The sequence below is a fragment of the Lithobates pipiens genome, unplaced genomic scaffold (genome assembly GCF_037356315.1).
Source record: "Lithobates pipiens isolate NorthernLeopardFrog02 unplaced genomic scaffold, aLitPip1_a1.2 Scaffold_28, whole genome shotgun sequence".
NCBI lineage: Eukaryota > Metazoa > Chordata > Amphibia > Anura > Ranidae > Lithobates > Lithobates pipiens.
This window is the reverse complement of record NW_027507789.1, coordinates 103412594-103481470: the sequence shown is the minus strand read 5'-3', so window position 1 is coordinate 103481470 and position 68877 is coordinate 103412594. Positions and strand designations below refer to the sequence as shown.

Here is a 68877-nt window from a genome sequence, read left to right as displayed (position 1 = left end):
CTCCCATCTTAGTGCATCTTTGATTGCTCTGATCAGATGAGGAACCAAGGAAAAATCAAACCCAGCCTCACTGTCAGAGGATCCACAGAAGGAACAACTGTCACGGGAGGGACCCGGAACCTTAAGGTATTTCATCTCAACCACTGCAGTCGGTACAGAGGGAGGAAAGGCTGCATGCGTTGAATCTGATCTATTCAAAGACTCTTGAACCACCTTCCTGACCAAGGCCTCCACTTGCTGGTCTTTAGCATCCCTTTCTTTTGCGGCTCGAGAAAAACATAAATTGCACAGTGATTTATCTTCCAAAACTTTAGCTCTACAACCCTAACAGGATTTTCCTTCCGAGCAACCAGAATGGTGGTGAATATAGTGCCGAGACCCGGACCTTGACTTGTCAGAGTGATGTCTGGAAGAGGACTTATGACGTCCAGAATTTGATCTTGAATGGCCATTACGTGACCCAGACTGAGCATTATCTTCACGTGCTGACGAACGAAGATCCGGTACGAAAGGGCTAAAATAAATGATAAGGAGAAATCTATTATTTTTTTTTTAATTAACTGCTACCCCCCAACCAATCCAACAAACAGGCAGAAAGGAACAATAAAATTCCATCCTACCTGTGGCGCAAGGTCTGGCCACAAGGGGGCGAAGAGACATCCATAGTAACAGATTCAGACAAGCTGCAACTAAGTCAATAGCAAAAAAATAAATTAACGAATGAAACAATACCATCTAGTGTTCAAAATCAATCAGCCAATACAGAGTTAATTCAGCAAGGATTAAGCATTAAAACTCTTACCCCCGAATTCCACAGAGCAAGTAGTGAATTTTTTTTGCTAAGGTGAAGCAGCAAACCTGTCTGAATCTGACAGGTTTTTAAAACTGCCGATGGATGACGTCATGACGCCAGCAGCGTCGTCTCCACGGCTATCGCACGCATGCGCAGTTGCCACCACATCGACCGCAGGCGCAAACCAAGTCTCAATCTCAATCGAGGCTTTGCAGCTGCGCAGTACAGGAAAAGAGTGGCGAGCTGGAACGCATATACGCTCCAGCCGCCATCCCCACACCAAACAACCGGCACAGGACAAAAAAAAAACATAAACATACACAGGCTGCCATACAATACCACTCCAGCATGCCGACCATCCGACCTGGCTCCCATCCATAGGCACGATCTTGGGGATCATTTAAGGGGAAAGGCCTCCCGCTAGTAGCTAGGACGAATGGCCATACTGACGCTTGCCAGCTGGTGGCTGGATAGTAAGCTCTTCGTGGCATCACACTTCATCCCGATGTCCTCCCTGCTAGTAGCTAGTAGCTGGGACTCCAGACACCAGAAAATTCCATCATGCGTGCGAACTGTGAACAGGAACCAGAACCGGATTCACGACTCCTTCAGGTAAGAACTACCCCTTTGGTCCTTAAGGAGGAGGACAAAAAAGGAACACGGTCTCTTATTAGGAGCAAAAATGTATGGGACTGGGGTCCTATGAGGTATGAGTGGTGGAATTAACCCATACGTAGGCTGCCATGGAGTCTGTCAGGAAATACCTTTTACTTATAGGGAGGATATTTACGGCAGAAAATATGTATGGTTGTTAACTTGTGTAGCTGCAACACAATTTCATATTTATTGATGAAATCTGCCTGCTCTTTCCCTCAGAAATAGCGGCCTATCCAAATAGGTTTAAAAGCAAGGAATCAAATTCTGTACGATTAATTTGCCTAAAATGTAAAATAAAATAAAAAAATATATATATTTTTTTTTTATCACTTCTTATGTTCAGATGCACTCTGCCCATTCATCAATCCCTCAGAAAATGTGGACTATCCAGACGAGTTAAATGGTGCACGTGAAACTGTTACCATTTTTCTGTATTAAATTAAAAATAAAAATGTATTTTTTTCAGACGCTATCTGCCTGCTCCCTACCTCAGAATTGTTTGGTCATTTTCACTTTCAAACAAGAAGAAAACATATTTTTCATTTCCAGATGCAATATGCCTTCTCAATTTGTTACGTTTCCATCAATAGTCTCAGAAAAGAGGCACTAATTTTTTGTTTTGAGTTGCAATCTGTTTTTTCCATCCTCAAAAATTGCAACCTATCCAACAAAAGCTTTAGGCTCCATGCACACTGGAGCTCATAAACTGCAGTTTATTGGAGTTTGGGCATTTTTTTTAAAAGCCCATAAACTCCACTCTATGTTAGCCTATGTGTCCATGCACACATGGACGTTTTTCAGCTTTAATGAGCAGTGGAGTTTATGGGCTTTTTTCTGAACGCCAGAAATTCACGTTCAAAGTGCCGTTTTTCACCGCCAAAAAATTACAAACGCTGATAAACGCTCATAAACGCGTGTTAATTAGTGTTCGCATTCTATTTTTTCAATGCATTGTGGGAGTTTGGAATGTACTGTGGGATTTTTGGAGTGTCCTCTGTGTATTTTTATTGAAAACGCCCATAAACGCTAACGCTAATAAACGCTCATAAACGCTAGTACAAAACGCTGTTAAAAGCAAGTTTTTCAACCAGCGTTTTCTGCCAGCAATCTGGCATCCAGAAAAAGCTTTTTGAGCTTCAGTGTGCATGGAGCTTAAATTGTGTGCTTCAAATCTATACAACTTTTCAGTCTTCACTCTCAGATCAGAAAACACTGTTATTTGTTTATTCCAGATTAATGGGCAGTTCACACCAAAACGTGGTGCGGGAAAAGTATGTTTTGTGCGTGTTTCATGCACTGCCCTTGTGATCGGCTGCGAGTGCCAATACATTGTTAATCACATGGTACTGCAGCACAATGCTATTTAGTGTGGCACACTTTTTAAAAGTAGTGCATGCAGAACTTTTTGTGCATTCTGCTGCGATTTGCAGTCCATTTAAATTAATTGGATGCAAAATCAATGCAGGGGAATGCGCACAAATCGCACAGGAAAACGGACCATGTTCCTGTGTGATTCTGGTGTGAACCGGCCCGCAATCTGCCTGCTATATTTTTCTGACATTGCATCTTAGCTAAAAAGAGTTACATATTTTATAGCAAATCAATTATGTTTTTCTGGCTTGTAACTATGAAAAACCACATTCAATTTTTTATTTCATGATAAAACATGTCTAGGCTCTTTGTCTTTCACTGCAACCTGGCAAAAACTTTTATATAGTGTGCAGAATGTCCATTAAATAGTTTTGGCTCTTGACTGTGGCATAATAAACTGAATAACATTTTTCACAATAAAATATGCCTCGTCTCTTTCTCTAACATAGTGGCCAAGTAGAAATGCTTACATAATGTGCAGTGAGCCTACACAATATTTATGGTTGCTGTCTTTGAAATATCATACTCCAATTGTTATTTCTTGAAAAAAAAATATTTATCTCTCCCTCTCTTGCTGCCCTGGACACTAATCAAACTGCTTAAATACTCTGCAGCTACTGTGCCATATGTTTGGCAGTTGTCCATGAAACATGGCGCTGTAATTTTTTTAATTCAGCATAACAACTGCCTCATCTCTGGAATGTAAGTTTGTGGTTTTTAGGTGCAGGCTGGTTTGACATTTGTTATACTTTGTACACAATACAGTGTGGAACTGAAAAGAAGGTCACAAGCTATTCTATGTGACTTGCTTTATATCATACAAAATGTATAAACAAAATCTGTGCTTAGTAACATTTAATATATTCAGAACGCAAAGTGACCACTCACAGAAGACCCTGACAGAAAGTACATTAATCATAACTGTATAATAACTGCAGCACTTCAGTAGTGCAAACTAAGTGCAAAAACACCTAAAGAATATAGTGTCCCCATATATAAACAGATTTGGAATGTCCTCCAATAAAATGTGCGGTGCTTCAACAAAAGAAGCAAGGCTCCTTTGTGTTTCACTCTCCACCTCTATCACCACCAAAAGCTTCCCAAACAGGTGGATTCACAGACATCAGAAGTCAATATGCATCTGCGTATGGTATATTCTCAATAAAGGATATCTAAAGGTCCAACGATTCTAATCTCAGCACTCCTCCCACTCCTCCTCAAGTGTCTCTGAAATGTAAAAGAAAGGAAAGGTTTCAATGGTACAGATCATGCATTTTTTTATTTTAAATTTGACACTTAAAAAGGTTCTAAATTAAAAGTACAAAAAATATAATCACTAAATTCCACTACTTCATGACTCTTGAAGATGTCCGTTTGTGAGGACATGCATACCAAGAAGCTTTGGATGCTGACGTCATCACATTATGTTTTGAATGATCTGCACAATTGGAACTGAGAGTGTGTAAACTTTCGTCGGTGGCAGCAAAAGGGTTAAAGGAAATGCATATTATTAATGTTGCCCATTAAGCTTCCTGAAAAGGCCCATTTTCTGAATCATTTTTCCCATTTTTTTTTCTTTAATACATGTCCCCCAGTCCCCTGCCTAGCTACTCATGCCCTTTGTTTGTTTCATGCCTTTTGTTTTATTTCATGCCCTGCCCTATTAGCCTAAAAAAATTGGATTTTTATTTACAGCTTACCTGTAAAATCCTTTTCTTGAGAGTACATCACGGGACACAGGAGCTTCATTACATAGTGGGTTATATAGGCACCTCTGGTGATTGGACACTGGTTAACCCCAATTAAGGAGAATTCCTCCCCTATATAACCCCTCCCATATGGGAGGCACCTCAGTTTTGTAGCAAAGCAATAAGAAACCACGTAAAACCCAAGAGGGGCGGGAGCCCTGTGTCCCGTGATGTACTCTCAAGAAAAGGATTTTACAGGTAAGCTGTATATAAAAATCCAATTTTCTTGAGCATACATCATGGGACACAGGAGCTTCATTACATCGTGGGATGTCCCAAAGCAATGCTCAGATTGAGGGGAGGGAGACACAGATCATAATTATAGACCGCCAGGGACCGGAGGATCTAAACTGCAGCCTGCAGTACACTGCGCCCGAAAGCGATATCCTCTTGCCCTCTGACATCCACCTGATAGAATCTGGTGAATGTGTGGACTGATGACCAAGTTGCAGCCTTACAGATCTGAGCCAGGGAGGCCTGGTGATGCACTGCCCAAGAAGCACTTACAGCCCTAGTAGAGTGCGCTTTCACTCAAAAAGGAGGGATTTTCCCTTTAACACTATAGGCTTGAGAAATAACCTGTCTAATCCACCTTGAGAGAGGGAATTTTGACGCTGCCTGGCCCTTCCTAGGGCCTTTCCGGCAAAATAAACAAGCAATCAGTTTTCCTTATCTGAGCAGTTGCTTGAAGATATATACTGATTGCTCTAACCACATCCAAAGTGTGCAAAGATTCTTCTTCTGCGGACTGTGGGTCTGGAAAAAAGGATGGTAGGATTACGTCTTGATTCAAATGGAATCCCGAAACCACCTTAGGTAGAAAGGACCTGTTGGGGCGCATGACCACCCGGTCCTTATGAATAATTAGATATGGCTCCTTGCTGGAAAGAGCTGCTAGCTCTGATACTCTTCTAACTGTGGATATGGCTACCAAGAAAACCAATTTTTTAGTCAGGAGAACTAATGAAGCCAGATGCAAAGGTTCAAATGGTTGCCCCTGCAAAGCCGAGAGAACCAAATTCAGATCCCATGGGCATACCGGAGGTTTGACTGGCGGTCTTAGCATGGCCCCCTGGATGAAAGCCCGCACCAGGGAATGTGATGCAAGTGGCTTCTGAAAAAACACTGACAGGGCCGAAATCTGCACCTTGATAGTGCTTATGGCCACATTCATTTCTAGGCCTGACTGGAGAAAGGCCAAGATCCTGCTAATGACATACTTTCTAGGATGCCTGAGTTCACACCAAGAAACATATGCCCTCCAGATTTTGTAATAAATAAGCCTGAAGGCCGGCTTTCTGGCTTTGACCAGAGTAGAAAGGACTGGCCCCGAAAGGCCACGGTCTCTCAGAATGTGTGTCTCAGCAGCCAAACCGTCAAATTCAGACTGTGTAAAGCAGGATGGTAAATTGGACCCTGTGAGAGCAGATCTGGCTGGAGAGGGAGGATCCATGGCCTGCCTACTGCTAACTTCATGATATCTGCATACCACGGTCGCCTGGGCCAAGCTGGGGCCACCAAAAGGACCGATTTTGTCTCCCTCTTGACTCTTCCCAGGAACCATGACAGAAGCGGGCTCGGGGGGAGGCATAAATCAGATTGTACTGATCCCAGGGAACTGTCAGAGCATCTGACCCCTGAGCAAGTGCATCTCTTGTTCTTGACACAAAATTGCCCAGTTTCCTGTTGAACCTGGATGCAAACAGATCTATGTCTGGAGTACCCCACCTGCGACATATGTCAAAAAACACGTCGGGGTGCAGAGCCCATTCTCCTGGGCACAACTGCTGGCGGCTCAGAAAATCCGCCTGACAATTTTCCACTCCTGGAATGAAGACTGCAGAAAGACACGGAACATGCTTTTCTGCCCAGACAAGTATGCGATTCACCTCTTTTTGCGCAACCAGACTCCTGGTACCGCCCTGGTGATTGATATAAGCCACTGCTGTGGCATTGTCGGACTGAAATCAAACAGGGAGACCTCGTAGTCTGTAAGACCACTTTATGAGAGCCATATATACTGCCCGGATCTCCAAGACATTTATGGGCAATAGCTTCTCGATCGCAGACCATTTCCCCTGCGAGCACGTCTCCTCCAACACTGCTCCCCAGCCTGTCAGGCTGGCATCTGTCGTGATAATCTTCCATGGAAGAGGAAGAAAAGTTTTGACCTTCAGCAAATTCTTGGTTTGTAACTACCAGACGAGACTCTTGCGTGTCCCTGGGGATAGACGCAAAGGCAGATCCAAGGATTGGGGCTTCCTGTTCCAAGCCGCAAGGATGCATCTTTGCAGAGGCCTTGAGTGGAACTGGGCGAATGGAACGGCCTCGAAGGAGGGGACCATTTTCCCTAACAGTCTCATGCACAATCGAATGGGGGAAGATCTCCTGCCCAGAATTAGGCGCACCAGATCCCCAATGGCCAAGGCTTTTGGCCTTGGAAGAAACACCTTGCTCTGAGCGGTGTCGATGATCATACCCAGGTATTCCAACCTGGTGGCAGGCTGTAGGGATGACTTTTCAAGGTTTATAATACAACCTAGGCGTTCCAGGTGCTCTAGCGTTCTGGTAACGCTGTGGTTCAGGAACGCTACTGTTTTCTCCATGAGAAGCAAATTGTCTAGATAAGCCATGACGGCTATACCCTGAGCTCTTAGGTTTGCCAAGAGAGGGTCCAGAATCTTTGTGAAGACTCGAGGGGCCATAGCAAGCCCGAACGGCAAGGCCACAAATTGAAAATGGCGCCGCTCTACCGCGAATCTTAGAAATTTTTGGTGTGCGGGAAAAATTGGCACATGGAGATATGCATCCTTGATGTCTATTGATGCCATAAACTCTCCCCCTTGCAGGGAGGAGACCACAGTGCGGATTGACTGCATTTGGAAGGACCGGATGCGTAAAAACCGGTTCAGATCCTTCAGATCTAGGATAGGTCTGACACTTCCATTTGGCTTCGGAACGGTGAAGAGATTCGAGTAAAACCCTGAACCCTGTTCTTTTGGGTCCACTTCTACTATCACCCCCTGGGATAGTAAGTGATCTAAGGCCAGAAATAGCGTTTTTTGCTTTACTGGATCCCTGGGGATCCTTGACCTTAGAAAGCGAGAAGGTGGAATCTCCTGAAACTCTAGCCTGTAGCCCAGACATACCGAAGAGATCACCCACTTGTCCCGGATCTCTTCCCACCAGGCTCCTGCAAACTGCATGAGCCTTCCCCCTACTCGGCCGAGCGGGGGGGTCCCTTCACAAGGAAGTTTTTGGGCTATGCTTGGCAGGCTTTCACCCCCCAAGTCTTTTTCTGCCCCTGGGCCCGGCCCTGACCCTTTCCTGTAGAGGAGGGTTGAGAAGGCCGTCGCCACTGCTAAGAGCTTGATGCTCCGGGAGAGAGAGCACGCCTGAATGAAGGACGTTTGCTCCTTTTGACTGGAAGGAGAGTAGATTTACCCCCTGAAATATTTTGGACGAATTTGTCTAATTCTTCTCCAAACAAACGTTCCCCTTTAAACGGGAACCCAATCAAATGCTTCTTGCATGACAGCTCAGCTGCCCAATTCTTTAGCCATAGGGCCCTTCGCATGTGTACCAACAGGAGAGACAAACGTGATGCTTGTTGGACAGAATCCAAAATCGCATCAATCATGAAACACAGAATATGAGGTATTTATGCATAATTCTCTACTTCCTCACTGGGAAGGAGCCCAAGCATCTGCTTAACCTGTTCCTTGAGGAACTGACACAACCCCACGGCTGCGACTGTAGGTTGCACTACAGCGCCAGTCATGGAAAAGGAGGCTTTTAATAAGGTTTCCAGCTTCTTATCAGTTGGATCTTTAAATACTTGCGCATTATCCAAGGGACAAGTCAGGTTTTTATTCACGCAAGAAACAGCCGCATCAACAGATGGGACCCCCCACTTCTTGGTGAAACTTTCCTCCAGAGGATAATGCATAGAAAACCTTTTAGGAGGAGCAAACAGTTTATCGGAATATCCCCAATCCTCATACAACAATTTATCCAACCACCATAGACACTGGCGAAAAAACGGAGGTGCCTCCCATATGGGAGGGGTTATATAGGGGAGGAATTCTCCTTAATTGGGGTTAACCAGTGTCCAATCACCAGAGGTGCCTATATAACCCACTATGTAATGAAGCTCCCACGTCTATTACCTTTTGTACCACCACCCCCTCCCTTTAGAATGTAAGCTCTATGAGCAGGGCTCTCTTGTCCCTTCTGTATTGAACTGTACTGTAATTGTGCTGTCTCCCATCTACCTTGTAAAGCACTGTGTAAACTGTTGGCGCTATATAAATTGTGTATTATAATAATAATAATAATAATAATAATAATAATAGTCCACTTTTTCACAGCTCTTACTGTGAAGAAACCTTTCCGTATTCGGAGATGAAATCTTTTTTCCTCTAGATGTAAAGAGTGCCCCCTTGTCCTCTGTGATGACCTTAAAGTGAATAACTCAACACCAAGTTCCCTATATGGACCACTTATGTATTTGTACACGTTGAGCATATCTCCTCCTAGATCTCCTCTTCTCAAGAGAGAATAAATTCAGTTCCTCTAATATTTCCTCATAGCTGAGCTCCTCCATGCCTCTTATCAGTTTGGTTGCCCTTCTCTGCACTTTCTCCAGTTCCCCAATATCCTGCTATAATCCATTAAGTGACCATTGTACACACACAATTCAGCACAAACAATTCCCTTGCTGATGTAATTTAAGTACATTGTGCTCCAAAACACTTAGTGCTTCTCCACCTGTGATAACCTCTTTCTGTGCACACCCTTTCACACCTCCAATAACTCACCAGATGTTTTGATCTTATTAAAAATTGGTCTTTTTCCCCAAGGGATTATCTCCATGCGTATCCTTCCTTGAGTGATTACATCATTGTGAATGTGTTTTGGGTTAAAAATCTAAGTATACCGATGCTGTGTGTGAGAAATATCTTTCATTTCGGTTCACGTTTTCCAAAAACTCATGACAAAAAGACTCACCATGACTCTTGAAGAATGGGTGTTTAGTCAACAAAATGTTATAAATTATGTGGTTGTTTCTGCTATCCTAGAGCTCCAAGGCCTCCAAAAATGTAAAAGGTAGTTAGGAAATTAGATACGTAACTTATGGCCCTTAAAAGCTTGAAAGTGCATCGAGAATTTTAGGCCCCTCTATGTGGCTAGACTGCAAAAAAGTATGTGACATCTCAAAAATTGTGAGCAGTAGCATAATGTGTTTTGAGGTGTATTTGTCGGTATGCCCATAAAATTCAAACTACTAACAACAACTTATAAACCCAACCTCAACTCTGCCCCAGTTGTATCAGTAACCTTGTCTCAAAATACCAACCAAACCATTTTCTTCTGTCCTCACAAGACCTCCTGCTTTCTAGCTCCCTCGTCACCTCCGCCCACGCTCACCTTCAGGACTTCTCCAGAGCCTCTCCCATACTCTGAAACTCCTTTTCCCAAGCTGTCTCCTGCTCTATCCACCTGTAGGTAAGGCTTTAGAGAAGGCTTTAGAGAAGCCTTATCCTGCTTCTAACTAATAAACTGTCTTTTTACTTTCATCATCAGCTCACCTCCCACAGTTATGACCTTTTGCATCACTTAACCCCACCTCTTTATAAGCTCTAACGAGCAATTTGTATTTTAATTGTACTGCAAGTGTCTGCCTTTAGTTTGCGAATCGCTGGACAAAATATTGGCGCCATAAAAATTCTGTATAATAATAATCAATTAATGAAAATTCCTCCACTGATTATTTGTAGCCTCAAGAGGACAAAATATAGGACATTGTGGGGCTTTTGCTATTCAGGCGAATCTTGACCACATTATTGTACAACCAAAGGCCACCTTTGTCCCCTCAACTACTAAATTGTGATTTTTTTATTTTCTTTATTATTAATATCAGTTAATCTCTCTGCATGGGACACACTAAGGCAATTTGCAATTTTCCTTCCTTCGGCCAAGGATTGTAGGTAAGAAAATCGCTCAATTCCCTCATCAGCACAGTCAGTGTTGATGAGGGAATCCCTCCGGCTGTGCTATTATAGCTACTGACAGTGGGTGGTTTCCCCACTGTCAGAATACAATGAATACTGCTGTCAGGTATAGCCAGTGGCAGTGATCATATGAAAAAAAAAAATAGACTGGTTGTACTGAAACACATTCCTCGTTGCACAGTCACAGAGACTAGTTTGAGCAATGTAACAATTATCAAGTCTTATATGTAGTCACTGTTCTGCCTATTCTCCAGTAGGGATGAGCTTCGTGTTCGAGTCGAACATACGTTCGACTCGAACATCGGCTGTTTGCCTGTGACCAATCATAGCTCAGGCTGTGTAGTACACGCCCCACACTATATAAGGCCGCCAGCGCGTAGTGCTGTGTGTTGGCATCTGAAGCAGTTAGTGGGTGTTCTGTGTACCTTCAACACAGTACACACTGATCGTTATCGGCGGATTTTCGATCTTGCTCTTCTGTAGTGGTTGTTGTCTACGTGCCCTGACCGCAGTATACCCGCTATATTCACCTCACCTATATAGCTAGTGATCTATCTTTTAGAATAGAGCTTGCAGTCAGTAGTGTTAGGAGCTTGTGCGTGCTGTCTGCGTGCTCTGTACCCAGTACACACCACTATATCCACCTACATAGATCTTCTCTATTTGAGCCCACTTGCCATCTGCAGGAGTTATTGGAAGTTGTGTGTGCCTCCAGCACAGCACAGTATACATCTGTATATACCCCTTTATCTCTGGTGTTCTATAATAAAGGCATCTGCAGGAGTTAGTGGGTGTTTTGTGCCTCCAGCACAATATACACCTGTATCTACCCTTTATTGCTGTTCTCTAATAGAGCCATCTGCAGGGCTTAGTGGGTGTTGTGTGACTCCATTACAGTATACCCCTTTATCTCTGGTGTTCTATAATAAAGGCATCTGCAGGAGTTAGTGGGTGTTGTGTGCCTCCAGCACAATATACACTACCCAACTGCTGTTTTACCCAACTCCCTTCAGGCCATTACCATGTCTGGAAGGCCAGCAAGGAGAGGCATACAGGCGCGAGTCGATAAAAGAGGGCAAGCAGGCTCTGTGTCTAGAGACAACAGTGCTGGTCGTGGACGCGGTGCATTGTCATCAGCACGTGGCCATAGGACATGCTTGTCCTTCTTTTCGGCAGCTGGACATGTTGAACCGCAACATGCCAATGACTTGGTAGAGTGGATGACCAAGCCCTCTTCATCCTCCTCATCCTCTCTCACCCAGTCTCAGGGTACTAGCAAAGCAGCTGCCAACGCATCGTCTTCCCTCCTCTCAATGTCATCATCAGTGACTCCTTCCCTAGACCCACCATGTCCTCCTGAGGAGTCTCCTGAACTCATTGAGCACAGTGTTGGGTACATGCTCCAGGAGGATGCCCAGTGTTTTGTAGGCTCTGATGATGACACTCAGCTAGAGGAAGGCAGTAGCATGAATGCAGAGAGAGGGGATGCTCAAGAAGGACAGCAATCTGGCAGTCATGTTCCACAAGCTGCAGCATATTGCCAGGTTTGCTACAGCGATGAAGAGGGAGGGGATGATGAGGGCACTGACTCCACGTGGGTGCCTGGTAGGAGAGAGGAGGAGGAGGCACATGTCCAACGAGGCAGGATGCCCTCCGGGGGCCAGCTTAGGGGCAGCACACCGACTGAATCACACCGCAGAGCTCCGCCTGTGCAGGGCGCTGCCTCTGCGCGTTATTCTAAAAGTTCTTTGGTGTGGGCCTTTTTTGAGACGAGTGCATCAGATCGCACCGCTGCTATTTGCAACATATATCTCAAGCATATCTCGCGTGGTCAAAACATCAGCCGCTTGGGCACCACATGCTTGACCAGACATATGTTGACCTGCCATGCAGCTCGTTGGCAAGCGTACCTCAAAGACCCACACCAAAGAACAAAGTGGACCTCTCCTTGCTCCTCATCAGCTGGCATCTCCAACCCCACTAGACCTTCAGTCCTCTCTGAAACCTGCTCTGAGAGGAATGAAGGTGTAGAATTAGGTGTGTCACAGCCAAGTGCTTCCGGGCACTCTGCTAGCAGTACACCCACGTCCAATTATAGCAGGCAAATGTCCCTGCCCCAGCTGCTGGACCGGCGAAAGAAGTTCACTCCCAGCCATCCACATGCACAGCGGTTGAATGCTAGCTTGGCTAAATTGCTAGCACTTCAACTGCTGCCTTTTCAGTTGGTAGACTCGGCCCCCTTCCGTGAGTTTGTACAATGTGCGGTCCCTCAGTGGCAGGTCCCCAAACGCCACTTTTTCTCACGGAAGGCGATTCCGGCTCTCTACCGGCATGTGGAAGGCAATGTCCTTGGACAGGGAGGTCAGCGGTAAGGTGCATATTACCGCTGACTCATGGTCCAGCAGGCATGGACAGGGACGTTACCTGTCTTTCACGGCCCATTGGGTCACTCTTCTGGCAGCTGGGAAGGATGCAGGACAAGGTGCAGTAGTGTTGGAGGTTGTTCCGCCACCACGCCTCCAAAATGCTACTATTGGTTGTGACACACCTCTCTCCTCCACCCCCTCCTCTTCTTCTTCCTCCATGGCCTCTTCCAGCGCTCTGTCCTCAGAACCAGCGGTGCTCCGTAGGCGTTCCAGGGGCTACGCAAGTACGCAGGCAAAACGATGCCATGCCGTGCTTGCGCTGGTTTGTTTTGGGGACAGGAGCCACACTGGGGCAGATGTTTTGTCAGCTCTGCAGGGGCAGGCGGAGTGGTGGTTGATGCCACGCCAGTTTAAGCCAGGAATGGTGGTTTGCGACAATGGCACCAACCTCCTCTCCGCCCTCCGACAGGGACAACTGACCCATGTGCCCTGTGTAGCTCACGTCCTTAACCTGGTGGTGCAGCGGTTCTTGGGCAGGTACCCCGGCTTACAGGATGTCTTGGGCAGGTACCCGGGCTTACAGGATGTCCTGAAGCAGGCCAGGAAAGTCTGTGTGCATTTCCGCCGATCATTTAATGCCTGTGCTCGGCTGGCTGAGCTCCAAAAGGAGTTGAACCTGCCCAAAAAACGCTTTATATATGACATGCCCACCAGGAGGAACTCAACGTTGGCCATGCTGCAGCGGCTGCACACGCAGCAGAGGGCCATCAATGAGTACCTGTGCAACTACGGCACCAGGACAGGGTCAAGGGAGCTCGGTTTTTTCTCACCACGCCAGTGGGGCATGATCAGGGATGCATGCACTGTCCTGTTACCATTTGAGGAGGCCACAAGGATGGTGAGCAGTGACAGTGCATGCATCAGTGACACTGTACCTCTTGTCCACCTCTTGGAGCATACGCTGCGTGGAATAATGGACAGGGCACTTGAGGCAGAACAGAGGCAGGAAGAGGAGGACTTCCTTGCCTCTCAAGGCCCCCTTTATCCAGACAGTGTTCCTGCTGTGCCACCCATCACACAGGAAGAGGATGAGGAGGAGGAAGAGGAGGAGGAGGATGATTGTGTCAGCATGGAGGTGGAGGCTGGCACTCAGCATCAGCAGCAGCAGTCTTGTAGGGATGATTTACAGTCCCAAGAAACACGTGGACTTGTACGTGGCTGGGAGGAGGTAGCTGCGGATCATGTTGCCCTTAGTGACCCAGAGGACTCCGGACCGAATGCCTCAGCTAACCTACGCTGCATGGCCTCCCTGATCCTGCAAAGCCTGCGGAAGGATCCTCATATTCTTCGGATCAAGGAGAGGGACCATTACTAGCTGGCCACTCTCCTTGATCCACGGTACAAGGGTAAGGTTGCCAACCTTATCTTGCCATCGCAGAGGGAGCAGAGGATGAGACATCTCCGGGAGGCCTTGCAGAAAGGTCTGTGCAACGCGTTCCCAGAGACTGGGAGGTTACAAACTCCTGATCCTGGACAACGTGTTGCTGAGGCATCGGTCAGAAGGAGCGGTGGAGAAGGTGGCCGTCTGACTGATGCTTTCAGACAATTTTTTAGTCCGCAGCCCGAAGGTATGATCGGTTCCAGCAACCATCGCCAGCGTCTGATTTACATGGTGCAGGAATACCTATGGGCAAGGTCAGACTTGAACACCTTTCCCACCGAAAATCCTCTGGCTTACTGGGTCTTGAGGATGGATCACTGGCCAGAGCTTGCACAGTATGCAATTGAGCTACTGGCCTGTCCTGCATCCAGCGTTCTTTCGGAACGCACCTTCAGTGCTGCTGGTGGCTTTGTTACCGATCACAGGGTGCGCCTGTCCACCGAATCAGTTGATCGACTGACCTTCATCAAGATGAATCAGTCTTGGATCACCCACAGCTACCAAGCACCTGAAGCTGATGTAACCGAATAATTTTTTTTGAAATATCACATCCCTTCAAGACTGCCTATGCTGATGCTGAGTGACTGTCCTGTTATGTTGATTGTCTATCCTCTTCCTCCTCCGCTGATATGTTGGAAGAACATTTCTGGTCCTGGGTGATGCCATCAGCCCAATTTTTCTGCCCCTGTTTAACAGGGGCGTTTAATTACAATTTTTGATGCAATGCTTTGCAGCAGGGCTAATTCCTGCAATAAAAATAGAGTATATGGGAGAGGTTGCAGTGTGGTGGCACCAGTACCAGTGAATAAGGCCCAATTTTTCTGCCCCTGTTTAACAGGGGCGTTTAATTAAAATTTTTGATGCAATGCTTTGCAGAAGGGCTAATTCCTGCAATAAAAATAGAGTATATGGGAGAGGTTGCAGTGTGGTGGCACCAGCACCAGTGCCTAAGGCCCAATTTTTCTGCCCCTGTTTAACAGGGGCGTTTAAGTACAATTTTTGATGAAATGCTCTGCAGCAGGGCTAATTCCTGCAATAAAACTAGAGTATATGGGAGAGGTTGCAGTGTGGTGGCACCAGCACCAGTGCCTAAGGCCCAATTTTTCTGCCCCTGTTTAACAGGGGCGTTTAAGTACAATTTTTGATGCAATGCTTTGCAGCAGGGCTAATTCCTGTAATAAAACTAGAGTATATGGGAGAGGTTGCAGTGTGGTGGCACCAGCACCAGTGCCTAAGGCCCAATTTTTCTGCCCCTGTTTAACAGGGGCGTTTAAGTACAATTTTTGATGCAATGCTTTGCAGCAGGGCTAATTCCTGCAATAAAACTAGAGTATATGGGAGAGGTTGCAGTGTCGTGGCACCAGCACCAGTGCCTAAGGCCCAATTTTTCTGCCCCTGTTTAACAGGGACATGTAATTACAATTCTTGATATAATATTTCACAGGAGGGCCCGTTTCTGTGCCCACTCAGAGTAACTGTGAGGACTTATAGTGTTGTGGCACCAGCACCACAACCACCAAAGGTAAATTTTTCTAACACTGTTCAACAATGGCATGTAATTACAATTCTTGATATAATCGTTCACAGCAGGGCGCTCCAGCGCCCACCAAGAGTCACTTTGAGGGCTTACAATGTTGTGGCAAAACCAACACCTTGTTCCGCCATTTCTGCAGAGCATATAGGGCAGGCCCCTACTTTCAAACATCCAACTTACAAACATCTCCTACTTGCAAACAGAAGGAGACAACAGCAAGTGAGATGAAAAAAGATGGACGACAAAACAAATTATACAGGGGTGATAACCCTTCCCTATGTTTTCCAAAAAGCTTAAAAATAGTTTTTTTGACTGGAGCTACACTTTAAAAATGCACCAGTTGAAAATTACAAACAGATTCAACTTAACACAACAAACCTACACAGTCCCTGTCTTGTTTGCACCGCCTGTATACTGCTGTTCTGAGTATATAGGGCCTGGGGGCCACACGCATTTCCTTTTTTTAATATGGGTACGGGGTTCCCAATAATATGCGTACAAGACCCAAAGGGACAGGTAATGGGCAGGGAGGGCTACCCATGCCATTTTTCTCAATGATTTTCAACCATATTGCAGGAACCAGATATAACATTAAAACCGCAAGCAGTTTTAAATGATGTTATTTCCGTTTAATGTCATTTTGTGCAGGGACTGTTCTAAACACGGGAAACACGTGGCACTTCACAGGCATACTACAGACACCCCCCAGGCACCATATTTAAAGGAATATTTCACTTTTTTTTCACTTTAATCGTCATTAAAATCAGTGCTCCCGCCAAAACGGCCATTTTTAAAAACATTTTAGGCATTGACCCATGTCCCCTGGGGCAGGAGCCAGGTCCCCAAACCCTTTTTAGGACAGTATCTTGCATATTAGCCGTTAAAATGAGCACTTTTAATTTCGAACGTTCGAGTCCCATAGACTTCAATGGGGTTCTAAAGTTCGTACGAATTTGGGGTCCGTTCGAAAGTTCTGGTGCGAACCGAACCGGAGGGTGTTCGGCTCATCCCTATTCTCCAGATTAGTGATTGTATTGCTAGTGATGAGTGTAGGGTTATTGTTTTGAGGATGCTTATAGCCAAATTAAATCCTAAATTTAATTCAGCTATATATATTCCAGGTATGTGAAAACAAAAGGTTTTTAATGCCATACAGTTCATTTTCTTTGTAAAATAGTTTTGGCCTTGGTAAATAAGCCTGTCAGCAGCTACAGATTGGGACCTTTGCTCTCTGTGTGGAAGCAGTGGTATCTTTGTAGAGGTCTTATATATCATACTGAATTAGACCTATGGTTTTACAATCAGCAAAGCACATTGATTTCACTGCTTTAGAGCTTTGATTTAGCAGGGGACATGTCAGACCTTTGCAAAGAGATTACGGCTTCCCACAGAGAGCAAGGGTACCACATGGCAATGGCTAGCAGGAATCAGGCTTTTTTACTTAGACTGTGGCTGTTCACACTGTAAAAAAACTGCACAAGTGGAGGTGGATTGGGCGGGGGGGGGGGGGGGCTTAACTTCAGTAGAAAATGTGTACATGTGTACATACCTATAATGGTTACTCCCAATACTTGGTAGTGCATTCTGGGGAGCCCTTTGTATGGTGGGTGGAGTTTAGTGGAGTTTAGGCTAGGGGCTTCTGTCCATCAGTTAGAGAGAGAGGAGGTTCTATTCCTGGATTTGTGCTCTCCCCTTCAGGGGAGGGGCTGAAGTTGGTTCCCATTCTTTGGCAATCACTAGAGGGAGAATGGATACAAGGACTTAAAACAAAATGGCTGGAGCAGGGGCCTAGAGGCAGGGAGAGATTGGTGGGTCCTCTGGTTCTTCCCCCTGAAAGAACTGTATGGCCAGGCATGTACTGGCCATCGGGACTACGGGGAGTTTCCCGGTGGGCCGATGGCTCAGTGGGCCACTCTGATGTAAGGGGGCTGGTGATGGGCCACTCTGATGTAAGGGGGCTGGTGATGGAACATTCTGATGTAAGGGGGCTGGTGATGGGACACTCTGATGTAAGGAGACTGCTGATGGGACACTCTGATGTAAGGGGGCTGCTGATGGGACACTCTGATGTAAGGGGGCTGCTGATGGGACACTCTGATGTAAGGGGGCTGCTGATGGGACACTCTGATGTAAGGGGGCTGCTGATGGGACACTCTGACATAAGGGGGCTGCTGATGGGACACTCTGATGTAAGGGGGCTGCTGATGGGACACTCTGACGTAAGAGAGTGCTGATGGGACACTCTGACGTAAGAGGGTGCTGATGGGACACTCTGACGTAAGAGGGTGCTGATGGGACACTCTGATGTAAGGGGTGCTGATGGGACACTCTGATGTAAGGGGGCTGGTGATGGGACACTCTGATGTAAGGGAGTGCTGATGGGACACTCAAAATGTAAGTGGGCCATTCTGGATGAAGTCCAGGGCCAAATTTCTGTCCCAGTCCAGCCCTGTGTATGGCCATGGGAGAAATTACAACTTGGGACAGAAAGGGTAGGCACTCCTTCTGAGCTGAAATCTAAAAGCTACCTCCTGTCCTTATTCATTATTTTCATGACAATATTTGGACTTTGTTAAGTTGTTAAGTTGAAGAATTATTCAAGTAAAAGAACTTGTTTCAACAAGAAGACTCTGGGGTTGATTCACTAAGACTTAAAAGTGCAAAATCTAGTGCATGGTAGCCAATCATCTTCTAACTTCAGCTTGTTCAATTAAGCTTTGACAATAAAACCTGGAAGTTGATTGGTTTCTATGTAGAGCTGTACCAGATTTTGCACTCTTTAGTTTTAGTAAATCAACCCATCTGTGTCGTAATCTGGTGAGAGAGGTATACTTGCTGGTGCAGACCTGACTATTCAGGTTTGGAAGCTAGCATGTGGACCAAGCATGTGAGTACTGCCTGGGAGGTGGGGAATAACTGTGTAAGGCCGCGTACACACGGGCGGACTGTTCGCTCAACTTTGTCCGCTGAACAGTGTTTCAGCGGACAGTCCGCCCGTGTGTGGGCTTTCAGCGGACAGTTTCAGCGGACAGTTTGACGGACAAAGTCTTTCGGAAATTCCGAAAAACTGTCCGCTGAAACTTTGTTTGAGCGAACAGTCCGCCCGTGTGTAGGCTACTTTCGAAATGAGCAAACTGTTCCCGCTCGGAGGAAAGTCTGCTCATTTCGAGCGCGTGTCAAGGTAGGCGGGGCCCGCGACGGAGACGTCGCGGGCTCCGCCGCCTGGAATGGACTTAAAGGGGAACCCCAACGCCGAAAAAAATCGGCGTGGGGGTTCCCCCAAAGTCCACAACAGACCCTTGTCCGAGCATGCTACCCGGCCGGCCAGGAAAGGGGGGCGAGCGAGCGCGCCCCCCCTCCTGAGCCGTACCAGGCCACGTGCCCTCAACATGGGGGGTGCCTTGGGGAAGGGGGGGCCGCGCGGCCCCCCCACCCCAAAGCACCTTGTCCCCATGTTGATGAGGACAAGGGCCTCTTCCCGACAACCCTGGCCAACCCTGTTGGTTGTCGGGGTCTGCGGGCGGGGGGCTTATCGGAATCCGGGAGCCCCCTTTAATAAGGGGGCCCCCGGATACCGGCTCCCCACCCTATGTGAATGAGTATGGGGTACAAAGTACCCCTACCCATTCACCTGTAAAATAAAAGTACCCAAAAAAAAAACACAACACACGAGAAAAAATATTTTATTGCACAGCTCCGGGGGTCTTCCGTCTTCGGGGGTCTTCTCGCCGGACTCCTCCGCTATCTTCGTGTAGCTCTTTTGCTAGCGGAGGAGCCCGGCTTTCTTCCTCCCCGCCGCCGGCCTCTTCTCCCGACTTCGGGGGTCTTGTCCCCCTCTTCGGTTCTTCTGCCGGGCCACCGCGCCTTCTTGTAGCTCTTTTGCAGGCGGTGGCCCGGTCTTCTGTCGCCGCCGCCGCCTTCCGTTCTTCTTCTTCTTCTTGTTCTTCTTCTTCTTCTCCAGGAGATGTTGACACGACGCTCTCTCCGGCCGGAATGCCAGAGCCGCCCTGCGCTGCCACTTATATAGTGACAATGGGGCGGTGTCACATGGTATATGTCACATGGGTTGGTCACATGGGTTGATGTCACATGGTGACCCCGCCCCCTTACGATGTCATAGTCCCCATGTGACATCAACCCATGTGACCAACCCATGTGACATATACCATGTGACACCGCCCCATTGGCACTATATAAGTGGCAGCACAGTGCGGCTCTGGCATTCCGGCCGGAGAGAGCGACGTGTCAACATCTCCTGGAGAAGAAGAAGAAGAACAAGAAGAAGAAGAAGAAGAAGAACGGAAGGCGGCGACAGAAGACCGGGCCACCGCCTCTAAAAGAGCTAGAAGAAGGCGCGGTGGCCCGGCAGAAGAACCGAAGAGGGGGACAAGACCCCCGAAGTCGGAAGAAGAGGCCGGCGGCGGGGAGGAAGAAAGCCGGACTCCTCCGCTAGCAAAAGAGCTACAAGAAGATAGCGGAGGAGTCCGGAGAAGACCCCCGAAGACGGAAGACCCCCGGAGCTGTGCAATAAAATATTTTAACCCTGTGTTGTGTTTTTTTTTTGTACTTTTTTTCACAGGTGAATGGGTAGGGGTACATTGTACCCCATACTCATTCACATAGGGTGGGGCGCCGGTATCCGGGGGCCCCCTTATTAAAGGGGGCTCCCGGATTCCGATAAGCCCCCCGCCCGCAGACCCCGAAACCAACGGCCAGGGTTGTCGGGAAGAGGCCCTTGTCCTCATCAACATGGGGACAAGGTGCTTTGGGGTGGGGGGGCCGCGCGGTCCCCCCTTCCCCAAGGCACCCCCCATGTTGAGGGCACGCGGCCTGGTACGGCTCAGGGGAGGGGCGTGCTCGCTCGCCCCCCCTTTCCTGGCCGGCCGGGTAGCGTGCTCGGACAAGGGTCTGTTGTGGACTTTGGGGGAACTCCCACGCCGATTTTTTTCGTTGGGTGTCCCTTTAAGTCCATTCCAGGCGGCGGTGCCCGCGACGTCTCCGACGTCTCTGTACACGCGCTCGAAATGGGCGGACTTGCCTCCGCCTTACGTGGGCGAGTCCGTTCATTTCAAAAGTTGAGCGAACTGTTTGGCAAACAGTTCGCTGAAACAGTCCGCTCGTGTGTGGGCAAGTCCGCTCATGCAAATTTTGAGCGGACTGTTGCGGCAACTGTTTGACGAACAAAGTTTCAGCGAACAGTCCCTGCGTGTATACGCGGCCTCAGGGATAGGAGGATGGAAAGTCTAGTCCTAGGGCTGTCATCCATGCATGGATTAGTATTGGTTCAGGATGATCAGCTTGAAATCTGTATGTAGAGGCTGACACCTGGCTGCCTGTTAAGGCTACATTGAAATGGGCTATGCCATCCGACAAATACGTGATTAGTTAGATCCAAAGATATAGGCAGTTAAAAAGCGGGAGTCCGCCGGGAGTTTTTTTTTTAAAAGCCAGCAGCTACAAATACTGCAGCTGCTGACTTTTAAAATAAGGACACTTATGCCCGCGATGTCGGTTCCCGAAGCCGATCTCTGGATCGTCCCTTGGGTGCTGCCGCCGCCATCTTGGGTATGGGAATCAGGAAGTGGAGCCTTTCGGCTTAATTTCCCGGTTCCCTACTGCGCATGCGCGAGTCGCGCTGCGCAATAAGGATGGTCCCGCTGCCTCTGGGATCTGTGTGTTTTTCGCAGCAGGCAACGGGGGACTTTCGGAAAGAGGCGTAGATCTACGCCCCTTTCCGCAGATAGCTATGCCGGAAGTGGGTGCAGATACCTGAGCGGAAGGTCCACTTTAGGGTGGACCTCCGCTTTAAAGATATGTGCACAACTTTTACTAAAGTGTAACTTCCCTCTTACTTTTGAAGGCTACCCTTTGGAAAGTTAGGCTGGCCATTACATTGCAGATGCAATGAGGAGGTGAAGGAAAGTACAAAAATGTTTTTTTTTTTTTAAAGTTAGCTGGCTGATTTCTAGATCTCTTAATTATTTTGACATGTTTTGCACTAAAATGTTCTTCTATTTACACATTTTGTCATCAAATACACTATTTGAACTGCTCCATGGCAGCTTTATTTTTAAGCCGGTTTATGTGAAATGTTCTAATTTCTGAAGTAAGTATTTTTAATATTTCATTGCATAAAAACTTTGTTGTTGGCTGCAGTTCAATCTCTCCAGACCTAAAATACCACTTGGAATCTGACATATCCAGCTCTTGTGTGACTCAGAGGGATGGCTTTTCATCTGAAATGTCACAAACCATCCCTCAACCCTTCTGTGTTTGTGTTTCTCGTCTAGAATAATATATATATAGAAACACAGCATTATCCATGTATAGGGGCCAGATTTCTCCTTTTGAACTCCCCTAGAGCTGCCTGGGAAGGAGCCCAGAATATGAAAAGGGGGTGAATGTGTAATATGTGGGAATGTTTGTGTCATTAAGATGAAGTGGAAAAGCTGGCTGAACCAGCTCTCTGCATTGAGCACATTAGTAATATAAAACCACCACCATCCTCTCTCCTGCTGACTCACTAATGGTCATTATGAAACCCCCTCTGGGAATAATCCAACCCTCCCCCAATACAAGTGTGCTTGAGTATGTTTGTGCTTCAAGTATCAATTTGCAAACTATAGGCAGCCATTGTCTTACGGTACAGCAAAATGCAGCTGCACCCCTATTATGAATTTAAAAAAAAAATGAGTTAATGAAACAATCATTTATTATTGTGTTTGTGTGCAGACAGCATTTAAAACCAATAACAGATCATTTAAAAATACAGACAGCCAGGGGGTGTCTGCACAGGTGACAAAAAATATATTTTCATGGAACACATATACATACTAAGTCAGATACTCATCACAAAACAAACAAACAATAAAAAAAAGACTAATTAGAAAAACTCATTATCCCTGCTTATTGGAGAGCTCTGACTCAGCACAGGCATGTTGAACCTTTGCAAAGTGATTGCAGCTACCATACAGAGAGCAAAGGTCCCACTCTGCAAAATGCTGGCAGGTCACAGGCTTATCTAGTTAGGAATGATTTAAAAAAAACTGTATAATTTTACTAGCTTGAAAGCTCAATTAATCTTTAAGGCCAAGAACTGCAGTCATTTCCAGCATTTTAACCCTTACATCTCACAGTGGGAACTACTTGAAATGATAAACAAAGGCTGCAGTGTCACTGTGGACTGACTCTGCAACCTTGTTTGATTTAGTTGCATCTCAAACTGAATGTTGAGGACTAGGGATACGCTTCAAGTTGACTGTACGTTTCACCCAAACCCAGGCAGATCACAGCTCAGCGAATAGCCAAATAAAGTGGGCATATTTCCCTGGAATACGGGTAAAATTTGAATTATATTAGACACCCCACCCATCTTTTTCCCATCTTTTAATATGTACTGTCTCTTAAAAAAAAAAAATATGTGGCCAAGAAAAGGAGGGCAGCGAGTATTCAGCCCCTCTCCTGGACCATACCATGAGGCATAAAAAATAAACAAAGATTCTGCGCTTAGGAGTGATGCAAACTGCTGGCTCCCTAAAACAAACTTCACAAAGTAAAATCTACAATATTAAAATCAAAGAAAGGGAAATGGCGCTGTTCTATGAAGCCAATCTATCATGAATGTAAAACTCTAATGAGTGATGAATTGGGGGTGATAAACTTTAAATGTGAAACAGGTGAATGACTTCCCAAACACAGGTGAGAAGCTGTGTAGACTGTGTGAGAAAGCCTTGTGTCTAGCAAAAAACAGTAAAAAAATGTAATTAATATATATATATATATATTATAAAATATATATGTTAATAAAAAAGAAAAATATATAAGTGCATAAACCAATTAATGTACAAAAAGCTTATTAACATGCAAAAGACATATTAATATAAATCAGCAAGTCCAACATATGTGCAATAAACATAAATGAATGTGCATGTATCAAAATTAAAATGAAAAATATAAAAATAGAGAATAAATTCCCAAAGTGACTGGTGCAAACTCAAAAAGTATATTAAAAAATATTGGTGACAGTCTGTTTTCAATTCCAGTGCCAGAAATATAAAGGTGACTTTTCCGTGCTCCCCTATCGTATTTGCACTCACCAGAGTACCTTACCCCTGCAGGGGTGAAAGGCATATGTTTGGGATATACTCCTATCCCTGGTGGCCTAATCCTGGGGTGTATCCTCCTCCACCCCCTGATGCAAACAATTGGATCTCCACCTGGAATCTTGGTTCCTCCTGGGGTGAGTAATGTTTCGTGGGGTGTGGACAGAAAAATGTCCTCCTCTCTCCACCGCGAGCTGGGAGTGTTCAGGCATCCACATGTAATTTAGCAGAAAGAATGGACCCTCATAGCGTACCACCATAAAAAAATAAGTATTTCATTATAAAAAATATAAAGGCAATATAACCTAGTTTAAAAAGGTGGGGAGCTCCAAGTGCCATACAAGGGATAAGACACTCTTGGGGACTGAACAGCGTGCGTTCCACAGACCGCGCCAAAAGAACCTGCAAGTCCCGCCTTACTTGTTTTGTCATAACACGTCATCTGAGGCACGGCCACCTTGGTACACCCTACATCTTATATAGCGCGGATGGAGGTGTAGATGTGACCGCCCCCAAACATGCCAAATTGCAGTCAATTGGAGGCATGAACAGAGCACAGTAAAAACCGCGTATTCCCCAATTAAAACCTAATCACTAATCGTAAGGAAAATGGATGAAAATAAGGTGTAAAAATCGGGAAGCATTACCAAGTGGTCAATATTGGTACTGTGTGTGGCAACAAAACCTCCATACCATAGTATACGAGGCAGATATTAACAAGTAAACCTTAAAACGTAGGTAAAATTGGCAAACAGAGGCATATGCAATAGAGGGAAGTGGATAGAAGTACATGCTAAGTACATAGTTACATAATTACATAGTTACATAGTTAGTCAGGTTGAAAAAAGACACAAGTCCATCCAGTTCAACCTTAAAAACAAATAAATAAAATAAAAAATAATCGTACAATCCAAATACCCAATTTTATGCCCACAATTGATCCAGAGGAAGGCGGAAAAAAAACCAGCAGAGCATGCTCAAATTTGCTACAGCAGGGGAAGAAAATTCCTTCCTGATCCCCCAAGAGGCAATCCGATTTTCCCTGGATCAACTCTACCTATGTTAGTACCCAGTTATATTATGTACATTCAGGAAAGTATCCAGGCCTTTCTTAAAGCAATCTACTGAGCTGGCCAGAACAACCTCTGGCGGGAGTCTATTTCACATTTTCACAGCTCTAACTGTGAAGAAACCTTTCTGTATTTGAAGATGAAATCTCTTTTCCTCTAGACGTAAAGAGTGCCCCCGTGTCCTCTGGTTTGACCGTACAGAGAATAACTCAACACCAAGTTCACTATATGGACCCCTAATATATTTGAACATGTTGATCATATCCCCCCTTATTCTCCTCTTCTCAAGAGTGAATACATTTAGTTCCTCTAATCTCTCCTCATAGCTGAGCTCCTCCATGCCTCTTATCAGTTTGGTTGACCTTCTCTGCACTTTCTCCAGTTCCCCGATATCCTTTTTGAGAACTGGTGCCCAAAACTGAACTGCATATTCCAGGTGAGGTCTTACTAATGATTTGAAAAGGGGCAAAATTATATCTCTCTCTCTGGAGTCCATACCGCTCTTAATACAAGAAAGGACTTTGCTCGCTTTGAAAACAGCAGCTTGGCATTGCATGTTGTTATTGAGCTTATGATCTACCAAAACCCCCAGATCCTTCTCCACTATGGATTCCCCCAGTTGTACTCCCCCTAGCATGTATGATGCATGCATATTCTTAGCCCCCAAGTGCATAACTTTACATTTATCAACATTAAACCTCATCTGCCACATAGTCGCCCAATTAGACAGTGTATTGAGGTCGGCTTGTAAATTGGAGACATCCTGTAAGGACGTTATTCCACTGCATATCTTGGTGTCATCTGCAAAGACAGAAATGTTACTTTTGATCCCAGGCCCAATATCATTTATAAAGATGTTAAAAAGTAAGGGTCCCAGCACTGAACCTTGGGGTACACCACTGATAACCTTGGACCATTCAGAGTAAGAATCATTAATCACTACTCTCTGAATTCTGTCTTTTAATCAATTTTCTATCCATTTACATTATTTTAAAGATACACACTCCACAAAACCCTTTACCTAGTGTATCGTCACAGCGCTACGGATAACCCAATGTTTTATACCTTAGCGGCCACTTACCATAGACTGTCAAATATATAAAGGTGCATGCAAAAATAGTGTTAAAACTCCAAATAACTAATTAGTTGCACGTGGCGCTATTACCTGTGTACCTTTCAGTAGACGTGCCCTCACCTCCTCAGTGATCCTATCTCAGATCATAAATTGTGTGATCAATAACAAATTATACAAGTATTTATCACTCAGTGAATACCCAAATTTACATTTAGATTACATATACAGTGACAAATATAAATAAATGTGAATATAGTCCATCCACCAAACAATATTTGAAAATATCCAGATTACAGAAAGTCTTTCTATAAATGCGTGAAAAAAGTATCCAGTGTTCAGATTCCTTTTTACAAGTAACTCCTTCACCACACCATCCGTGATTTATGCTCCCCCCTTCGTGAAAACACTCACCGACTGCTAAGCCTTACACTCTCGTGTGAGGCTCAAGGGCTTTCAAAAAATCTCTCAAGATGAAATTCAGACCCCAGCACATCCGATTGGAGCTTCTCCACTTGCGCACTTCATTGTATATATATATACCTCAAGGAGAAATCACAGAGGGAGACCCCAATAGTGTAATACTGCAATCACTCTTTAATGTTTTAAAAAATCTCACTCCTTATGCACTCACATGAACTTAAAAAAGCAAAATCACTTCAAAAGAGTAAAAAGACTCGCTTCACAACTCCACTCCACAATACTATTCTGAATACGTAGGGGCATTGGTGGTCACGGCGGACTCATTAGATGCGGTACTGGATCGCTTAATCTCACCCCTCCTCGTGCGTCCCGCCTGGTCCCACACAGCAGGTCTGTTCGAAAAAGGGCGCCTTCAAGTCAAACGATTCAGTCCTCTTAGTCCTGTGCCTCCTTCCCAGCTCCGTGTATGTCAGCTCAATATTCACCAGATAGCCACGCCCCCGACATGTTTCGTCATATCAGACTTAATCATGGGATTGGCTATCTGGTCCAGCATCCCACCTTATATTTCCCTATCGTCCAATCAGCGTCCTTGGCTTACCCTCTGTCACTCCCATATTAGTGGAGTGTATACTGACGTCCACAACACGCGCCGAAACCAGATTCCTGATTTACGCATGCTCAAATCGCAGCGTTCGATATCCCCATTTCGAAAACTGGTATATAATACCAGACATTCGATTTGAGAGTTCGCTACGGTCTCCGGAACGTGTGTCGAGATTTATAATGTGCGTCGAAACATTCGATCTTAGATGTTGCATTCGATGCTATATAAGTTCCGCTACGGTCTCAATACTTTACATACGCTACGTGCTGTTAGGTCTCGAGTGTGCCGAGATCGAGACTAAGTGTCCCCATCTCCACAATGGTCAAGTATTGGATTCCGTGTCCCCACATTCAATCATCGAGAAAATGTGGAACCCTTAGCGTACTACCTCTAGTGATGTCAATACCCATCAGTGGTGTCTCTCCATTTAAGCTAACGGTATCCTTCTGCATAGCGCATTATATTCAGTCAACTAATATTACATTTAGTAACCGTGCCTCCACACAGCATGCAATCCAGTGTATACGTAACTATAGACTGGTGCAATACTCTATCGCCGTGTCATCAATGCGCCAACGTTTACAATAATGGTTATCATATATCTTCAGCTAGCTAATAGGTACACGTATTCATTACTATATTGAAGTATTATAAATGCAAATCTAATTAAATTCAAATGGAAATGTATATATCTCAAAAACAACACCTATATTGCAGGTAAACTGCCATATAAACATAACTCCAAATAAAAATTCTTAAAAATCTAAAATCACATAAAAAGAGATCCTATTGCTATTGCCCTAAAAAAGAGACAAAATTGGCACCCTCATAATATTCTCAGGGCTCCCCCATAAATAACTTCGCATCTGCCTACTATCCATTTACAAACTGATATTTCCAAACCTGTAGACTTTAAACATGAGCCGTGTGTGGGGAACTGTATCGAACGCTTTTGCAAAATCCAAGTATACCACGTCCACCGCCACCCCTCTGTCCAAGGTTTTACTTACCTCCTCATAAAAATAAATCAGGTTTGTCTGACAACTTCTGTCTTTCATGAATCCATGTTGTCTGTTGCTTAAAGTGTTTTTGTTCAGCAAGAACTGGTCGATGTGGTCTTTTATTAAACGCTCCAGTATCTTCCCATATATTCAAATATATTCATAAAAACAGGTAAAAAACAGAAACAAATAAAGAAGAAGATTCAATAAATGTGTGATGGTGAGCATCACTGAGGAAAGGGAGAGTCAGAGGAAAGGGATTCATGGTGAGTCTAAAACGGCGATATGCTTAAGAAGTAGATAGAAATACGCTAAAAAAAAAAAAAATATATATATATATATATATATATATATATATATATATATATCCCAGGAGAGGGTTATTTAGCGCAAATAATTAATTAATCAAAAAATCAGAAATTAGATAAAAAACAATTGAGATCGATATCAACGTTTAAACCCCTTGGCACTAAAGACCCCAAGCGGTAGTTTAGTCTCTTTCTGAGACACATGGATCTTTTTTTTATCCCCTCTCCAATGATAATGGATGAGATCTATACCATAGAAGATTAATCCCAAGGGGTCTCTGGTGAAATTCATCAAAGTGCTTAGAGAGATTATGCTTAGGGAAGCCTTTCCTTATATTACTTATGTGCTCTCTAATCCTAACAAAAAGGAGCCTAGTGGTTCTGCTCACATATTGCAAGCGACAGGGACATTCAATCACATATGCTACGTGGGTACTATTGCAGGTGATAAGTTCCCTGATTTGATATTCTTTGCCAGTTCTACATTTAAAGACTTCTTTTTTCTTTGGTTGCATCTTACTGTCTCGATAGAGTAAGCATCTCATAGGTGCCAGAGATGCTTACCCTGTCCCCCCTTCCCTCAGTACAGGGTACAGTAGCACCCTGTTGTTATTCATTACCCCGAAATGGTAAAAAGTAAATAGACACCCACACAAGTCCTTTATTTATTAAAAAATAGCCCCCAATGTAAATCCAACATCAATTTAAATCCAACATCAATCACATCATCCAGTGATGTACTGTAGATCCCCGACAATCACACTGACCTGCCACCTAACAGAGAAGTGTAATTCATAAACTACTATTTCATTTTCAAAATGCCACTAGTTTAAAGGCTCCTTAAAACTATTTCAAACAATTTTAAACCTCATACAGATGTTTCAGTTTATTTGGCCATCATCAGGACCCAACGAGAGAGTTCACACCAGAACATGGTGCATGTTTCCCACACATCGCTCAAAACACATTGCCTTTGCGATCTGCTATGGATGTCAATGTAATATTAATAGCATCCTGGAACACAGATCACTAATGCAGTATGCTTGTGTGCACCAAATTGCATGGGATCTGGTGCAGTGTATTTTTTTAAAAGTAGTGCATACACTACATTCTCTGAATTCCCATGCAATTTCAGCTCATTCAAATTAATGGGCTGCAAAATCGCACTGCGGGGAATGTGCAGGAATTGCACAGGAAGGCATGTCCCCAGAAGGTTATGGTGAGAAGGGTCCAAAAGCCCTACTTAACAAAAGTTATGGTTACCACCCATTAATACAACAGTGGGTATAAAGGGGTAACAGGGGGCTTCAGTACAGATATCACAGGAAGCCGCTTGCTCAGCACCTCCTCTATTTAGAAAATTCAATGTATTCTTTTCACTGAATGTAAGTCTTTTTCTAATTGGAGGGGGAAGATTGTGATGTTTATGCACACTTCCTCCATTCACAGAACATCTTGCATTCAGAGAAAAGAATTTAAGTGAAAACTATATACTCCTCTGCAGGCAAGTAAAGTCTTATTGAAAGTGGTTATGACTCAGGGACCACTGATGTTGCAACAGCAGCCTTGAGAGCGTGGTGAGGTATGCATGTTTAGTCTTCCACTGGTTGCAGTGGTGGGTAGCAGGTGCATCACCAGATTTGGCTGGATAGTTGGAACAGCTGATGGCAGCAAGACAGCAGTAAATAGTGGCTGATTGTAGGTGCAGGAAGACTGGCAACCCACAGCAGAGGAAGCACCAGCAGGAACTATGCAGAGTACAAGCAGGACAGGTGAACAACTGAAGGGTAGGTCAGACAAGCCAGGTTAGCAACAGACAGTCAGGTACAGGCATAGACAGCAGGCAGAGAAACGTCAGGATACAGCCAGAGGTTGGCAACACAAGTCAGACAGATGAACAGAAGGCAGTGCAAAGTCCAGAGATAAGCCAAGGTTGGCACAGTTATCATTCAAGCGAGGTCAGGAGCAAGCCGGGTCAATCACAGAAGTCAGCAGAATCAGAAACAGTAACACGGCTACAGCTACAGATCAGACAGTAATGAACTAGCACAACTGCTGCACTTATACAGGACACTTGGCGCCAATGTCACATGCTGTGCATAGGCATGCATGAACCTGTGCACAGCAACAGGGGTACTCGCAGGGTTGCGCCTGCACATTAGCGTGCGCCTCAGAACTTTAGCTGAGCTATGGCCAGTCTGTTTCTGACAAGACCTTCATTTGTAAATTAAGCGTTTATGTGGAACTGTAACAAATGCTTTTGCAAAATCCAGATACACCTCGTCCACAGGCCTTCCCTTTTCTAGATTACAGCTCACTTCCTCATTGAATTTCAACAGATTGGCAAGAACAATCTTTCATTAATCCATGCTTATTACTACTAATGTTACTGTTTTCAAAAGCAAATTCTTGGCTATAGTCTCATATTATCCCCTCCAAAAATTGACATACTGTTACTGTTAGACTGGCTGATTGAAATGTAAAATATCAAGCTGTAACCGGTGGCATAAGTCAAACACAATGGGGTTTTCTGCTGGTTTAGGGCTACATTTCTGCAAATAAAGTTGATAATTTGATTGAAATTGATGATAAGCTCACTCTGGAGACATTCTTAACAATTATGAAATATTGTAATAGAGGCATATGTTTGGTTCAAATGTCATCACACAACATGACAATGACCCAGAATCAAAAAAAGAACAAAAGGTATGGCTTCCCAGAAAGCCCTAATTTCAAGATCATGTGGGTCTGGAATTAAAGCTAGAAAGAAAGAGCACCCTATCCTCGTGATGTAGGTAAATATTTTTTATTTGAATATAAAAACACATTCAGTCCTTCCAGTGTACTGAGATTGTATGGTGTTTAGTGTCTGCACAACACGGTAGTCACAAAAGGCCCTTTAAAAAAAACAAACAACAAAAAAAAGGTATTTTTAAGTGCACTGTGTTCGGGCGCCGGAAGCGTGACGTCTATGCAATCACGTGATTGCAGGCGAGACGCTTCGTTTGCCTGTTTTTTTGCTGCATTGTGGCGCAATGTGCCTGAACACTTCTTCATTTATTTTTTGATTGACACCGCCATAAGACATGGGCGGTGCTTTCCCTCGGAAACGCATGGCCCAAAGTAAAGTTGTTATTGCTGCATTACAATATGTTTGCTAAAACCAACTGAAACATCACTGAGTCTGTCCCCATTCTATGCTAGAGCAATTTCTCGCAAAAGAAAAAGATATGTTTCTGTTTTCTACCTTTATTAGCAAGCTCTGCACTGATTGCACCCTCTCCGCATACCAAAAGACAACATGGAGAAGTGAATATAGATCGATAATCATCAGTCAGTGCTGAGGCTTTATACTCTGTCCAGGGATGCTGGGGTATACTCTAGCCTGTGGTGCTGGGGCTGTATACTCTGTCCTGGGATGCTGGGGCTGTATACTCTGTCCTGGGATGCTGGGGCTGTATACTCTGTCCTGTGATGCTGGGGCTGTATACTCTGTCCTGTGATGCTGGGGCTGTATACTCTGTCCTGTGATGCTGGGGCTGTATACTCCGATACTCTGTCCTGTGATTCTGGGGCTGTATATTCTGTCCAGTGATGCTGAGGCTGTATACTCTGTCCTGTGATTCTGGGGCTGTATATTCTGTCCTATGATGCTGGGGCTGTATATTCTGTTTTGTGATGCTGAGGCTGTATACTCTGTCCTGTGATGCCGGGGCTGTATACTCTGTCCTGTGATTCTGGGGCTGTATATTCTATCCTGTGATGCTGGGGCTGTATACTCTGTCCTGTGATGCTGGGGCTGTATACTCTCTCCTGTGATGCTGGGGCTTTATACTCTGCCCTGTGATGCTGAAGTTAAATACTCCTGACACTATGGGTGGAAGCTAATGGAATACAGGGGAGGGAGTAGTTGGATTATATAAGGGGTGGGGCTTATGAGAAGTGGGAAGGCTCTAAAACTTCACCAGCTGTCACTGACAGCAAGGAGCACTTTGCTACCAGTTCAGGTTTGTTTTTATGCTTTATAAGTGATTTCTAAATGCACTTTAATGAGTAGCAGTTTACTGCACATTTTCTTTCAAATAAAATTTACCTACTTCATAAGGATAGGGCGCCCTGTCTTTTTTATATATTTATGAACAGATTTTTCATTGTTTTGGTGTGAGATGCTGTCCATGTCTTAAACTAGGAGTCTACTTAGTAGTGTACAAGATGTCTTTGTGTCAGAAACCATGAATCAGACTGAGACAGCAGTACAGTTAAATCACACTTGTTTAATAATAATAAAAAAAAGATTAAAAAAGGTAAACAGAGTAAATGTAGTCAAAACATAGCCAGAGTTCAGGAACCGGAACGGATAGTCAGACAAGCCAAAATGTCAGGGAGCCAGAGATGAGCGTAGTGGAACAGCAAGCAGGATCTGGAGCCAGAAGGAATGTCAGTCAAGGAAGTCTTTAACAGGAACACAGGAGAGCGTCTCTAGAGATGTGACCAAGGCGAAGGCAGAGATCATCTGGACTGGACAGCTTAAGTAGGCGGGACCGACAAGCAGGATCATCAATAGGTGAGTCACTGTGGAGCGATAAGAGCTGGCAATTAACCAACAGCTGAGCGGCCAGCTCAGAGAAGCAAGGGCTGGGCCCAACCCTGACACGTTGTGAGCCTTTGCCAGCAGATTTTCTACATAAAAAGAAAGCTGTTTTCTTTGAATTGTGCAAGTACTGGGCACAGAGAGAAAAGTAGAATTTATGCCTTTAAAAAAGTAACACACTAATAATATGACTGGATAGGGTGAGCTTTCATAAAGTATAATTTAGTAGTTGTACTAAACAGAGGATCTGGTGCCAAAAAAGTCTTATGCCACGTACACAGGATCAGACTTTCCGCCAACAAAACTGTGGATTTTTGTTTGAAGGTTGTTGGCTCAAACTTGTCTTGCATACACACTGTCACACAAATGTTTTCCGAATGTGAGAGCGCGGTGACGTACAACACGTACGATGAGCCAATAAAAAGGAAGTTCAATAGCCAGTGCACCACCCTTTGGGCTCCTTCTGCTAATCTTGCGTTTATCTCGTGTTAGTAGAAGTTTGGTCACAGATTATTTGCGTTTTTAAGCCTTGTGCTTTTCAGTTTGTTTCTGCTTTTCAGTTGGTGATTGTTGGTTTGCATCTGTTCTTCAGTGCGTGTTGTCAGTTTGTTACTGTTTTTCAATGCATTTTATTTATAGTTCGCTGCTGTTTTTCAGTGCATTCTTGTCTGCTTGTTTATGATTTTCAGTTAATTCTTGTCAGATCTTTTCTGATTTTCAGTGCGTTCTGTCAGTTCATTCTGAGCAGCCAATCGTTTTCTAGCCATGTTGCGGTTATGTACTCATCGTAGAGTTCATGCTGTTGTTGGGCTTGGTGTTGGAGTTTTTGCTTTGACCCAAGTCCAGTCCATGAACAGGAAGAGGAGGAGTTCATGGACCAAGAATTGGTTACTTAATCGTGACCAATTCTCTCAAATGCTTTGCTGTGGGAGTTTCAGGAGAATTATTGTGACGATTTCAGGAACTATCTCCAGATGACGGACCCCGTTTTTCACTGTCTATTGGCTTTACTTTCCCCCATATTACCAAGCAGGGCACCTGCATGCGGAAAGCCATCACTCCCGAGCAAAGGCTTCTTGCCGCCTTGCGGGACTTGGCGACGGGGAGAAGTCTCCAGGAAATTAAGTTCACGACTGGGATCTCCCCCCAGGCTTTGGGAATCATTATTCCAGAGACCTGTTCTTCCATAATTCAGGTCCTGCAGAAGGACTATATTGAGGTTAGTTGTATCCTTTAACATCACATTCTATGTATTTAATGTTTGCTAATGTATTGTATTTATTTCATCATTCCATAATTGCCATTATTGTAATATACTGTGACTGTCCTCTTTGTCCTCATGCATGATAGAATATTTTAATGCTCCTTTTTTGTCCTTCATGCATATTTGCCTTCACTAACCTCCCCAGCATGCTATCCTGGGCCCATACACACCTAGCCTAGTCACTTAACAAGGTATTTTGTCTGCTTCATTGTAGTGCTTACCCTAAACACCCCCTAAAATGTGTACAAATGTTATTGTTGTCCTTAAATTCAGGCATAGTGTAAGAGTTTTTTTTTGGGGCCAAAACTCATTTGGATCCTCCCTCCCCCCAACCGCTAAGTCAACCGATACCAATAATCCATCTGCTGACTTTGCCAAACCCATACACACTATAGCTACCTCTTTTGTGTTCATATTTATGGATGAATTCACCAAAGCATGTAGTGCAAGTGCCTGCCTGAATACTTTCAAATGCTACTGTTTAAAGTTTTGTTCTCCTATTATCTTGATAGATAATTGCAGAATGTAAAAATGCACTTCAATGTGGACAGTGTGTATTCATGTTTTTGGATTATGACACTTCTTACCTGCCCAGTGGGCTGCCAATATTGTTAGTAAGGGGGGGCTGGCCAAATAACACACATTATTTATGCATTCAGCTCTTAATGAAGTGGAGACGGTCCAAAGCATCCCCCCCACCATAAAAGTTTTCCAATGGACCATCAGAGGAGGGGAGGAATTGGATGAGTGGACCTTATACTTTTGTCTTGAAATACTAATTTCAATAAATGTTCTACTTATGTTGGCCAAGAATGTTTGTGTGTTATCTGCTTGCAATGTTATGTGCAAAAGTACTCATTTTTTTTTTCTTGTTTTACTCCAGTTTCCTGTCAACCCACAGGAATGGCAAACTGTGGCCTCCCAATTCGACCAGCAGTGGGACTTTTCCAACTGCGGTGGTACGATAGATGGGAAGCATGTCCAGATCATCCCACCCCCCAACTCGGAGTCATACTACTACAACTACAAGGGGTGCAGTAGTATTGTGTTGTTGGCGGTGGTGTCAGTGACTTATGAGTTTCTGTATCTGAACGTGGGGAAGAATGTCCGTATGTCGGATGGAGGAGTCATCGCCCAGACTATTGGCCATTTTCTTCAATAGTGCAAACATAACTTATTTGTATTTATTTTATTATGTTCTGTTGTGCTATGGGTCTGCTAGACACACACACACACACACACACACACACAGTGTTTTTGTTGTTAATGCATTAATGATAAAAATAATCATCCTTTTAAACTCTCTGAATTAATTGCTTGTAGTCCCTAAAATGACCTTATTTAGACAAATTTAACAGCACGGTGGGGGGGGGGGGGGGGGGGGGTTATTTACTAATGGCAAATCCACTTTGCACAACAAGTGCACTTGAAAGTGCACTTGTAGAGCAAAGTGGATTTGCCTTTTGTAAATACCCCCCATTGTCCCTGTAACTACACCAAAATGGTATTGAGCATTGAAAGAAGAAACCACACATCGGGGGTTATTTACTAAAGGAAAATCCACTTCGCACTGCAAGTGCACTTGAAAGTAAAGTCGCTGTAGATCCAATGGGGACATGCAAGGAAAATAAAAAACAACATTTTAGCTTGCACATGATTGGATGATAAAATCAGCAGAGCTTCCACTCATTTCAGATCTACCCCTTAGATTTAGAGCGACAAAGTGAATTTGCCTTTTCGTAAATAACCCCCATTGTTGAGTATAAAACATTTTACTCTAAGCACATTCACATGTGCATTATAAAAGGTTTTTTTTAACAAACCAACATCTTTGGTGTATAACATGTATGTTTGACAGTAGATAGCCTTTTTTTGTGGCTAAACAGGCATAACCATAACATTCACATCCCCAACTCAGGAACTTACAAAGTTCAAATTTGATAAAGTGAAGACCATATGAGACATAGTATGTCTAAACTGTGTTGATTTTGCCTTCATCAGATGGGGTGATCTCACCCCTGTAAAAGCCAAATTTTTAAGATGCACACAAATTGGGACTCAAAATTTGGATTTCCCTCATGATCCAAAGCCTAAAATGTGTGTCTTTTCCCTACATATATTTTTCAAAAGCCACAAAACACACAGTGTGCCAACATGTGCTATCTGCCATCATGGGATATCAAGGTATGTGTTTTGTTGGTGCAACCCATTTTTCGCAACTAAAGTAGGTGAGAGGAATGGGTTGCACCCCCAAAAGACGTCCATTGATCCCCCATGATGTGAGCTAGCACATGTTGATACACTGAGACATTTTTCAGAAAGGACAATCCACTTTGCCCTACAAGTGCACTTTCAAGTGCCCTTGCTTTGCACTTGTAGTGCAAAGTGATTTTTCTTTTTTGAAATAAGCCCCAGTGTGTCAACATGTGCTAGCTCCCATCATAGGGGATCGATGGACGTGTTTCAGGGGTGCAACGCCTTCCTCTCAATTACTTTGGTTGCGGGGAAGGGGTTGCACCCACAAAACGCATACATTGATATTCCATGATGGGAGATAGCATATGTTGACACACTGGGGGTTATTTACGAAAGGCAAATCCACTTTGCACTGCAAGTGCACTTGAAAGTGCAGTGGAAGTGCAGTCGCTCTAAATCTAAGGGGTAGATCTGAAATGAGCGGAAGCTCTGCTGATGTTATCATCCAATCATGTGCAAGCTAAAATGCTGTTTTTTTTCTTTTCCTTGCATGTCCCCCTCGGATCTACAGTGACTTCACTTCCAAGTGCACTTGCAGTGCAAAATGGATTTTTCTTTTGTACATAACCCCCACTGTCTGCATCTTCAAAATTTGGCTTTGTAATTACTTTAAAATTTTTAAAAAACGAAAAAAAAAAACACAAAATTTACATTTTTTTGGGTGGTTCTAGATTTTGACTAAAACATCAATGATTTTGGTCAGTCTTTTTTCTTCTTCCACAACATCCACATCAACAAAAAAAAAAAAACAAAAAAAAACACCATGTATTATAGATATGCAGGCATACATCTATTACCTGAAGCTGTGGTCTCAGACATTGACCTGTTGTGGTCACCATTTTGACCATTTCCTGAGCCTCTGCATCCACATCATCATGTTGTGTGCTGAGTTCCCCTTTTTCAGGAGATGTGGGGTTCGTGGTGTCCTCAGATGTCCCGATTCTTTTCTCCCCTATGTGAATACAAAAAAGGTTTACTTAGCAGACCGATATTTGAGACGAGAAATAGTAATATGAAACATTGCTTGGTAGTGTCGTCCAGTTGTCTGTTTTGGCAGAGTTCCAAGCTGAAGACATGATTTTTTCCATTTCCAAAGCTGGAAAACGTACCTGTTTTGTGCAAGTTTCATGCATGAAGAGACTCCTAGTATCCACTTGGGACACAATAAAAAGGTTGTTATGGTGTCCCACACTAGTGCTCCTGCGTTCAGATGTGTAAACAGCTGCTGAGTGTCCTCTCCTTACACTGAATCAAGTTGGCATTTCATTATAGTTTCAAACACATCTAGACAACAATGTAATAAACTTCTTTTAATCCAAATAGGCATGAACAAATGTAGTCAACTTGCATCTGCCAAAAACGTTGTATTAGTGGTTGAACATACAATGTTTAATACGAATGATTACTGCGCCCATTGACCTCAAACTTGGCATTTTAAACTGTACAACAGTAAAGAAAAGCATATTTACCAACATGAAAGTTATAATAATAATAGGAACACAGGACAAATACTTACTTTTTTGCAGCACATTCATGATCCTTTTATACTGATCCAGCTCCTTCAATTTCAGGTCTGACCAGCGTTTCCTAAATTGCTCCTAAATTGCTCCTTGGATCGTCGTACCCCAAAAGTCCTGTGTAGACTTCTCATAACTTTAGTCATGATCTTTGCCTTTCTCACAATTTTGGTTTCTGTACGGTCCCCATCATAGTCTGCCCTCTTCAAGATGTCCACCATCTCTTCAAAGGACATATTTGAGGCCTTATATCTCCTCCTGGATGTGGAACTGCCTTGCTCTGGGCTATCCTTGTCATTGCTTCTCTCAGCACACACCTGCTGTGTCTATGCCATGTGCTCTCCCACTGCCCCGAAAGAGAAGAGACAGGGAATACACTAAAAAGAAAGACAGGGTTGGAGTTTTACGTGTGCACAGTGTATATAAAGCATAATACGCGGGCACCGTACATGATCTGTGAGTGGAGGACAGAGGATCGTAAGCGCCGATCATGAAAATGAAGGTACAATTTTAACTTGGGGCATCAGTGGTTAGTGGCCTATACTGCTTATAGATTGAGCCTATATTGGGACAAGATTAGGAGCGTTTAGCCTTACATTAGGGTTTGTCTTGTTTTGTGTCTTTCAGCTAAAATGGTGGATAAATTCACTGACCCAGACTTCCTGCCCAAATTCCTAGACATGTACAGGGAGCAGCCATGTCCAAGTCCAAAACAAGGACTACTCCAACAAGCAAAAGAAGAAGGCAGCGCTGGATAAACTTTTGGAATTGGTGAAGCCGGTGTATTCCACGGCAGACATTAACTATTTGAAGGCCAAAATTGGTAGCCTGAGGAGCACATATAATAGGCAGTGCAAGAAGGTCCAGGATTCCATGAGATCTGTGGTACTACGACAGACTGTGTTTTTTGTCAGATCAGACAGAACCCAGGCCATCACTATCTACACTTCCTTCAACACTTCCTTTCACATCAGCTGACTCTATTGAAGTCCAGCCTGGGCCTTCCACCCAGGAAGAAGATGTGGAGGAACCCAGCTTGAGCCAGGTATAGCATTGTTGAACATATTTCTTGTCAAAAATTGAATGATGTTAACAAGATGTTATTGATCACTAATTTCAGATTTAACAAAGTGGGTTACATATCAATAGACAGTAGTAGCCAAAAATGATTGAGACAAGAATGAAAAATGCTGGTCTCAGAATGATAGTCTTTTCTATTTGTTAATATTCAATTTGCAACAGTCATGAGCTCTAAATTATGTGTGATTGATGACCAAAAAACTAAAACTATGTACCATTTTCATACAGTCTCAGCAAGGAAGTAGCCATGGCAAGCAGCCTGATGGATTCCCAGGTTCCTCCAACCAAAAGGACCAGGAAGGCGAGGAACCTGGAGGAGTCAGCGACTGTTTTCCCTTGCCAGGCTACTACGGCACTTAACACGACCCCTAGTATCCATGAGGCATTTGGCTGTGTGACAGCAAGCAAGCTCGGACACATGGAGGAGGGCCAATGCACAGTCTGTGAGGAAATTATTTTGAAGACCCTAAACAAGGAGACGATTGGCAAACTCACAAATAAAACCCACCTGTGTGAGTTGGGCCATACTCCTTCACCACCTCCAGCAACATCACCAACACCACAGCCCCCCAACCCACCACAGCAGCATGGAAAGAAGCGTGGAAGGAAGTGTTGAGTGTGATGGTCTGGATTTGGTGTGGTCTGCCAAAAAATACAGGCTGTTGCAAGACCACAGCCTTGGGACATATATGTCATCTGCTGCTCCCGATCTCTCAGAGTCCTGGACCGTATTGTTCTCCCTATTAAATGGACTCCTCAGGTTACCAATTTTGACAGTCAAATAATTCATGTCTGCCCTGGGGTACAAAGGCTTCACCAAATCCAACTGTTTCTCCAGCGTTGCCTTCCTCTTTACATTTCAAAAATACAATGTCAAATTAACAAGGGACACCAAAATTGTATCTTTGAGGTTAAAAAATACAAGATAATAGGGGCGCATGCGCGAAGCTCAACATGGCAGACGTTCTCCCTTAGAGCTCCGCGCTCCCTGCTGCAAGATCGGATCGATATCACCCGTCTGAACCCGCATTTTGCCACAATTTCATACAGATCACCTTTGGGACGATACTGGCGTCTCCCGAGATGGTACTCACGGGACCGAAGGGCAAAAATAAGCCGAAACCCATCAAAGAGGCCCTGGCCCGCGCTTCTTCCAAAATGGCGGCTAAGGCCTTAGCTAAACATCACGTTGCCTCTCCTACGGCCTTGGACCAAGCGGACAGTGGCGATGACGATGAATCGGACTCTAACCTTGGCGGTTCTCCACCTCTACCTTCTTCAGGTATGTCTCAAGCTGCCTTTTTGAAACACATGGAGACTATGCTCCAAAAAGCTCTCAAGGCTACCTCAGAGCAAATAACGGACAGGTTGTCACGGGAAATCCGTGAAATAGGCCAACGCACGGCTGACCTGGAGACAAGAGTCGATGATATGGAGCTTACCCTCCAAGAACACTCTCAGAACTTCTCTGTGCTAAGAGAGGAGAATGCAACCTTACTTTCCCGCTTAGAGGATGCCGAAAATCGCTCCCGCAGGTCCAACCTGCGCTTACGCGGCATCCCAGAAACTGTGGATGATATACAATCTTTTACGACTGCACTGTTCCAGGAACTCTCACCCTCCATCCCAATAGAGCGGCTTGAGTTTGACAGGATCCATCGAGCCCTCACACGCCGCCAAACGGACGGTCCCCCTCGGGACATTATTGTGAAGCTGCATTTCTTTCGCACAAAAGAACAGTTGCTGAATGATGCCCGTAAGAAGGAAGAATTGCTCTTCCAAACACATAAATATCAGCTTTTCTCTGACCTGGCTCCGCTGACTATAGCTAAACGCCGTGCCATGAAGCCTCAGCTTCAAATCTTAATGCAGCACCAGCTTAAGTACACCTGGAGGTTCTCCTTCGCCCTGCAGTTTACACACCAGGGCCAGCAACATTCGTGCTCAACCCCGGAATCCTTACAGCATCTACTGGAATCTCTTCGCCTGACCTTGCCGGTTCAAGTCCCGGAGACTGCGCTACCCCGCACCCCGGCTCGATCAACGGCGCACCCATATTCGGCCACACCGAAACGCAATCCGCTGGACCCGGCATCTATCCGTACGGGGACCCCTTCACGTCGTTCTGAAGATGCCTTTCTCAGCCCGAAGTCCCGCATACCTCGTTGATATGCCTGAGGGTGCTCCCTCTTTTTTCCTCAGTACTCTTGGAGTACTTCATTGTGGCCCCGACCTCTGGACCTTTATCGCGGCCCCGCTGATGCAGCACTTCTACTAACGTTTTTTTTTGTCACCTCATGATTTGTATATTTTTTGTCTCTCCATTTTTGCCCCCCCTTTTTTTTTTTTTCTTTTAGCTCCATGTCCTTTAGCTCCAGGTACCTATTTGATAATGTGCTGCCACCTGGGGGACAGTAGCTGGGTGTGCTCGCGACGCCCTTACTTAGGTGTCGCATGAGGTCTCTGTGTCCCCTATTGGGGATGTAGTACTGGTTCAGTTATTTTTTTGTTGTGTATACTGTTATATACTTCGTTGACTTCACCTGCATGTATATCCTTCCAACGAATGCTTTTTTTTCTGTTTTTATTTACGTATGTTTTGTTTTGGTTTGTCCGCTGGGGGGGGGGGGGCTGGACGGGGGGTGGGGATGTGACTTGCTTGTCTCCCCTCCTCTCGTCCTTGCGCTCCGCCCCTTCTTTTCCATTGGGTGTCTCTTTCCGCACCTCCTCCAGCACTTTACTCAGTAAACGGTGATTTAGGTTTTTCCTAGCCTGCTCCTACTTATGCAACTCGTGGGCTGGCTGTTTCCCTCCCTCCTTCCCGTACCTTTTGCCCTTCCCCTCTTGCCTCCCTTGCTCCCCTTTTTCCTCTCCTCCTAATCCCCTCCCCCCCCTCCTTTTTTTCTTCCTCCCCTTACCTTCCCCCTTCTTTCCCTTCACCCACCTATTCCCCCTGCCTCCCTCCCCCCTGACCCTTTCTGTATCCCCACCTCCGACACGGGATAGTTGCGAATCCCTTCTATCTAGAAAGCTATAGATACTGCCGTTTACCTCTTGTCTAGTTTATGTTACTTTTACTCAGGATGTTGTCCTAAACTCAATTGTATAGTTTTCATTGTTAGATCCGCTTGCAGTGGGGAGTTGTCACTGCTCCCCCACCCTCCGGTGCTCTCTCTCTTCGGTCGTTTTTTTCTGGCTGTGGAGCTAGCGCACTATTTGGTTGGGCACTACGGATACTTTGTTCAGTTTTTCTCTATTAATGGGGTGCCCTACGCCTTGTACACCACTTTCCCTCTTTTCTTCTCCCCCTATTGTTTCTTTCCCCCTTTGTGCTTCTTTCTTGCTTTTTTCCTTCTTTTTTCTCTCCCTTACTGGCCGGGTGGCTCACCCTCCTCTCTTCCCCCCCCTTTTTTTCTTTTTTTTTCTATTTACCCTTCTCCGCTCACCTAGATGGCTCCTTTAAATATAATCTCCCTTAATGTTAAGGGACTTAACTCCCCTCATAAGAGAACTAAGGCCTTTCGCACCTTTGTTTCCCTGGGGGCCGACATTGTTGCCCTCCAGGAAACCCACTTTACTACCCGCAACACCCCTAAATATTTCAGCTCCCGTTATCCCCTGGTATACACCGCCTCTGCTGATACTAAACACAGAGGGGTTTTACTTGCTTTTCACCACACCCTGCCCTTTACATTACAAATAGAGATCAAGGATCCCTCAGGCCGCTATATTATACTGGTGGGCCTTTTGCAGGACGTGGAAACAACTTTTATCTCCTATTATGCCCCAAATGTCAACCCGATCCCCTTCTTCACCCACCTCCTGCAAGTAGTTAGGGCACACTCCAAAGGTACGTTATTTATGTGTGGCGATTCAAATCTGGTACTTCATCCACATCTCGATAAGTCTCCCTACTCCTCAGATCATTATTCCCCTGCTTCACAATTTCGCAGATTACTGCAACAACACTCCCTATTGGATTCCTGGAGAGAGTGTAACCCACTGAAGAAAAATTATACCTACTATCCCCCCCCCCGCATAACTCGTTCTCTAGAATTGACCATATCCTTGTACCAATCGCATCCTCCCCAATTTTACTACAATCCTCCATACAACCCATCACGTGGTCAGATCATTGTGCTGTTGTAACTACGGTCTCGTCATTAATACCCCGCCCTGACAACAAATCTTGGTGTATGAATGAGGCCCTCCTTACTAACCAGTCCTATTGCCTCGATATTCAAACAGCCCTTAATGACTATCTCCAATTTAACGCTAGTCCAGATATCTCGCCAACCCTGCTCTGGGAAGCGCACAAACCGGTGATAAGAGGTACCTGTATCTCAGTTGCCACTCATCTCAAGCGTGACAAAAGACTCAAATTATAACGGTTGGAAGCTGACTTCCAACGCCAGTCTCTACAATTCCAGGCGACCCCCTCCAATGCTAACAGGAAACAGCTTGAAGCAACCAAGTTGGAGCTGGATTTGCTCTTGGCTGAATCTGCGGAGAAAGCTCTCCGCCGGTCCGGCCACAAGATCTACACAAAGGCCAACAAGCCAGATACCTTATTGGCGCTGAGTCTTCGGCGACCAGACCGTATTCACAAACCTATTAGACTCCGGCTGGCTAATGGCACTCATACTAGTAACCCTGTCAAGGTACTTTCTGAATTCCGTAAGCGTCTTGCTAACCTATATGAAACAAGGGGGTCTCTTCCCTCTTCTGAGGCGGAGACGCTCTTCCAAGACTTATCTATACCTACATTGCCTGATGCTAGCCGGGAGTCTATAGATAAACCTATCTCGGTAGAAGAGGTCCTTGGCGCCATCAAATCACTTAAGCCTCATAAACGCCCTGGCCCAGATGGTCTTCCTGCTGTATATTACAAGAAGTTTGCGACCACCCTTGCCCCACTTCTTTCTAAATCTTTCAACGCCCTGCTACATCAACAATCCCTTGGCCGAGACTCGTTGACTGCCATTATCGCCATGATCCCTAAGCCCAATACTGACCACACCCTCTGGTCTAACTATAGGCCCATATCCCTCTTAAATGTAGATGTGAAGCTACTAGCTAAAATCCTCGCCCTAAGACTCAACCCAATTATTGGAGGCCTGATTCATAAGGATCAAGTAGGATTCATTCCCCGCCGCCAGGCTGCCGACAACATACGTCCGGTTGTCCTTCTACAGCACATAGCTATGTCTCGTAAGATTCCCATGCACCTTTTATCTCTTGATATTAGGAAGGCTTTCGATACGGTCTCATGGCCCTACCTTCACTACATTTTGGGACATTGGGGTTTTGGCCCCAACTTCTTGCAATGGGTAAGTGCTCTGTATACTCACCCGCAGGCATTTGTTAAGTACTCTGGCTTCAGTTCAGAGTGTTTCCCAATTAGTAGAGGGACAAGGCAGGGCTGCCCCTTATCCCCATTAATATTTGCCTTAGTAATTGAACTGCTTGCAGCCTTAATTAGAACCTACCCCAATATTCATGGTGTAGACGTTGCTTCTACATCTCACAAAATATGCCTTTTCGCTGATGACGCCCTGTTATTCGTTACATCCCCACATATCTCTCTGCCCAACCTTCTACAACTCCTAGCTAAATTTGCAAGAATATCTGGATTAAAGGTCAACCAAGCGAAATCTAAAGCCCTTAATGTGTCTCTCCCTCCAGAGGTCCTTGACCTTATACAAAGTAATTTCCCCTTTCAATGGTCCTCCTCCTCAATTTCTTACTTAGGTATCAAACTGACTAATGACCCTGCCCACCTATTCCGCTCTAATTATCTCCCAATGTTTAAACATTTGTCCTCCCTGCTTGACACCTGGCTGCCTCTACACGTCTCATGGCTGGGGCGGATCGCGGCTGTGAAGATGTCCTTGTTACCGAAGTTGTTGTACCTGTATAGAGTCCTCCCGGTCGCGATCCCACCTTATTTCCACAGAACGGTCCAGAGTCGGGTGTATAAATATATTTGGGGCACTAAGGCCCCCCGAATTTCACGATCAACTTTACTCCGCAGTAAGCTCAATGGGGGTCTTGGTGTTCCCAATTTTCTCCATTATTTTCAGGCCGCTCAACTTGCTCAGCTGGCCCTCTACCACGCGAAAACGGAGATCCCTCTCTGGGTGACTCTGGAGGCAATAGATCTTCATCCTATACATATCACTAATCTTTTGTGGCTCCCTGCCACTGCCCGGGGACCTATTTCTAATCCCATAACCTTACATTCTATGAAAATCTGGGACAAGTTACGCAGACCTTTTAAATTGACCTCCCCGCATTTACCCCTACTATCTCTTCATGGCCACCCACTATTCCCTCCCGCATTTTCTCAGCCTGCCTCCTTCCTGGCCGGGTCTCGTGCCGGCCTGGAACGTGTGAGGGACTTTATCTCGAACGGTGTCCTGAAATCTTTTCCATCCATACAAGCCCATTCGCAACTCCCCTCCCGAGAGTGCTTTCGATACCTCCAAATTTCCCACTTTATCCAAACCCTCTTGGGATCACAAAGGGTGCTGAACAAATTGTCTATTTTCGAGGATATATGTGACTCAGACCCCCATGCGCCGGGCATAATCTCCAGCCTCTATGCATATCTCACGTCTACCTCGTCCCTACCTCCCTCGTATGCTTCTGCTTGGTCCAAGGACCTATCCACGGACCTGGATGTTAGCGATTGGTCAATGATATGGGCAACTACTAAGCTTTCCTCACAGAATGTTGTTGCACTAGAAGCCAGTTATAAAGTCCTCATGAGATGGTATCTGGTCCCGACCAGGATTGCTAGATATCTACCATCATACTCCCCTAATTGCTTTCGTGGTTGCGACACTGGTGGCACCCACCTGCATATTTGGTGGACGTGTCCTGTGGTGCAGCGCTTCTGGGCAACGATATTCCAAATGGTTTCAACTATGTTTAAAGTGACCCTCTCTCCCGACCCATCTCTGGCCCTACTTAATCTCCCACCGCAAGACTTTACTAATTCGCAACTGCGTCTCTTTTTGCAACTCACTACAGCTGGTAAGCAGACAATAGCGAAAGCATGGAAGTCCCCACTTCTGCATATTGCGGAAGTTAGGAATAGGGTCACCCAGGCTATGATACACAGCAAAATAGAGGCCACAATAGTGGATAGGATCCCACACCATCTTAAAGTCTGGCGCCCTTGGTCGGACCATTTTCTTCCCCCTGGATTCGATAGGCAGCTTTTGCAGCCCTGAGCTCTGCCCATAAAGGGCCGGAGAGGCTCATACCCATTTGTGACATCCGTGAGCCACCTGGTCAGTACTACCCTCCTTCCCAACCCTCCTCTTTCCTTTGGTCCTTTCTTTCCTCTGTGGTATATCTTTAGTTCTGGTTCCTTTTTTTTTCTTTCCTCTTCTCTCTTTTTCTGTCTTACCTTTCTCTTTTACCCGTTATGCTCTTTTGATAATGAAGCTCAATCTACATAATGCGTTTAAGAACACTGTTGCCACAGTAACCTAAACAGGGCCCCGTCCACTTACTCTCTTTGCAGTGTTTACTGGGCTCTGCCCTCGTGATACTACTAATGATGTGAATTGTAGGCCCAAGTTCTAACCCGCGCTCTAGCGTGTAGTTCCTCTCGCAATTCTGAATGTAGCCTGACTCTCACTCTATGTCTGATACTTTGTTGTAAAATGCATCTTTTGGACATATGCTTGTAAGGCCGCGTACACACGGGCGGACTGTTCGCCCAACTTTGTCCGCTGAACAGTGTTTCAGCGGACAGTCCGCTCGTGTGTGGGCTTCAGCGGACAGTTTCAGCGGACAGTCTGACGAACAAAGTTTTTCGGAATTTCCGTAAGACAGTCCGCTGAAACTTGGTTTCAGCGGACAGTCCGCTCGTGTGTAGGCTTGTTCGACAAACTAAGTTTCGCGCATGCTCAGAAAGGATTTACAAGGCGAAGGTTGCATTGCAGTGTATTGGACGTCGTATTTCTCGTCCCGTCGTACGTGCCGTTCACGTCATCGCGCACGCTTTCAGCGGACTGTTCGTTCATCGTGTGTGGTCAAGTCCGTTCATGCAAATTTTGAGCGGACTGTTTGTCGGATTGTTTGACGAACAAAGTTGGGCGAACAGTCCGCCCGTGTGTACGCGGCCTAACAGTGACTGTTTGTTCTCTATGCTTGTTATCAATAAAAATATTTGAAAGTAAAATACAAGATAATAATGGTGTTGGGGTAACTTGACACACAAAACGACCAAAAAAATATTCTGGAGATAACGAGAAAAAAAACAAAAAAACAACAAAAGCAAATATTATTTATGAGATCACAAGAAATAATAAAAAATAAGTTTGTCAGAATTCTGTGAGTATCAGCAGCAAAGCAACTTCATTATAATAGCATTATAAAGTTTTTCCGCCAACAAAATTTTTTTGACGGAAAATTTGAGAACTTGCAAGCAAACATTTGTTGGTGGAAAGTCCGACAGCAAATGTTTGATGCAGCTTACACACGGTCGGATTTTCCGAAAACAAGCTCACATCCAACATTTCCTGTCGGAAAATCTGACCATGTGTACGTGGCATTAGACTTTTATGTAGAAGGCGTATGCGGAATATGTGAAAAATCATTCTGTATATGTAGAAAGTGCATATAAAGTGAAGCAACAGATTTGGAGGTCACAGAGAAAAGGCATATCTCTCCACAAAGTTACAGAATCTGCAGATGTGATAAACACATGTAATGCATGAAATTACAGGCTCTGCCAATTTCCCAGATTGAACTAGGCCTGTCTGCACATATGATAAAATTGTATAGTACAATAGGTAGGTGTTTGAGGTTAGGGTTCTTTTATTTTTTTAGTGCAGGCAAAATTAGGCAGGCCTAGCTGGAATCTAGGCCTGTTTGTTTTTGGTTTGTGTGGGCTGGGAGTGGTTTAGAGTAGCAGCTGATTATTGACAGACAGCATCACTCCACTGTCACCTCCCTGTTTCTTCTACTCGGGGTCATCTTCTAGGACCCCCAGGTCCTTTTCCATTCTAGACCCCCCCCCCCCCCCAGTGAGTAGATTGCATTCATATTTTTGCCACCCAAATTAATTATTTTACATTTTTCCACATTAAACCATCAAGGATGTTCACCCTTGATGGTGCTGCGGACCTTTCTCTCTACACTATTTCATTTTCACAGTGTAAATTCTAGCTTAATCTGCCCTTACACCCATTTTTACTCCTCCAATAGACACTGTTCTATGTAATCCCAGGTAAAATTAACTTTGGGGTTAGGCTTTTTGGGTGATTTATGGTGGTGTGTCACTTTTCTGGTTTCACTTCATTGCACAATTTGCACATCTTTCTTGCTTCCCTTGTGGTGACTACTCCGGTTTAATCCGTAATCCCCCCACTCAATTCCTCCCCCTTTTTTATTACTTGTCTATTCAGCTTCCCTTATTTCACACTTTTACTAACAATAGCTCTATTGTTGCCTTTCACCAGTTCTTTTGGGTTCATTCCCATGAGTGTTATTTGGCCGAATGAATCTCATCCACGAGGGCCCTTCAACCAATCTCTATGGCCCGTTTGCCAATCCAGGATATCACCCCAGCTCCCGGGGAGGCTATTATACCCCTCCCAGCGCCTTTTTATGTACACTACTACTACCATCCACTATATATCTTATCCGTCATCCATAGGTAAGAGTGGCTAGGACCATTATTATGCTCCCCCTCTTTGCCTATGTATATAATCAATTACCATTGATTATTATTATAACATATGATTTATCACAGGTGTTCCAATATACAGCTGCTCCTGATGAGTGGAGACAATCCACGAAAAGCGTCAAGCTCTACACCAATGGATGCCATGCCCCAGCGGCCATGATTCTATTATGGGTTTGATCTATTTCAATCATCAATACAGTTTATTGGTTATTCCTATATACACACTTTGGAATGTACTGTCGGTTTACTGTTTACTATGTCATGTTCATTATTATCATCGTATCATGAATTTTATCGGACTATGCGACAATGATACTAATTATATTATTTAATTCTGTATATCATATATCTGATTATTATTAATATACCCACTGTACTACCTCTTGATGTGTTTCCAATAAATTAGTAATTTAATATATTATATTGATTGAATTAATTCACCCTAAGTAATATGTTTCATATAAAGTCCCGTTGCCCATTTTTTGTCCCCTTCCCTTCTTTTTATCAGATCCTTGGGTGACCCCACTTTCCACCCCTGCCCATTCCGAGTACTCCCCATTGATCACTCACCCCTGTAGCCAGTTTTCAATCCATGTACTCACCCTATGGTTCATGCCAACTGACCTTACTTTGTACAGTAAATGTTTATGGGAACTGTATCAAATGCTTTTGCAAAATCCAGATACACCACGTCTACGGGCCTTCCGTTACCTAGATGACAGCTCACCTCCTCATAGAAGGTTAATAAATTGGTTTGGTTGGCAAGAATGATTCTTCATGAATCCATGCTGAGTACTGCTAATGATACAGTTGTCATTGCTAAAATCTTGCATATAGTCCCTTATCAACCCTTCCAAGAGCTTGCATACTATTGATGTTAGGCTAACTGGTCTGTAATTGTCAGGCATGTATTTTGGCCTTTTTTTAAATATTGGTGCTATATTGGCTTTTCTTCAATCAGCTGGTACCATTTCAGTCAGTAGACTGTCAGTATAAATTAGGAACAATGGTCTGGAAATTACTTGACTGGGTTCCCTAAGTACCCATGGGTGCAAGCCATTTGGCCCCGGTGATTTATTAAATGTTAAGTTTTCCAAGTCTTTTTCTAATTCTGTCCTCTGTTAGCCATGAGGGTTTTTCCTGTGATGTGTCACGAGGATAAACATTGCAGTTTTGGTTACTGAAGCCCCTCGATTACCCCGTGAAGGCTGAGGAGAAGAATAAATTCAACACCTTCGCACCAACCTTAGTAACCAGATTCCTTTCATCATTCTTTATGGGACCAATTCAATCTGACCTCCCTATCTTACTAGCAAGTGCTGTTGCCCATAGCAACCAGTGGGAGCTGTTGCTGATTGTTGTTGCCTGCTTGCCCAGTACCGGTGATGGGATGGAAACTTCCGCTTAAACCTGAAATTCAGTGACTTTTCACCATGTGCTGTCACTCGGGGCAACCACGGTGGGCGATTGCGCCCTTGTATAACAAATATGTCCAGCGTTCTGCAAATGCTGGACATCTATACTGGATTACAAATATGCTTTTGCTCCAAACTACTGCATTAGTCAGTAAAGTGTGCCAGGAGGTGTCTAGTGTTGCCTGGGGTGATCGGGGTAAGCCTGCAGGTGCCGGCGGGCAGGAATGTGCTATAGAGGTTTCCTTCAGTAAGACATTGGCTACAAACTTTATCTTTACTTCCGGCAACCACCAGAAAAGTCAACGGTCATCTACGTTCAATTGCTCGGAAACAGTCGGTGCTGGCCAACACGCCTGGACAAGTCCTGCTAGTATCGGCATGCCTGCAAACTTCATCTAATAAAGGGTTACAGCAGCGTTCCCAGGGAGGGGTCTACCTATCAGTTTCTCAGACGTTAGTCTGTCTAGAAGTGAGGGGGCGGTGTCTCGCCCTGGAGGAGAACCAGCGTTCCCTGCTAGCAGCAGACACCGCAAGCCAGTGGAGCAAGATGGCAGAGGGTGGACGTCTACTCCTAACGCCTGACTTGGTTGCATGAACAGAAGGAGCGGGCACTGGTGGACACTGGTGTCCGGCTGGAGCCTCGCAGAGGATTCGCCCTCGAGGTCATCAAGGGGATGGAGTGGTTGTGCCTACTGTGCCAAGAGTGCTGGATCCCTACCGCAGTGGTCACTGCCTGGACCCTATGCGGCCATTGTGGAGAACCACTCACCCAGCTTGCGGCCGGTCAGCAGGATCCACAATATTACACTGTGGACCTGCAATCAGGACTATGTCCTCTGAAGCCGCGGAAGTCCCGGGAAGGTTGGAGAGGGCCTGGAATCATCCTGTATGGGTGGAGTGGAGTCATGGCCTGGTCACTCCCCCCCATAAAGAGAGAAAACATTGGAGGAGAGGAGTCTGTCATGACCTGCAGCCTGGCAATAAACCTGGCAACTCTGAGTACTTCCAAGAAGAAACCAGATAAAGTCCCTGAGGTACTGGCCAACTCTAAGCCCCTTGCCATACTAATCCAGAGGGAGCCAGTATTAGAGGAAAGTGTGCCTTCAGGTGAGATGGACAGGGAGAGAGAGGGCCGGGTCATTGATTTGGGTTTCCTCAAACTACAGGCCGAATATTTGTCCCTGGAGAGACTGGCAGAGTGGTCATCCCCTAGTGAGAGCTCAGAAGAGGAATGGGAGACCGGGGGTTCCCAAGTCCTGGAAGTCCAGTCTGAGAGTGGAGATGGGCTAAAGTCAGTAGTGGGGCCTGAAGAAGCCACGGGAGCCCTGATCAGCAGCAGACAGCTCTTCTTAAGCATACCCTCCACCACCAAGACCAGAGCACCTGCTTCTCGTCAGTGGGCTGTGAGGTCCCAAGACGCCTGTGTACTGCTGGGAAATGGAAGACCAAAGGAGTTGCCCAGGCTTTCCCGATTCCAGCGGGATGTTCAGAGGAAGGTAGCTTTGGAGTGGGGTCTGGATTATCCGTATGTCCCTCCCCAGATCATGAACGTTGTTGAGAACTCCAGGGGAAAGTGGGAGGATGGCATGATGTGGGACTTTTTGCAAATCCCCAAGCCCTTGCAGGTGCCAGAAGGTGAGACCTGGGCCCGTTTTAAGTACAATCAGTGTGAATGGCAACTGGGGAGCGCTATTTACAAAGACCCATTGTAAAGGCAGGACGACCTACAAAGAGCCATTCGGTCTCTAATTAGGAGGAAGGAGGAGGCCGGAAGAGGTTGCTGGATCCCCATTTTTATGCCTAAGGGGACTGTCAGGAGCCACAGCGTGCATAAAGTTGATCCACATGAACTGCTGGGGAGTGGCAGAATGTGCCTCTTGCTCCTGGTTTTTGGAACAGACTAGCCTGCCACCCTGTGTGCCCGATGGATGGACTCTTCATGCTGTGAGGACACTTGGATGAGGTTTGTTTTTCAACTAATTCTTTGAGAAGTCTGTTTTTCCAGGGATGGGCCCCTCCCATCAGGAACTTTGAAGAATAATTGCCCATTTTCATTGCTTGATGTTGTTTTTTTCTTCCCCATTTGTCTCTGTAGCAGGATATGTGTGTTGAAGTAATGTAAGCAGCGTGGTATTGATGTTTTTGTCAGCAGGATATAACCCTTCACTGACAGTATATTGTACAAAGGATATACTCTAGATAGCTTTTGAGTTTAGGAAGCTGTGATGTTGTTCTTTTTCAGGACCTGTTGGAATTGGATGGCTGTCAATCCCCCTCCAGCTGGAGATTCCTGCGAGCAGAGTGTCTCTTTTAAAGGGAGAGATGCTCTGGCTCAAAAATGTATATATACAGTATCTCACAAAGGTGAGTAAACCCCCTCACATTTTTGTAAATATGTTATCATATCTTTTCATGTGACAACACTGAAGAAATGACACTTCACTATAATGTAAAGTAGTGAGTGTAGAGCTTGTATAACCATGTAAATTTGCTGTCCCCCCAAAATAACTCAACACACAGCCATTAATGTCAAAATCACTGCCAACAAAAGTGAGTACACCCCTAAGTGAAAATGTCCAAATTGGGCCCAATTAGCCGTTTTCCCTCCCTGGGTCATGTGGCTCGTTAGTGTTACAAGGTCTCGGGTATGAATGGGGAGCAGGTGTGGTAAATTTGTTATTATCGCTCTCACTCTCTCATACTAGTCACCGGAAGTTCAACATGGCACCTCATGGCAAAGAACACAGAGTATCTGAAAAAAAGAATTGTTTCTCTACATAAAGATGGCCTAGGCTATAAGAAGATTGCCAAGACCTTTAAACAGAGCTGCAACATGGTGCACAAGGCTATACAGTGGTTTAACAGGAGAAGTTCGATTCAGAACAGGCCTCACCATGGTCGACCAAAGAAGTTGAATGCACATGCTCAGCATCATATCTAGAGGTTGTCTTTGGGAAATAGACATATGAGTGCTGCCAGCATTGGTGTAGAGGTTGAATGGGGTGGGGGGTCAGCCTGTCAGTGCTTAGACCATATGCTGCACACTGCATTGCTGTCGTCCCAGAAGGAAGCCTCTTCTAAAGATGATGCACAAGAAAGCCTGCAAACAGTTTGCTGAAGACAAGCAGACTAAGGACATGGTTTACTGGAACCATGTCCTGTGGTCTGATGAGACCAAGATAAACCTATTTGATTCAGGTGGTGTCAAGTGTGTGGGGCGGCAACCAGGTGAGGAGTACAAAGACATGTGTGTCTTGCCTACAGTCAAGCATGGTGGTGGGAGTATATATTTTTGTACAGTTCCTCATCCAAGTTATTTTCCCTTTCCAATTTATCTTATGGGATGCCCTTGCGCCTGGGCCCAGGAGACATTTTTTTCAATTTTCCCAGCTATGGGACCAGCTCAATTTTGGTGGGGGGTGAGTGTAGCACCCTCTACATAGATAGGTGCTAGAGGTTAGAATTTGTTTTTGTAGTGCAGGCAAATTTAGTTTTTGGTTTGTGTGGGCTGAGAGTGGCTCAGAGTAGCAGTTGATGACTGATAGACAGCATCACTTCACTGTCACCTCCCTCTTTCTTCTAGATGATTCTAGAAGAGGAGGAGGGGAAGATAGGTGGAGCTGTATGGGGTGCCTTGTGGAGCCCTGTCCAGACCCCAACCAGGATGGGGAAGAACTGGAGATGGAGTACTTGTCACGATCGTCCTGGCGTCCCGGTCGCACACGGGAGAATTACCCGCAGAAGCCTGTTGTCGAGAACCCGTCGTTCCCCTTTGACGCGCGTTAGCGCGAACGGACGCACTCGCGTCGGCACGAACGAGCGCACGTGTGTACGCGGGGTCACGAACGGGCGCACGGCCACTCGCGGGGGCACGCTGACTCGTCGTGCGACCGTTTGGCGCCCTAAAGGCTTCTTAAGGTCTCTGCTCCATTCCCTTCTTGCTGTCCAGTCTACAGCGTGTTCGGAGATTCTGCTATTCTGTTACCTGTACCCGTTGCCTAGATTCCTGTGACCCGGCTTGTTCTTGACCACGATCCGTTGCTGCCTGCCTTCGACTACCTGCTTGTCTGACCACGTCTCTGCCTCGTCCTCTTGTACTGTGTTGACCGCCTGCTGCCGACCCGGCCTGTACCCGACTCTGCTGTTCCTGCCAACCCGTTCGGATTTCCTGTGACTGCTTTCTCCGCTGATGATCGTCTGCTTGCCAGTCTACCCACTTGTGCCTGCCTACACCAGCCGATTTTCATCAGCCCTATCTACCTGCTGTCGGTGTGCTGCTGACTAAGACGCCAAGAGCGTTCCACCGCAGCTACTCGCCCGGTCTGGATGTTGCCACGGGTGCCTAGCTCCGCCCACCCAGCTCCTTCTGCTCCTGCCACAGTCACACTGGATCCTCCGGAACCTATGCAGCTGGGGCTACTCCGTCCATCCCTGACTCCAGAGGAGCGTCAACGTCGCCGGGTCGGCAACCTCTGCCTGTACTGCGGAGAACCAGGACACTTTGTTCGCACTTGCCCAGCTAAGATGCGTAAGTGCCTCCTCGTCCCACCTGTCCCCTCACCTGTGTTGTCTGATAATACCTCTCACCTGGCTGTTCCTGTTCTTTGCAGCTTCCAGGAAGGACTATCCCTACCCACGCAGTTATTGACTCCGGGGCATGTAGTGGCTTTGTAGACTCGTCCTTCGCCCTGAAGAACAAGATTTCCCTTAGACCTAGAGAAAAGGGGCTTTCGGTATTCCTGGCCGATGGGTCTACCCTGGAATCAGGACCAGTGACTCAGGAGACTACCCCCTTATCTGCTGTCATTGCCGGGACTCACCAAGAATTCCTATGTCTAGATGTCATTAAGTCTCCTCTGTTCCCCATCATTCTAGGCATGCCTTGGTTGAGAGCACACAACCCACACATCGATTGGGCCACTGGAATGATTGAGTTCCCTTCGGCCTATTGCCTCCAGCATTGTTGCACAGCTGTTAACAGGGACTCTTCGGCCCTCCTCTGTTTGGAAGCAGACGATGAAACCCGGCAAGCTGTACCCAAGGACTATCATGATTTCCTAGATGTTTTCAGTAAAAAGGGGGCCGAGACTTTACCACCCCATAGGCCATATGACTGCCCTATTGAACTACTTCCGGGGGCAGAGATCCCTTTCGGAAGAATCTTCCCTCTATCCGAGTCTGAACTGAGTACCCTGAGATCCTACTTGGATGATAACCTTGAAAAGGGATTCATCCGACCTTCTACCTCCCCGGCTGGCGCAGGGATTTTCTTCGTGGAAAAGAAAGACCACTCCCTACGCCCATGTGTGGACTATCGGGCTTTGAACAAGATCACCATTAAGAATCGTTACCCCCTGCCATCAGTACCCAAACTTTTTCAGAGACTAGGTTCTGCTAAGTTATTCTCCAAGCTGGATCTTCGGGGTGCCTACAACCTCGTCCGTATTAGGAGGGGTGACGAGTGGAAGACTGCCTTCCGTACCCGCTTTGGGCACTTCGAATATTTGGTGATGCCGTTCGGGTTGTGTAATGCCCCAGCTACATTTCAGCATTTTGTCAATGACATTTTTAGAGACTACCTTGACCTATTTGTAATTATTTACCTCGATGACATTCTAATTTTTTCCCCCACTTTAGCCGACCACCGAGAACACGTCAAGAAGGTCCTGACTCGTCTCTGTCTTCACGGCTTGTATGCTAAACCCGAGAAATGTGTCTTCGAACGGCAGAGCATCCAGTTTCTCGGCCTGGTCATTTCCGTGAGAGGGATTGAGATGGATCCCCAGAAGGTCTCTGCAATCCAGGACTGGCCTGCCCCTTCCGATAAAAAGGGAGTTCAGCGATTTGTGGGGTTCGCTAACTTTTACCGAAAGTTTATTAAGGGATTCTCTTCTATCATCTCTCCCATTACCGGATTGACCAAACAGGGTCAGAAGTTCCGTTGGACCCCTGAGGCACAAGAGGCCTTCAAGATCCTGAAGGATTTGTTTGTATCGGCCTCCGTCCTGAAACATCCCGATCCCGCTCTACCATACATCCTCGAAGTAGATGCTTCGGAAATAGCAGTTGGGGCGATACTTTCCCAGAGGCAGGGGCCCAAGTCCTTACTCCACCCGGTTGCCTTCTTTTCCCGCAAATTGTCGGAGGCGGAGAAGAACTACGACGTCGGAGATCGTGAGTTACTGGCAATAAAATCTGCACTCGAGGAGTGGCGCTATCTTCTGGAGGGTGCCACCCACCCGATCCTGGTTTATACTGACCATAAGAACTTGGAGTACCTTAAGACAGCAAAGAGATTGAAACCACGTCAGGCCAGGTGGGCACTCTTCTTCTCCAGGTTTTCATTCCATATCACCTACTGTCCCGGATCCAAGAATACCAAGCCTGACGCCCTGTCCCGCATGTACAGTCAGCCGGAGAGTCTTCCATCCACAGATACCATCCTCTCTACGGGGGAACTTTCTTCTGCTCCAGGGGGACGTGGTGTCTCAAGTTAAGCAGGCTTCCATAGGCACAACACCTCCATCCGGTATCCCGTTGTCATCCAGTAATGACCTTCTGTGGCATGAGGACAAGATTTTTGTTCCCCAGGAAGTTCGGACTCTGGTTCTGGCCTCCTGTCACGACCACCCATTGGCCGGCCACTTTGGGGTATTCAAGACTTTGGAGTTACTCCGACGTACATTCTGGTGGCCACGAATGAAGGACGACTGCAAGAGATATGTGGAGGCTTGTGTCACCTGTATTCGGAGTAAGGGCAGCAAGTCAAGAGCCTGGGGTCTGCTGAAGCCACTGCCTGTTCCTGATAGACCATGGAGGATGATCTCCATGGATTTCATCGTTGAACTACCCCCTTCGGAGAATTATTCAACAATTTTCGTCATAGTCGATAGGCTCACCAAGATGGCCCACTTCCTGCCCATGAAGGGCACCCCCTCAGCCACAGAGACAGCCAACACCTTCATTAAGGAGATTGTGAGACTCCATGGCATTCCCGCCAACATCACATCTGATAGGGGGGTGCAGTTCACCTCAAGGTTCTGGAGAGCGCTCTGCGGAGCCCTGAAAATCGATCTTTGTCTGTCCTCAGCCTACCACCCGCAGACCAACGGCCAGACCGAGAGGACGAACCAGACGCTGGAGCAGTACCTACGTTGTTTCTCGTCCTTCTCCCAAGACGACTGGGTCTCCCTTCTGCCTTTGGCTGAGTTCGCCTACAATAATACAGTCCACTCTGCCACCAAGCAATCCCCTTTCTATGCGAACTTTGACTTCCACCCACTGTTCTTGTCTGGCAATCTCCCCGAGTGTTCGGTACCAGCGGTACAGGAGAATCTTAACTTCTTTGAAGTAAATAACAAACTTCTGCAAGAAACCCTGACCAAGTCACAAGAGTACAACAAAGAAGTTTTCGACAGAAAGAGAAGGGGGGAGCTGGATCTCAAGGTTGGGGATCAGGTCTGGTTGTCCACCTTGAATCTTAGACTGTCTTGCCCCTCCAAGAAGTTGGGCCCGAAATTTGTGGGTCCCTTCCCGATCAAGAGGAAATTAAATAATGTGGCATTCGAGCTCAAGCTTCCTGAATCCTTCCGGATCCATCCAGTCTTCCACGCGTCACTACTCAAGCCCGCAGTCCCGGATCCTTTCGCTGACAGAATTACCAGTCCTCCAGAACCCGTGATGGTCGATGGGGAAATTGAATTCGAGATTGAATCCATACTGGACTGCAGGAAGAGACGGAACCAGATTCAATTCTTGGTCAAGTGGAAGGGGTACGGACCTGAGGAGAACTCCTGGGAGCCAGAATCCAACATCCACGCTAAGAGACTCATCCGTGCCTTTAAGAACTCCCACCCGAGTAAGATGGCTCAATTGGGCATCCGGAGGCTGCCCCTTGGGGGGGGGCAATGTCACGATCGTCCTGGCGTCCCGGTCGCACACGGGAGAATTACCCGCAGAAGCCTGTTGTCGAGAACCCGTCGTTCCCCTTTGACGCGCGTTAGCGCGAACGGACGCACTCGCATCGGCACGAACGAGCGCACGCGTGCACGCGGGCTCACGAACGGGCGCACGGCCACTCGCGGGGGCACGCTGACTCGTCGTGCGACCGTTTGGCGCCCTAAAGGCTTCTTAAGGTCTCTGCTCCATTCCCTTCTTGCTGTCCAGTCTACAGCGTGTTCGGAGATTCTGCTATTCTGTTACCTGTACCCGTTGCCTAGATTCCTGTGACTCGGCTTGTTCTTGACCACGATCCGTTGCTGCCTGCCTTCGACTACCTGCTTGTCTGACCACGTCTCTGCCTCGTCCTCTTGTACTGTGTTGACCGCCTGCTGCCGACCCGGCCTGTACCCGACTCTGCTGTTCCTGCCAACCCGTTCGGATTTCCTGTGACTGCTTTCTCCGCTGACGATCGTCTGCTTGCCAGTCTACCCACTTGTGCCTGCCTACACCAGCCGATTGTCATCAGCCCTATCTACCTGCTGTCGGTGTGCTGCTGACTATCCGGACCTGCCTCTACCCACCAGGCACTTGTGCCCTCTGAACTTTTGAATCCCTGTTACCACCTCCAGGGGTTCTTTAGCCAGGGGATACGAGGGGCCGCTCCCTGCATTCCGGGCTCGCCTACTAGGTACGTGACAGTACTAGGCTGTCGGGGCATTTGAGGGAGCTTCCCAGTCTGGGGGGGGGGTGAACTTGGGCCTGGGACTCGATTGCAGGATGGAGCCCTTCAAGAAAACATGAAGGATCTGGACAGGAGGAGTCAGAGAGGACAGCAGGAGCTAGTACTGCCAGGCAAGTCTTCAGGAGGGAACCAACGGTTGAAGCCAGGAGGGCTGGTGAGTGACATGCACAGTCAAGAGGAATGGGGGTGTGCAGTCTGGGATGGGTGCAGAGCCAGCAGTAAGGGCTGAGATTTTGCGGGCAGTGGAGTCAGGCAGCTGCAGCCAGGAGGGTTGGCAGGGCCTGAAGAGGGTTGACTGGGAGCAGTAGTCCATCTGTGGGACAGCTATCACAAGGAACTTTCTACCACTTTCTGCTACACTATAGGGGCCCGGGATCCCTGCCTGTAAAGGGCATTTGCTAAGGCCTGGCTGAGCAAGAGTCGAAGAAGAAGAAATCTGTACGAAGAGTTTATATAGTTTCATCCCAATTGACTGCTATAAAATTTGTCAATTGATTGTTCTACCATGCCTCCCTAGTGTGAAAGCCTGAGTGCTTTCACACTGGGGCGGTGTGTTTGCAGGATGTAAAACAAAGTTCTGCAAGCAGTGTCTTTTGGGCGGTTAAGGAGCAGTATATACACTGCTCCTAAAGCGGCCCTGCCATTTAAATCAATGGGCAGCGGTGCTTTTTGGGCACTTTTAACCCCTTGTTAACCCGTCTTTGGGCTTGAAAGCGCCCCGCTCCTGCCCTCACAGCACGGGCAGTCTTCAGTGTGAAAGGGGTCTTAGCAATCTTTGTGGCCTGTAATTTTGATTGTAAATGAGTTTTACATTTTTTTTATTTGGTATATCTCTTGTGGATGATCTTCTTTTAGAAAACATGTTAGCTTGACCAATAGCTAATGCATAAAATAGTAAACTTCAATTGCCTATGCAAATTTTTATTATCATTCTATATGTAAGAAGCCCTTACACAAAGAGTTGCATGAACTATCCTCTCTTTATTGCCACACCTGTCTTCTGCTATTTTTAGCGCAGCAATGAACTACTCTATTATCAAGCTGTACAAAAAAGCCACTTCACATTACAAATTGCAGATAATGGTGTATGCGAAACCTTAACCACTTTAGCCCTGGAAGGTTTTACCCCCTTCCTGACCAGAGCACTTTTTACAATTTGGCACTGCGATACTTTAACTGGTAATTGCGTGGTTGTGCAATGCTGCATCCAAACAAATTTTGATCATCTCTGCGGTTTTTATTTTTTGCAATATAAACGGAAAAAGACCAAAAATTAAAAAAAATATATATTTTCTACTTTTTGTTCTAAAAAAATACAATAAACTAAATTTTAGTCATACATTTAGGCCAAAATGTATTCAACCACATGTCTTGGGAAAAAATAATTCAATAAGCTTATATTTATTGGTTTTCGCAAAAGTTATAGCATCTACAAACTAGGGTACATTTTCTGGAATTTACACAGCTTTTAGTTTATGACTTCCTATCTCATTTCTTGAGGTGCTAAAATGGCAGGGCAGTACAAAACCCCCAAAAATGACCTCATTTTGGAAATTAGACACCCCAAGGAATTTGCTGAGAGTCATGCTGAGCACATTGAACAATTTACACAAAGTTGTCACTCAAAAGATATATTGCTCAAACATGCCATGGGCATATGCGAAATGACACCCCAAAACACATTCTGCTGCTTCTCCTGAGTACGGGGATACCACATGTGTGGGACTTTTCGGGAGCCTAGCCACGTACAGGACCCCAAAACCCAAGCACCGCCTTCAGGTTTTCATGCTTCACTGCTTTACACAGTTTTGGAGGCCTGAAATGCCCAGATAGCACAAACCCCCTCCAAATGACCCCATTTTGGAAAGTAGACAACCCAAGCTATTTGCTGAGAGGCATGTTGAGTATTTTGCAGATCTTTCTTTTTGTCACAAAGTTTTGAAAATTGAAAAAATAAAAAATTTTCCTTTTCTGTCTTCATTTTCAAAAACAAAAGAGAGCTGCAAAATACTCACTCACTCGCCTCTCAGCAAATACCATGGGGTGTCTACTTTTCATGGGGGGGGGGGGGGGGGGTTGTGCTATCTGGGCTTTTCAGGGCCTCCTTAACTGTGATATGTAGTGAGAAGTGAAATTACCATTTTACACCCTTAGAAAGCCTGAAGGCGGTGCTTGGTTTTTGGGGTCCTGTATGCGGTTAGGCTCTAAAAAAGTCCCACACATGTGGTATCCCCGTACTCAGGAGAAGCAGCAGAATGTATTTTGGTGTGTAATTTTACATATTAATTACATATTAATTGAGAGAGAATGTAGGTGTGACGCTGTTCTGATTGAAAGGTAAGTTTAGGCCTGTTACAGTGATGCTTCTGTGTTGCAGCCTCTGCAGGGTGCAAAAGATAGTAAGAAAGAAAAAAGAAGAAGAGTTGACAAAAATTAATATATACTGGCTAGATGTGACGATAATCAGTATATACACCCTCCACAAGGTGTAATACCTTATAATTTTATGCTGGTTTTCAAATGTGTTATACCCTCTGCTGAAAGCAACAAATCAGGGCAGAAGTATTTGGAAGGGTGATTTATAATTTCACTTGATGGAGTAAGTTAAGTTGATGGAAACCAAGAGATAAGATAATGCAGCACCTATGATATGCTAATTGTGCTACACACTCTGCACAAAAGCGGTGCCTCTGATATTAAAACCCCTCGGTTTGCTGGTGAGATATCAAAAAGGGAAGTGTAAACCAACCTTGATATCAGCTAGTGTTATTGTTGTACCCTCAGCTAATCTAGGGTAGGCTCACCAGGTTGTTCTTCCTCAGTGGAAAAAAGTATATTAAATCCCCAGTCTCTGGAACTGGTGTCTGGGATAGAGGTTCACCATCTCCTGTCCGTAGAACCCAGAAGATGTTATCGGTGTTGGGCAGAGGTTAGCAAAGCTCTGTCCTGTTGTCAGCACTTCAGCTTTGGAGATGGCCATCTCCAGAGTTTCAGCTGCTAATTCTAGGGCATGTTGCTGAACGTGTTCTAGCAGTTCCCGGTATGCCCTTTCCAGATGCTGTTCCTTCCTTAACAAATATTCCAGGTCCTGTTTAAGTTCTGAGACCCCTGTAGGACTAAGCATAGCCTCTCTGTATTCTCGCAGGTCCTCAAGGGTAGGTTCACCTTCATAATACAAAGACAAAACCGCCTGTAAGGCACTCCCACAGCAATCCAGGGCCGCCAAAGTCATACCCCTCCGGGGTGCATTCTGTTGTGTCCCCTAAATATCCTCACTCTGAGTGTCATTGCAGAGCCCAATATCGATTGTCCAGCTCTATCTCCTGATGGACCAGCCTGTCCAACTCGGACACCCATTGGTTCTGGGGTCAGTCTCCCAGGAATGGCATCTGTAACTCTCATATACATCAACAGAAACTGTGATAAAACGCACAGTCTAAAACACCCTCAATCTAAATATGTCCATTATTAAATAATCATTGGAGTAAATCCATGAAAACTACAAAAACACCACGTGTCAAATGTAATATTTAAAAGGCTTGACTCTCTGTGTCCTGTTCCAAGTCACAAGGTATATTGCAGTGCACCACCACCAAGAATAAGGATTGGCTCCTTACCAGACGTCCTTAAATTGCACGCTTCAAGAGATCAAGTCAGGCTATATATATATTCCTCAATTCTCCAAAGGCTCCGCCCACATCCAAGATCACAATTCAGAAAGGCTCCAATATGTTTATATTAAATGGTCCACCATAAGAAGGGAGAGAAAGCGCTCCAAATAGTGTAAAAACGTTTATTAAAAATCAAAAGTAAAATAAGAAATACACTTACAAAGGTACTGTAAGGTTAGGCATGTCACAATGGGAAGCGTCGGCCGAACGCAATTCTCCACGGAAATGTCCTTTCTCCAGCTGGTATAATCAGAGGCAATAGATAGCGTGTCACACCTTCCGACGCGTTTCGTGATATGTCACTTCGTCTCGGGGCACGGGTGACACGCCATTTTGCCTCGTTTGTATAGTACACTCTGGCCCAAGCCTCCTCCTCCATGGAGAGCCCGGGCCTCACTTTCGATCCCGCAGCGGAAGTGACGCACGTGCGTCACGGTTCGCCGACCAATCACTACACCTGCAAATCCTGTTGGCCTATGATCGCTGGTTCACCACCTCGAAAGCGGGAACCAAGCCTCGCTTCCGATAACACATCAGTAGCAATGCCCCCACGATCATAAGGGCGGAGATGGCGCACACAGGTATCCTCGCCCACACAGCCAATCACGATACGTCAGAGCGGCCAACCAATCCGCAGTGGCGCAATGATATCCATAGAATAGGAACCAAGCCTCACATTCGATTCCCACCAGATACAGTAGAGACAAAAGGGCCAGGCCTCACTCCCAGTTAAACCGGAACTAGCCCGGTCCACCCACTGTTCTCACATCGATCCCACAGGTACCTCCCCTATTTGTCTATTCCTCCCAGTGGACACAACTCCGGTCTAAAAAAGGGGAGAAATGACATCCCAACAGAAAACCCAAAACCTCGGTGTGTGTCAGTGAGCACAGCATAACACCACTAAGGAGGAGGCTTGTACCAGCAACCTATCCAAATAGACATTGCTCATGATATTTTAAAACAAGTTATAAGACACAAATTTGTGACATTGCAATGACCATAACATATTTGTATACAAACATTTTTTTACAAAAGTTTTTTTAAAGCAACATCATTAAAAATAATAAATGCAATGGAATATTAAAAATCAAATGAATACAAAAATAAATTAAAATTAGATTGCAAATATATATATGGATATGAATAAAGATCCCTAGAATGCAAAATACCAACAAAGTTTGATGCAGCCTTATTCAGAACCATATGCTAGAAAATATTTCCTTAATATATTATGTTCTACCAAAATACAATATAAACTCCATAATATTGATGTCACGATTACCTAAAAACAGGGAGGTGTCTCCAAAAAGTGCCCCTTGCGAGAATATAGTCATCAGACTCCCAAATGCCCTAAGCATTATTTATAAAAGCGTTGACATCGGTGTCAACGTTCATCCCAAAAGGGGCATATGTTTTTAACCTGTAAATCCATGACATTTCTAAACAGGAAATGTCTCTTACCAGTGACCCTCCCCTCCAATGCGGTCTATACTTGTCTATTCCCATATAAAGGGTATTGGAAGGGTCCCTATCATGTACCTCATCGTAGTGTCTAGACACTGGGTGCTTATCAAAGCCCCGTTTAATATTACCAATATGTTCATTTAATCTAACTTTTAAGGCCCTCTTTGTTCTCCCCACGTATTGAAGCCCGCAGGGACATTGAATGAGGTATACTACTGCTTCGGAGGAACATGTTATGAAGGGCTCAACTTCATATGTCTTATGCGTGCTTGTGGAAAAAAACTCACAGATCTTAGAATTTTTGTTCACATTCAATGAACACACCTGACAGTTTTTGCATCTATAAAACCCTGTTAGATTCTGGAAAAAACATCTACTTCTTCGGAGGATTTTGTACGCTAGGAGCAACCTTACTACCTAATGTAGGTGCCCCCCTGAAGATGACCCTAGGGTTCTCAGGTAAGACTGTACCCAAGACCTGATCGTTAGTCAATAAATGCCAATGTTTGCGGATTAATTGCTTAACACTCCGATGTTGCACAGAGAATGTGGTAACAAAAGGCAATGTCACCTGATTCTTTTCTTTATCTGCAACGCCTTCTGCCAATAATAATGACCTATCTTTGTTTCGTGCTATATTCACCGCCTCAATCAGGGTTTCTGTCTCATAACCCTTTTCTTTAAATCTCTGAGATAATACCATAGCTTGCTCATCAAACATTGCAATATCGGTACAGTTTCTCCTGAGGCGCATATATTGCCCCAGGGGAACTGACTTCAACCACGAGTCATGATGGCAACTTCCCAAAGGGATATAAGAGTTTCTGTCTGTTGACTTAAAAAACGTGGATGTAACAAAAGTGTCATTAATCACTTTAATGTTTAGATCCAGAAAATTGACCTCCTCCATACTGGCTTCATAATTGAGTCTAATGCCTCTATTATTCTTATTCAACATCTCCATGTAACTGCGTAGATCCAGTTCCTCCCCATCCCATAGGAGGAGGACGTCGTCGATATAACGTGCCCAAAGGGCTACCTCAGGTCTCCTCGGGGAATCGACCACGTCCTCCTCCCACTTAGCCATGAACAGGTTGGCCAAACTGGGGGCATACTTAGCCCCCATGGCCACCCCTTTGTCCTGGCGAAAGAACTGGTTATCGAACCAGAAATAATTATGCCCTGCGCCAAATTCCAGGAGTTCTAAAATAAAGTCTATTTGGATCTGAGTTAAACCTGAGCCTCGCTCTAAATAAAGTCTAACCGCCTCCAACCCTAAATTATGGGGGATGACAGTATATAAAGATGTAACGTCGGCGGTCAAAAGCCAGAGGCCTTCCTTCGGTTTGATCTTACCCAACATATTAATAATTTGCTTTGTATCTTTCACATAAGAAGGAATCTTCTGCACCAGCGGTTGGAGAAAATAATCTATGTACTTGCCCACCCGGGATGTCACTGAGTCGATCCCACTGACTATTGGATGCCCCGGAGGGCAAGTAACACTCTTATGTAATTTTGGGAGATAATAAATCACTGGTGTACGCGGGACAACCGGTACTAGAAATAGTTTTTCTTTATCGGTGTGGATTCCTTTCAGGGAACCCCCCTCAACAATTTTCTCCAGCTCCTTCTTGTATTTCACTACTGGATCCCTATTGAGTACTGTATAGGTTTCACCATCGTCAACAATCCGATGCATTTCTTTTAAATAATCACATCTGTCTAGAACCACAATTCCCCCTCCCTTATCTGCTGGCCTAATTACAAGGGATTTATTATTACATAAGGTATCCAAACCTTTTTGTAAGTCTCCTTGCATCCTAACTTTTTTCACTTCAATTTTCTCCAAATCCCGTAACACCACGTCCCTATAGACTTTGATACTGGGTGCCAAAGATCCTGGAGGGTTGAAGAGTGACGCATTGGAAGGGCCGGAGTGTTTAAATTCTGATCTTATTCCATTATTATCTCGAATAGGGTTCCCCAACATATATCTCTTACTAAGATACTAAGTCTTCGAACGTACTTATGTACTTCCATGTAGGTCTGGAATTTGTTCAAGCCCTTGGGCGGAGCAAATTTCAGACCCTTATCTAAGAGTCGTTTCTCCGAATCAGTAAGTACCTGTGTGCTAAGATTAAAAATCCCCTTTCCTAGGATCTTTTTTGCTTTTGCTGATTGTATGCGCCTCCCCCCTCGGACTCCTCTCTTTGTTCCACAGGCCTTTTTAGGCCTCTGTTGTCTATGGGAAAATCCCATCCCTGACTCGCCCTGTTACCATAGTTATTCTGAGAAAACTCATGTCCAGGGCCATAACTTGTCTGATAGGGTCTATTTGAGTTAGGTTCTTGCTGGTAATTACCATCGTTTTGTCTCCATGTATTAGGTGTTTCAAAATCAGATATTGGAAAGAAACGATTTTGAATTGCTCCTAGCGTACGAAATCCTCAGAAGAAGAGTAGATGTTTTTTCCAGAATCTAACAGGGTTTTATAGATGCAAAAACTGTCAGGTATGTTCATTGAATGTGAACAAAAATTCTAAGATCTGTGAGTTTTCTTCCACAAGCACGCATAAGACATATGAAGTTGAGCCCTTCATAACATGTTCCTCCGAAGCAGTAGTATACCTCATTTAATGTCCCTGCGGGCTTCAATACGTGGGAAGGACAAAGAGGGCCTTAAAAGTTAGATTAAATGAATATATTGGTAATATTAAACGGGGCTTTGATAAGCACCCAGTGTCTAGACACTACGATGAGGTACATGATAGGGACCCTTCCAATACCCTTTATATGGGAATAGACAAGTATAGACCGCATTGGAGGGGAGGGTCACTGGTAAGAGACATTTCCCGTTTAGAAATGTCATGGATTTACAGGTTAAAAACATATGCCCCTTTTGGGATGAACGTTGACACCGATGTCAACGCTTTTATAAATAATGCTTAGGGCATTTGGGAGTCTGATGACTATATTCTCGCAAGGGGCACTTTTTGGAGACACCTCCCTGTTTTTAGGTAATCGTGACATCAATATTATGGAGTTTATATTGTATTTTGGTAGAACATAATATATTAAGGAAATATTTTCTAGCATATGGTTCTGAATAAGGCTGCATCAAACTTTGTTGGTATTTTGCATTCTAGGGATTTTTATTCATATCCATATATATATTTGCAATCTAATTTTAATTTATTTTTGTATTCATTTGATTTTTAATATTCCATTGCATTTATTATTTTTAATGATGTTGCTTTAAAAAAACTTTTGTAAAAAAATGTTTGTATACAAATATGTTATGGTCATTGCAATGTCACAAATTTGTGTCTTATAACTTGTTTTAAAATATCATGAGCAATGTCTATTTGGATAGGTTGCTGGTACAAGCCTCCTTCTTAGTGGTGTTATGCTGTGCTCACTGACACACACCGAGGTTTTGGGTTTTCTGTTGGGATGTCATTTCTCCCCTTTTTTAGACCGGAGTTGTGTCCACTGGGAGGAATAGACAAATAGGGGAGGTACCTGTGGGATCGATGTGAGAACAGTGGGTGGACCGGGCTAGTTCCGGTTTAACTGGGAGTGAGGCCTGGCCCTTTTGTCTCTACTGTATCTGGTGGGAATCGAATGTGAGGCTTGGTTCCTATTCTATGGATATCATTGCGCCACTGCGGATTGGTTGGCCGCTCTGACGTATCGTGATTGGCTGTGTGGGCGAGGATACCTGTGTGCGCCATCTCTGCCCTTATGATCGTGGGGGCATTTCTTCCGATGTGTTATCGGAAGCGAGGCTTGGTTCCCGCTTTCGAGGGGTGGTGAACCAGCGATCATAGGCCAACAGGATTTGCAGGTGTAGTGATTGGTCGGCGAACCGTGACGCACGTGTGTCACTTCCGCCGCGGGATCGAAAGTGAGGCCCGGGCTCTCCATGGAGGAGGAGGCTTGGGCCAGAGTGTACTATACAAACGAGGCAAAATGGCGTGTCACCCGTGCCCCGAGACGACGTGACATATCACGAAACGCATCGGGCGGTGTGACACGCTATCTATTGCCTCTGATTATACCAGCTGGAGAAAGGACATTTCCTTGGAGAATTGCGTTCAGCCGACGCTTCCCATTGTGACATGCCTAACCTTACAGTACCTTTGTAAGTGTATTTCTTATTTTACTTTTGATTTTTAATAAACGTTTTTACACTATTTGGAGCGCTTTCTCTCCCTTCTTATGGTGGACCATTTAATATAAACATATTGGAGCCTTTCTGAATTGTGATCTTGGATGTGGGCAGAGCCTTTGGAGAATAGAGGAATATATATAGCCTGACTTGATCTCTTGAAGCGTGCAATTTAAGGACGTCTGGTAAGGAGCCAATCCTTATTCTTGGTGGTGGTGCACTGCAATATACCTTGTGACTTGGAACAGGACACAGAGAGTCAAGCCTTTTAAATATTACATTTGACACGTGGTGTTTTTGTAGTTTTCATGGATTTACTCCAATGATTATTTAATAATGGACATATTTAGATTGAGGGTGTTTTAGACTGTGCGTTTTATCACAGTTTCTGTTGATGTATATGTATTTACATTATTTCAGCACAGAGATTCCTTTCTATACACGTATTATGATGTGGTTGTAATCGTTGCATTTTGGGCTATCTATAACATATTTATTATGTGATACTGCTGTTGATGCATATGTATTAGTAGAATTTTTTCTACA

General features: G+C 45.2%; 1 long non-coding RNA gene across 1 annotated transcript; it reads right to left on the bottom strand.

The window, feature by feature from the left end:
* Window positions 1-32761: 32761 nt before the first annotated feature.
* LOC143934880 (uncharacterized) lies at window positions 32762-37605 on the bottom strand. Its single transcript, XR_013263409.1, has 2 exons — window positions 37416-37605; window positions 32762-34296 (listed from the first exon to the last, which is right to left on the bottom strand). It is a non-coding gene; the product is annotated as an uncharacterized LOC143934880 (long non-coding RNA).
* Window positions 37606-68877: the final 31272 nt, after the last annotated feature.